Raw genomic sequence first — 72,089 nt, 5'->3', positions numbered from 1 at the left:
TGTTCCTCTTGGCTATCAGCAAGAGGAGTTGCAGAAAGGCAGTGTGTGTTGCAGGAAATAAAGAAACTTATTGACTGTGAAACAGGTGCAGATATCCCTAAATCCAGTTTGCATTAAGTGTGATCATTGATTTTGAGCTCTATAACTGGAGATATGAATGTTCTAATAGCAATGGCTTAAAACAGAAAAACAAAAATAAACAACAACAAAATACAAACAAAAACCCCCACCCCAAACAAACAAACAAAAACCAAAACAAACAACAAACCCCAGAATCCCCAAATCCCCAAATCCCTCAGATATTGATGCAGTTAACTTATTATTATTATTATTATTATTTTAAAATATGAACATCATGTAGGGAATATCATTATCCTTCAGGTAGTTTTTGTAGCAATTCTCCTAGGGTGGAGCAAACCAGTGTTATGCATTATGTATGCATTCTATGATTCTATGTATGTTTTTCTGTAGCAGGTAATGTAAACAGATTTTTTTTTTTTTTTTAATCACCAAAGTCACCTGGAAATATTTAGGCTCCAGGCTTCCTTCTAAACACCACTTTATTGGTTTTTGCTGTAGTGTGAAACTGTAGAGGAAAATTCTCATGTTATCTGTCTCCAACAGATTTACAATATTGCAAGATTAATTATATTAGCTGCATTTCACGACTCAGTGCATTCATATTACCATTTCTGAAGCACAATCATTTATCAACAGCAAACTTTGGGGCATTTACTTTCCATGCCCTGATATTGTGAACTTCAAAGTACGTGAACTTGCCTACAAGCTGCGCAAGTGTATATTCCCCTTCCCAAAGAAAATTTGATAGTTTCAACCTCCTTCATGAATTGGACAATGTTTTCCTAATTATGATGTGAATATCACACTTAGATACTGATGCTTTTTTTTTTTTCCTTTTTTTTCCCTACTCAGCTTTTGATAGTGCAAATTATTCATTTTAAGTAATTGTCATTTGTCATGGAGTAACAAGAGAACTGATCAATAGACACTGGTCAGAAATCTCCAGCTCAATGTGGAGGCCATCCTAGGTCATTTCATCTGTTCCTCACCCATTATGAGGTTGGTCTTCCATGATTTGTTCTGTACATCTTAGCTCTAATCAGTTCCCAAATAACTGTATCTGGAATGAACAGCACCTAAACTTTAGCCAGCCTGAAATATATTAGTTGCAATTCAGTTTATTGTGTTTTCCTTTTTCAAACTCAGAACTCTTTTTTTTTTTTTTTTTTCAGATCTTTTTTTCTGTGCTCGGTTGAGACATACTAGTATTAGCTTTCGAGGTGCTAGTTGCATCTACATAGATACAAGTAAAGGTTTTCCTTCACAGACCATGCTGAACTTTGAAATGCCACAGTTACAGATGCCTATATTTAAAGCTATGTTAGATATGTCCTTCTTACAATGATTCTCACTGTGGCTGCAGCATTACCATGCCCTGAATTTCACCTGCTTTTGTAGGTAAGGACCTACCTACTCCCACCTGAAGTACTTTAAACAATTCCAGTATTTCCTTTACATCAGGGGGATCAAGGGCTGGATGTGTGCAAAAGAGCAGTAATATCTAACCACTGAGAATGCTAGCTGGTAGGAGACTGACTCGATTGCACTTTAAGCTTTTGTGTGACTGGGGTTGCATGTGTGGATGCACAAGTTTGGCACAGTTTGTTGTGTCAGGGGCAGTGTTGTGCAAATAGCAACCTGGCTCTTGAGCACCTGAGTGAGAATAAGAAGCCTCAAAACAGAGATCTTTGCCACATGAAGTGCCAGAAACACCATTTTCCTTCTCCATTTCCTCGGATTTCTCTGAGGTCTGCAGGAGTTAAATCTGCTCTGTGTCTCTTTTCAGAATGTCACAATTTCTTTTAAATTGTCAGCTTCTTTTCTGGAGAAAGAAATATTCAAACAGCAGACAAACATATACTGCCTGCCCTCAGACACTGCCTGCCCTCAGACACAAACACATGGATTACCCATCTGCCCTACAAGCAGCCACATACTTGGCAATTTTAAAAAATGACACCTAGTGCTGGATAAAGCAACAATACTGCTGAAATAATAGTTGGCATAAAAGGTATTGCCTTCCCCTCTATTTTCTGCTACATTATGGACTGCAAATTCCCATAATTTTGAACAATCCAACCACATAACCCCTCTTCCCCCCCCCCCCAAATAAAAATCTAAAGCTGAAGTGGGCTGAATGCTTCAAAAAACTCATAAATTAGTCCATGTTCATTTTGACAAAGAGGGCAGATTGGGACTGCAGAGACTCATTTCTGTTTCTGTATCTGGTTCTCAGGCAACCTCAGGCAGGTTATTTTTGCCTTGTAGAGCCTCAAATTTTAATGCAAAGAATTACAACTCTATAGCACTTAACTCCTGAAGATAATGATACTAATTTCATTGTAAAATGAAATCTAGGGAGGGACAAGTACTCTGTGTATGTTGAAGAAGGAAAAAAACTCAGTTCTTATTTCCTTTAACAGACCTAACATCACAGCTTCGATTTTCCTTCAGTTTACGTGGGTGTTGGTTGCAATTTTTAATATCGTTGTTCATATGTCATTTTCCTACATGAGGATTAATAGCCATGTACTTTGGCTGTGAATGTCTTGGTGTCCCTGGGACAAAAAATGGAACAGCTTCATAGATGTGATTAGAGCTACATCACTCAAGACCAGGCTTTCCTCAGAAAACAAATGTTTCCCTGCAGCAGCTCTTTGGGATGTGGTGCTTGAGAAAGGTCCTGATGCACACCTTGATGCAATCTTTCTCATATGCAAAACCAGTTCAGATTCTGAGAAAAACAAAATACTGATAAATATTAGCAGCATGGAGTGAGAGGTACCAGATTCCAGGCCTTTACTTCACCGTCATCACTATTGTTGTTTGAGAAACAGTTTGGATGACACACTTGGAGAGTACTTCATCACACAATCAAAACAAAGGGCAAGTGAGGCTAACAAATTTATGTGTTCAGTAGATCACTCTTTGAATATTGCAACTTCCAATGAAGAAGGCAATGGAAAGTCCACTGAAATGTTTTATTTATTAGTTTTCTCTTGCTATTAATCTTTTTTTTTTTTTTCTTTTCCTATGATTTGTGAGTGGCAACATATGGAAGCATTATAAAACACAGTAAGAAATAAAAAACCAGCTCTATTTAATCTTGCAGGGGGGAATATTAAGTTCTCACCACCCCTAACTTTCTATTATTTCATCACCCACATATTGAACACCTCAACAGCTTGGTGCTGTACAAGACTAAAATAGGGACCCAACTCACAGTAGATGATGCTTAGAAAAGCAGATCCAGATGTTTTCCACAAATCTACTTCCAGCCACTCTGCTATCTGATTCTTGCCACTTCTGACACTAATCAAAAATTGGGTGGCAGTTACAGTTTGATGCATTTTGCTTCTGGGGTCACCTGATAGAAGAATATACGTGCCGTTGTAATTAAAGGGACCTTCATGGATGTCAGGAAAGTTTGGAGGTCACAACAGCCTGTACTATGTGCTGCGTATAGTATGCTGAGTATACAGTACTATATTACCGTAGAGTAACAAACCCCATGAAGCAGTCACAAAAGCCTTCAAAGGCACCTGACTCTCTCTTGCCTCTCATAGGTTTTTCCAGCTCTCCTGCTTTCATACTGTATTTCCTCCTGGGCAGAAATTAAAACTGGAGTTAGTCTCCATCCTTGTGAGGAGCCCTAAGCAAGATTTTTTTTTTTTATTTTTTTTTTTGGCACAGTCTAAAGATGGGAGACACCACCTAAAGATTGTTGAGCAAATCCCTTCTCCAAGGTCAGTTGGAAGCGCATGCTGCCTCCTTCAGGCTTCCTTTTAAAGAGCTGGGTTGGGAGTATGAGGAACAGAGAGGAATGAATTTCCTTCTACCTTCCTTTCTATAGGTGTAGTGCGTAAAAGAAAGATCTTCAGGGCTGCAGCCTTTACAGCAATGGATAGGAAGCTGTAGCTGGGAAGTGGTGCACTGCTCCAACTCCCATTGTTCATGTTCCTTCCTCAGGGTGAAAGAATTATTCAGATAGGTTCAATTTTCTCAGTGGCACAATGAATATCTGATGCCCCAGATGGTCTTTTTCTATTTGGATAGATGGAAAAATAAAGCATGCCCCAAATATCAAGCTTGCGTTTTCCTGACATGCATAACTTGGTGTCCCCAGATGCCATCTTAATCTCCTTTAGCAAGAGGCTTAGGTCACTTGGATCATTAAACTAAGCTACTTGAAACAAAAACCAAGGCAGTGGTGGCAAATAGGCGGAGGAGTGCTGGGCTAAACTGGCATTCAGCAAGCCCTTCAGTATTCACAATAGTCTCTCCAGGGTGAGGAACCCCCTTGGGCTGCTCCTGAAGGACAGGAGCTGATCAAGCTTACCAGTGAGATGTTAATGCCAATGGCATGGCTCACAGTGGGAAGGAAGAGCAAGCAAAGCTCTTTTAAGGCCTGCATTGCAAAACCTGCCTGGGAAGGGACTCCCAGCACAATCATTCATGAATTGTCTGCACTGACACAAAGAGGGAAAACATTTGGATTTAAGAAGCAACCTTTAAAAAGAACAAACCCAAGCAAACAAGTGCAAATAGACCAGCAGTTTCCTAAGATGCTTTGGGGATGTCCTAAGCTGTTATGAACATGGTCTGGGATGTTCTTTGTTTTCTCCAGTACAATGATATCTGGGAGCTGCACCTCACTCATACACTGGCATATCAGAGGAGAAAAATATCAGCTTGCACCAAGTGAAGCCAAGGAAAAGATGTCAGCTCAGTACTATAGTTTGTAAATTTTGGTGCAAATTTCAGTCTTTCTAATGAAAAACATTTGAAGTGAGGGGATAAATAAGGATCCTTCACCTCCCATCAGAGGAGGTCGAATTTCTAGCTCCAGAAAGCTAGGGAAAGGGTCAGAAGAGAACTGAGTACAGAAGGTGACATGATATATTTCTGCATTAGTCCAGGGAGAACGTGATGGTGCTAGAAAGATAGCCTGGATATTAACTTCCAGTCTAGCCAGAGCCTGCTGGCTTGGAAAAGGAAGCACTGGATGTTCCAGAGCAATTCAGAGGAGAATAAATACGGGTTCTTCTACATGTTGGTTGCCAGTGCAGTTCAGTGTGGAAGACACTGCTGTGGCTCTCCCTGCTGCCCCAGAGAGTCACATCCCTTTTCCCAGTCATTGGCTTAACCTCTAAAGCACAAGGGCTGTTATTGTAAGGTTTCACAAAACCAGAACACCTCCGTAAAGTGTATGTGAATTTGAACACATGATCACACCCTGCGGCCAACAAGCTGTGCTGAATAAAGTCAGGTTTTAGGAAAAGCCAGATTATTTTCCACTGTGTTTATTTTCCTGCAGGAGCCATTACTGTGAGTGATTAATAAACTGTTGTGTGGGAGCTGGTTTCTCTGGTGTCCTTGCTGTTCTCTTTGGATAACATCGAGGAAAATGCAGTGAGAAATTAGCCAGTTAATGTGCTGTGTGTCAGTACTGCAGACGGATGGTTGATTGTGCTCTTCCCTGCCCTGATTCACATTATTGGAGCCATTTCACTTATCAAGAGGGCAGAACTGCTCCCAGGAAATGACAGTGGAGCCATTCCTGATTCATTATTTGTGGATGGAGGCCTCTGTTTACAGCAGGATCTGCCTGGATCCCCTGGGAGGTCAGCATGTGTCATGGTATTGTCTTCTTGCATGGAGGACATAACATCAGCTTGACAGACAGCTCAGCATCCTCACAGGATTGGTTCTGGCAGCCCCAGGAGCAGTGAGAGCTCCAAACATTAGGAAGGGAAAACTAGGGAGTGTAGAAACTCCCTGGTGAAGGCAATTTTTACTCAGAGCATTGATGGTTTAACGAGCCACTCAGTTTACAATAGACATGATAGTTTTTCTTAATCTCAGAAGGGACATAGATAATTCAGTTTGAAGCTCAGGAACATGCAGGAGACATGTGAGACACAGGGTTAAAACTCCCTTTTATTTAAACTGGTGCCCAGCACCAGGGCAAGCCTTTGGAGGGGGAGGGAGGTGAGACCAGCAAAGCTCATTAAGGACTGGCGCCTTCTGGCCCCCTGGCCTTCCCCTGAAAGCCAGGCACTTTGGCTCACACAATCCCTTCCTTTCACGCTCTGGGCCTGTCCCCATTACAGCATTCCCCAAACAGTGTTGGAAACAGCCACAAAGGGCAGCATTGTGTCTGGGAAGTGAATGGTGTGCAGACGGTTCCAGCTGAAAGAGAAAGACAAGCGAGAGCACTTCCCACGGACAATGGGAGGGCTTGTGGCTCAGGAAGCTTCCCAGTCCATTAGGATCTGCTGAGGACAATGGCCGTGTGTGGCGGAGAGGAGGAGAACGTGGCCTTGCCGGTGGCCCCTGTCCATCACTGGCAGAGCAGCATTGCTGCCGTGGGACAGAGCCTGAAGGGGCTGAGTCACCAAGGGCAGCATCCCACCGGTGAGGGGACACCATGGGGGGGTTGTCAGAGCTGTGTTGACCCCAGGTGTGCAGTACCTTCCTGGCCTCTGGCAGCAGCCCAGCCCGAAGCCTGTTCTTTCACTGGAAGGCAAATGAGGAAATATTTAAGGGAAACCCTGTGGTAAATGACATGGGTTGCCTCTGCAGGTTGAATCCCTGCTGCTCCTGTCCTCAGATTTCTGCCGGTCAGGTTGGGCACAGTCCTGGAAGCAAGAGAACTGGTGTTATCTTCCTGGGTCTGTGGTCTTCAAGTGCCTGTGACTCAGTTTCCCTTCCTGCAAAAAAGGGAAAATACTCCCGGCTGTCCCATGGAATACTGAAGTACAAGGAAAGTAAGGCACTGAAAGTGATGAAATCTGATGTGAGATGGCACCTGGACCAGTGATGGCACCCACACAGCCCTGTGAAGAGAGCAGGATAAAAAGCCCTTCTCTTCCCTTCCCTCTGCCTGTTGAACCTGCCCTGACTGTAAGGGGAGCTCCTGGTGAAGGTGAACAGACATCTCCCCTCCTCTCACAGCTTTATAGCCAACCTCAAAATAAGACCTTAGTCAAAATATTTTAGTGAAAAAAACCCACAAAACTACCCATATTTCTTGAGGAGCAGTGAAATGCAGTTTGGAAGCATTCAAGTATTTTCCTCTGTTTATGACAGGTTCATCTAATTTGCTCATTCTGAAAAACACTGGAAAGCTTGGCTATGTTTTTAACAAGGTAGATATCTGGTCCATTTCAAGACACACTGGAACTTTTTCTTTTTGAAATAACTTTATTTTGAAATCATTCACAAATTTCTCAAAACTCTACATAAAAATCCATCATTTGGATTTTTTTTGGATCCATCAAATGGGTCATTTTCTGCGATAAAGTTAAGTGTGGTTTCACATTCCATAAATTGGTTTCTCTGATGCCTTTTTTTTTTTTTTGGTCACTTTTTGAATCACCAATTTATTTTGTGAAACCAAAACTGCCAATGCACAGGACGAAAAGCTTTTGGCTTCTCTTAGTAGAGAGCTTTCTGTTGTATCACCTTTTCTAAGCAGAAGAAATGAAACATTGGTATAATACTGGGGAGAATGCCTCCTGGAATGCTACAAAGTCCTGGTCAGAAATATGGAACAGGTGCACCCAGAACATGATACAAAGTTTGTCTTTAATTCTTGTTTGCAAGCACTTGAAAATGGAATGGACTTTAATATTATTAGGAGAATCTCCTTGCAAGAGAGAAAGTGGTTTGTGAACCCTAATGGCCTTTACCATTTACAGGAGAGAAAAAAATTACACTCTGTTAATAAAATATTGTCATGCTTACATCGCACTAGGAGGTTATCTACTGAGCCTTTGATGGTAAGGAGCTGACATCCATACTAGCCCTGCTTCAGGTTCCCTGCAGGAAGAGCCCATTGTGGATTGGAGTGCAGTAGGTGTATCTGCCATTTTGTTTTTCTTGTAAGAAGTCCAGAGAAGCACATGTGGGGCAAGTTTGCCTTCAGATATTAGTCCTGGTCAAATGCATAAATGTAGCCATGCCTGACCATAAAACATACCCATCCGCATATGCAGACTTTCTTTGATTCTAAGGCTTCTCTGGGGGAAAATAGAAACATTTTTTTTTTTCTTGGAGCCATAGGGAGCAAAACCATCTAGTCTTACCATCAACATATTTTCTTAACTTTAAATAAGGTTAAAAAAGGAAGTAATTCAACTGTGGCAGCTCTAATTGGCTACAAGTATAATCCAATAACCTCATTTCAACCATATTGTTAGTTAAGTTAATTGGACCTGCACAGCCACCAGCTAAATACATTGGTGTATGCAAATGGTGAAACTAATTTCCTTCATAAACCTTCCTTCTGCTGAAGTAGGAATTGGGAAGAAGGGATGGGGAGAAAGAAGGCTGTGCTGACGTTACTTCAAAAGATCAATTCTCTTCCAATTATTTGCTCTCTCTAGATAGACAGGACAGAAAATATCATTAATTCCTTTAAATAGATAGGGGAAGGGAAGTAATTTCATTCCCACTTGAAGAGACTGCAGAACAAAAGTGACTGAGCCTTTAGCTTCTAGTTGCCTCAAATCCAGAGCTCCCCCGCTCTGTTTTCACAGCCTCTGTGTCAAGGAGCCGATTTTCTTTGCAAGACATGAGGGGAGGGATCCTGCACCAACTTGGATTTCTGGGTGTTGCAAGGACTTGTAGAGACTGGAGGGAGAAGGGCAAGCTGGTCTTCACTCCAGCATTCATTTTAGCAGGCTCTTTTGCAATAGAAGAGCTGCAATTTGTACCATGCTGTGTGTCAGACAATTCCATTTCCAATGGCAACCTGAAAGCCCTCCAAGAACATGTCTCCTGGTGCCCGATGTAGAGGAGTGACAGTCAGCCCATGTATCCAATTGTCTGTACCTTGGGTAATCGCTTTTTTTCCATCACAAGGAGGGAGGGTCTTTAGAAGTCAAAGCCTGGACTGAAGCCCAGCTACTCCAGCAAGCAAGGACTTTGTGGCAGGAAGGCCAAAAAACAAGTGCTCCAAAAGGTGTAGAAAGCTGACACTGTGGAGGTGAGGAGCAGCCTCCACACAGTTAAGTCTTGGCTTAAAAAAGTTGGCTTAAGTCCTCAGCATTTCCCATTATTATTCAGCTGATCATTGAATTTTCTTTCTGCTGCTTTAAAGCAGTAGGAATTATAATAGTTTTTTTACATCATGACAGATCTGTGTACCGTCTTTGTTATGCCCACTCATTAGGCTTCGTCTCTTGCAGATTGGAGTTACTGCAGGACATAGAGCATCTCTGATATTCTGTGCTCTGCACTTGCATCATGCCTCCCCCAAAAAGCTGACAGCAACCACCTCTGCTTGGAGTGTGATAGCAGCAGTGGCATGTCCTCATCTCAGTTTCCATCTTTCATAGGCAGTCCCAAATGAAAGGAGGTGCACATCCTCGGGTGTCTTTCAACCGACTTTGGAGCAGGCTAGCAGTGAATTGGGACTAGCACCATGCGGGGGAAGGAAGAGATCCTGCCTGTGATTACTATTTGAACTTGATAAGAGGACAGGAAGGAAAAGGAAAAAGAAGTTCTGAGACAGGGCTGAATTGTTAATGCTTTCCACAGTTGCACTTGAAATTCAACGCCTGCTAATATTCCCAGGGAAATCACGAGCTCTCTCTCACACACATGCACACACAGGTTTAATTTCAGCAGTAAATGAAGTCGTAATGCAAACAGAAAGCTAACAGCAGGGAAGGCTATGCTTGGCCAGGTCTGCTCGTGCTACAAGTAATACATATGCACCAGTGCAAAGAACGGCCCCCTGAGAGCAGTTAAGTCTTTCTACCAGAACCACACACTGAGAAGCCAACTGTAACTTTTAAATACAGCTTGCTACAAAAGAAAGTGTGCTGTGGTCCTCTTTGATATTGGAAAGGGGAAGAGATAAGGAAGGGACAAGTGCTACAAAAATCATGAGGAGAACAGATTAAAACCTGCTTGCCTTTAGTGAACATGGACATGAGGCAAGGAAACATTTCCAGTGCCTCACCCAAGTTTTCCCCATGTTCATACCTGAGAGCTAATGATGGGGGAATTACTGCAGAGTGGTCAGGAAAGGGCTGGATGGGGAAAACCATGACCAAAGAGGTTGTGGCATTGCCTCTGCCTCTGAGAGCTGAAGCTGAACTGACTCCTACTAAATGAATTAAAGGATTTCTGGACTGTTGTTTGCCATAGGCTAGGCCAGGTCTTGAACTGGAGAAGCTAACAGTGTTCCTATGCAATACACAATGAGGCTAAGGCTGGTTTTGTCCTGTGACCAGAGAACTGGGCAAATAAGACACAGGCTGGTTTCTAACTGGCCCTTTCTTCATTCACAGCTTTTGCCTTGAACCCAATGCTTAATTAAAAATATCCTACCAGGATGGGAAACACTCAAAAATATTCCCAATAACAAATCTTTATACAGCAATACAGCTTTGAAGTGTTCTTTTTCTTCCTTTCAACATTTGTCACCCCAGCATTAGAGTAAGCTTTCTTCTTGCAGAGAGTCTTAAGCAAACACTGTAAATATTTGGAGACCCAAATGACTAGATTAGCAGTGATGCCATCATTAATAGCAGCGACAGGAAGGTGTCAGAGTTGCAACTTTTTATGTTTTTTAATTGGTCTTGCAATTGTATTGTCAAAATATTTACCCAAGGGTGTGATTAATAATAATAGGTGACAGCTTCAATTATCCTCAAACATATAAGAAAATATCAGCTCTCAGATACAATCTTTAAAAGCATGTCTTAAGCTGCTTTTACAAGCTCACTATGATGAGAATAAATACAGAGATAAAATTTGCAATTAGAACACTTGCTTATTCTAATCTTTTTTTATTTATTTTTTCTTTAAGCAGCATGGAGACAAAATGTTTATGTACACATCAATACTTATCTGAGGATCACCAAACATTCTGCATGCTGCTTTCCTAAGTTCTTAATTCAGTCCCCAACACAGACATGACATTGAGAAGAAAAGTCATCTTAGATATGTTAATGATATAAAGCCCATTGGAATTTTTAAAGAATAAAAATAAAACTGCCAACCCCCTAAATAAAATTGAGTAAAAATATGAGATATCTTACACATCTGAACCATAGGTTTTCCTTTGCAATCAAATAAGAAGTAAGCGTTGTGTCTCCATGTTTCATTTCCTTCCATGTTTTTCCTGTGTGGTCTATTTATCTTTTTTTTTTCCAATCTTTTTTTTTTTTTTTTTTCCTGTTTGTTGCTTGCAGTCAGTTCATGGACCATCTTCTGTTCTCCAAAGGAAGAACAGTTGTTCACAGCCTGAAGGAAGAGGCACATAAGTGTAATGACTATGAAACTGGGCTTCAAAAAGGATTCAGGGGACATTTTGTCTTACTATTTACAAACCATGTACCACCATGCAACACAGGACCTTTGCAAGCACCAGTGGCCACAACAAACTTTTCAGTGCATTCAGTTTTATACTGTGAGCAAGAAGCCTTAACGATAAGATAACAAGAGAAAGGAAAGCTGTATCTTGTGTCATATAAGCTCTAGTGAACAAACAATTCCTGATTTTTATCAAGGATTTCATGGTTTTTTTTTTTTTATACAGTTGATGAATCCACATCTTTACCTATCTTCCCTTCAAAAATTTTAAGGCTTTAATAACGTATTATTAAAGCAAGGTTAGTATTGTTTAACATACAACATTTCTTTCTCACAACTCTGATCTCCATCAATTCATTTAAATAAAGGAACCACAGAAGTTCTGAAGTGATAATAGTGTTCAGGAAAAACAAACAAACAAAGAAACACTCATCAGTTTTTGGGCTCTGCAAAGTTAAAGCAGTTGGTTCTGACTCCAAGAGTGCTGCCACGACAGGTGTGTTGCTGGCAAGAGGAGGAAGTGCTGTGTTTGATCCATAAATGATTGAAAGGTTCCCAGATCCAAGTGCTCCATCTGTGTAATTTTTAATTGGGATGGCTCACAGGAATAGTGACCATGCAAAAGTCATGAGCTTCCTTGAAAAAAGACAGCTGAAATCTCCTTACTTAAAGGGCTCTTGGGCCGCATTTCACTTAAGCATATATTTAACATTCAGTGAACGACTAGTCATGTTGACATACAGGAGGGTCCCAAGATACTGAGGGCTGGGCAAGTGCTTAAGTACTTTTGCCATTACCAGCGCTGGGTCATTAAGAATATCTCAACAACAGAGTAGGATCTTAATTATTTTATTGCAGTTTTAGGAAACAGTGTTTCTCTGGTCAAAAAAAACAGTAAGAAATGTCAAGAAATCCAATTGTTCTATTGGAATGCTCCCTTTGACACAATGCAAAATTATATCTGCTGGTACATTTTTTCTCTCTCTATTTTTTTCTCTCTGTTTATATAAGTAGCAGGTGCAAAACTTTTGAATGCAGAAATGGAATTACTTATTTCAATAAATATATCTGGGGACAGTTTTCTGTTTCCTGACAGAATTTCCCTTTGCTCTATTTCTTAACAGATAGTCTTTAATTGCAACATAAACAATATCTTCCTCACTTCAATCCATCTGAAAAGAATAAATGAAAGAGAGAGAGGGAAATAAAAAATCTGAAAAATAAAGAAAGAAGAAGGAAAGAGAAAGAAAGGAATAGATAAAGAAAGAATAGATGTGTGTGCGTGTATGGTGGTGGTGGGGCTGAAAGGATGCTGATCCCTCAAAAACTGCTTCTAACATATTCCTGGTGCTTATTCTGCACTTTGATTATGTGAACCTCCTGTTCCTCTTTCTAATCCCGCTAAACTGTGCATCTCATTGATTTCCCATGGCAGCAAAGTCAACACATGCTGCATAAAAGACATTCCCTTTTATATATTGTTTTAATTTTGCTGCCAGTCATTTTCATTGACCTCTGTTTTTGGACTGCAAGGCTGAAAGAGGCAGAGCTTGCAATCTGCTGGGTTGTAAATTCCTTGTTTATTTACAAACCCTCCCTTTTCTGTCTCTTTTTATTTTTTTTCCTGCTTTTTTATTTTTATTATTATTATTATTTTGCTCACAAGTGAAAGTTAGCAGGACTTTGAGTATGTGGATGACATAACCCCCTCTGTTGAAACAGCACAGTCTGCACACTGCTGAGGCACTGTGGCTGACAAAGCTCTTCATGGAGATGTCCTCCACCTGCACCAACAACATACCTGTTGTTGAGAAGAAGCTACCCAGCTGCAGCAGTGAAGACAGCGTGCTGAGTCCCAGTCATATAAATCCACTGGGTAAATGTTGTTACCTTGATCACATTATTTTGGGAGTTGGATATCTGAAAGATGAAAGACAGCATCAAGATGCAAAAGGTGAAAATGAACTTTTGGATATTACAGAAATTAGGGGGAAAGAATAAACATCTTTCTAGCTGAGAAGCATAGATGAGAATCTATCAGGCAGCTGCATTATCAATCTTATTATATTAAGCATAAGTGTAAATACTGAAAAATTCATGAAGCAGAATGAAACAGTAAAGCTTAGTTAAAACCCAGAGCTCCAGTTTGATATATGCAGTGCTGACAGCATAAATTGAAAGGAAAGAAGGAGAAAGAACAAGGGCAGTTTTACATGTTCTTTTCTTCACGGATTTTTCAATATGATTTTCGTTCATGAAGTTCAAATACTGGAATGTGGATATGTGCCTGTTGCACAGGGCACATCTCAAGGATTCTCCCTTAGAGGTTCCTCTCCCTCCACTCTTGGTGCTGGGGAGGGTTTCCTGCTGTCAGACTGTTCAGAAGTGCAGCCCTGGCTAGTGTCAGATGAAGACTAGGCTTATCAGAAACAGAGTATGAGAAGAGAGTTTAGACGTTAGGAAAGGGAGCCAGACTTTCACGCTGGCTGGGAACTATTTGGAGAACAAGGCCATGAAAGTAGTAACGTGGCAACTCTGGGAATTGAACTGCTGCACTACAATGGGCACCAATGGGCCTGTGAAGGCACTTCAGACTCGACTTTTTAGCTCTCTGCAAAATTCAGCTCTGTGTGCAAAAATGTCACACTTCATTCTGTAGTGCATATATCCTAGCTACATGTGATGACTATCATATGGATATTGCAATATAAGGCCTGTTGTAACTGACGATACCTTGGCCGTACTACCAGTGGGCCACTGAGGACTACACCACTGCAGGTCTGAATGTGCAAGTGTGTGGGCACATGCATGTGCGAGAGGATTCAATTCCTCTCCAGTTTCACTCAGCGCATTTGCTATTGTGATTCAATAACAAAGGCAGATAAAACATCCCGCTTTCTGAGGATGTGCAGGCAATGCCAATAAAAAGGAAGGGGATCTGAGCTTTGGCTCTGTAAGTACAAAGAAAGCAGGCAAATGCTCATTGGGTCTTTTAATACAGAGACTTCAAAGAAAGCCTCTCCGCACAAAAAAGACGGGGAGTGGGAGAGAAAGGGAAAAGTAAAAAGAGAGAACCAACAAAAGAAGTTAACTGTGGAAAAAGACAACTCACTGACGAAAATATATGGAAACCCCAGCGAATAAGCCAGCTAGATATTTTACGTACAGAAAAGAGAACAGATGCAAGTTATATTGGAATTTTTTTGCCCTGAAGGGGAACTGGATATTTTGTTTATAAAGACACACGTAAGAAAAAAGAGTAAGTACTTATGCATGTGCAAGGACAATTTACCTTGGGTTTGGGGGTTTGTGTTCCTTCAGAGAACCAGACCTTTTCTTTTTGTGTCTCACCTTTCTTCCTCTGGTTTGGGTTCCTCTTTGCTATCTCCCTCAAGGCCCAGATGGACAGTCAATGCAATCTGTCTCTTTTACTTAAAATGGAGAGAAGGAAACCTCTGAAGAACTTTTACTTCCCTCAGCCCCATGGGACAGGGCCTAACCTTGGCTGTACAAATGTGGGGGGAAAAATGTCCTCTTGCTTTGTTTAGGCATCCGAACATTGAATGGAAAGAGATGACGAAAGTCAATCTAGACCTCAGTGATCTACTGAGTCATCCTGTCCTCGTTCTTCGAATCCTCCATAGATATGTAGTACTGGGAGCTATTACCTGCTTGAAGCACTACAATATTTGCTTCTTTCACAACCCCTGCCAGGCACAGTCTTTATTTTCTCTGCTGGCCAAAGAGGATCTTCTACACTTTATTCAAAATGCCTTCCCTCTTCCTTAACTACAGAACTAAGAGATGAGACAGAGAAGCTAGTCCTACACACAGAGGAACACAACAGGATTTTTTTTATTTTGAGACAAATAACATTTTTACTTTATTGTCCAAGAATGTTCTAATGCAAAAGTTTGGAGTCTGTGTTTAAATTATTCAGTGGTGTGGGTGTTGTGCTATCACTTCCCATTAACTGGAATGGGTTTTGTGGTATTTGGGTTCTAATTGCTGGGTTTGAAGCTTAATGTGAGATACTGGGGCTTGAAAAATCATCTTTCTCATCTCTCCTAAACTGAAAATTTTGAGAATATTTTGCCCTTGCATAGTAAAGGGGATTTGTGAGGCAGCCAATCAATCAATCAGTCTCAGAGTACCTGTTGGGTAAGGACATTTCTTTTGATATATACAGAACTAAAGTTTAATCCAAAACCTCAGGCAAACACAGTTTAACCTTCAAGAACAAAAAGAGCAACAACACAACTCTACAAACAAAGCAAAGAACAAAACCAGTTATTAAATTCTAATGGCAGCCAAGTAAATTTTAACATCTATGAAATGTGTGTGTGTGTGTGAATATATACAAAGACATACATGGACACAAACACACAACCATGCACATTTTATTTGAATAAGCTGATATATTTCCCTTACAGGAAAACACACCTCAAAGCCAATGTTTACAACTAGCCAAAGCTGTCTAAGTTCCTGACAAAATTCCATTTAGTTTAAGACTCATTTTGATGTATTTTGGTATTTTGCCTTTGCATGTGGCATTGATTCCATCATGTTCCATTCAAGAAATGGAGCAATTCAGAGACTTCATCTGAATTTTCCAGCAAGTAGACTTGTGTTCCTTGCTCAAAGTTCATCTACATAGTGAGAAGTAGCTATAGTCTGCAGTGACAGATTAATTCCTAAATTAGGAATTAAATTTCATTATCTGAATTTAGCCTAGATTTAAAAGTCAGCAACACTGGTATCATTTTAAAAACAGCAGTACTTGGAGCTTGTGTTAGAGACCTGTACTAGCTCTGAAAATACTATTCACATTCTCTAGGTAAGGCATGAAATATCTTCACATATTATGACATCTTTATTAGTGACTCACCAAGAAATCCACTGGTTCCAAGGATGCAAGCTTGAAATAATTGTCTCCTTAATACAGTTGACTTTTACAGACCTTTCTTGGCTTTCATTAGGTTGAGGGATAATGCCTTTTTACAGGGTTTAAAATTTAATTTAATCTCTTTTGAACTGCTTTCTTGTAGTAAGAAGTAGGACCTTCTCCACTGATTATTTTTGGTTATTAGATTGACCACATGGTTCACATCTAGCCTCAAGTGACATTGTAGGCAGATGCATCTCAGTTGTTATCAGCCTGTTTTCTGTCCTTTATCTGGAATTTTATACCTCATATCAATTGTGTATGGGTTGTTCAATGGGAGAGCTACTGACTTCGCATCAGGGCATTTATTAGCTTCACCAGGGGAGCTTTCATTTTTACCCACATTCTTTGAAAATAGCTTATTGTGGAGAAAGCTCCATGGTGAAAAAACAAACAAGCAAACAAACTAACAAACAAAAAAAAAATCAACAAAAAACCTGCTAGTTGATATTTAACAATTGCAGCAGTTTTCTGCCCACATTTTTGCTCCCTGACCTAGCCCTTGCATATGCACAGGAACTCACAGATTCACAAATTTTCAGTGTTTTCAGGTATCCAAAAGAATAAATCAAAAAGAAAGTTTCAGACTCCTTGGTATTTATGATATGCAGTGGAAACGTGCTGGGCTTAGTTCAGGCACTTTTCAGGCTGCAAAGGTGAGTGAATGAAGGACTCTCTCATCCAAACTCCAGCCAGCTACAGGGAGAGAGGGACACATTGAACTGCTTCAGGGAACAAGGCTATGTTCCAGGGAACTACGATGTTTTAATGAGAGACATTCAAAAATCTTTATTGTTTTCAAACTGAGATTTAATGGGAGAATCATCATTTTGCTCATCTTTTTTTTTTTTTTAATTTTATTTTTATTTTTGATAAAAGGAATCTTCTTTTCTCCTAGCCTTTCCTTAAAATATTTCCTCACAGTTCTAAAATCCTTGGGAGGATGAATGTTCTGGAAATATTGTCATGCTCTGTCTCCAGGCTCAGGAGTTTTATAGCATGCAGAGAAATATGCAGGGTAATTGAATTTTGTCCCAAATAACAAGATCAGAGTCACTGCCCTCCCAGTCATTTCTGCATCCTGGCTTGGCACCATAGAAAACTTAAACTGAAGTCACCACCAACAAAAAAGACTACACAGTTTTGTTGTTCCTGCTTACTTCTATATAATCTTGAGCAATAAAATTGTTTTATTTTCCCTCTTGTGAGTTATTAAGTGTTTTTATAGTTCCCATCTCCTCTTCTTCTTCCCACCACAAACTAAATGTAGAAGATGACCGATATATTGTATGATATTTGAGAAAACAAGTTTTGATGCCATTGAAAACAGTAGCAAAGCAAATCTTCCAGTCCTGCCAAATTTCAAATCATCAGATCAGTTCTGGTTTTACTCAGGCTAGATCACCAATTATGGGGAGATAATGTGAGAGAAATTACATAGCTACTGGGCCTGGTTTTACATTAGTCTGCAAATTGCAAACATTCTGATTTAGTAACTGTTTATATTCACTTTGTATGGGTGTAAAATTACAGTCCTGCTGGCCTGAAGGAAGATTAATTCATATTAGCCAAGAATCTGGCCCTTAATGTACTTAGTTCATTGAGATGATCTTTTGGTAATGAACAAATTGATTCTGATAACCCAAATTGATTCTGATCAACCCAAATCATGAAAGAAACTCTTAAGGCCAATAGCTTAGTAAGATTCAAAAAGGGATTGGATATTTTCATGGATAATAAGTTTATCTGGACTCAGCCTGTCTATTAACCTCCACCATGCAAAACCTGCCCTCCTGTATGTTTTGAAAGTTTGATACAACTCTTACTTTTAGTGAAATGAACTACTGGTGTGAGATATTGGGGAATACGACTTGAGCGCCTTGCAGTTTCACTACTATGCCAAGGAGACAAGGTGTACTCTAGTGTCTTAGTACATGATAAAATTGTCAAGTGCAACCAGCTGATGTGTTAGAGACCACCAGCTCAGGTTGTGAAGACTCACCTATGTACCACTGCATACCACAGTAATGCATGAAAGTGACAATGTTTTTACTAATTAAAAAGAGAATTGGGTACTTTGCCAAGAGACACTGGGAAAGGTTCAGCAGCATTGGTCAAGAGAGCACTAAATTATAGAGCATTACTAGTCAAGTCATTCCAGAGGGAGATCAAACTTCACACTTCAGAGTTTAGGCCAATCTTTACCTACAAGTGATAGAATGAGATTTTAGGGGAAATAGTTTCCTCATAACTGTCCACTATATCTATCTTCCTCTAAAGCTTGCAACTGTAAAGGACAGCATACTGGAATTGATGACCTTTCAATTGATTAACTGACTATTACTATATAACTGACAATTACTAAATCTTGTGTGAAACTGTGTCCTAAAAGTAGATCAAAACTGAAATGTTCAGTGGTGACACTAGTCTTGTTTTCTTCAGCGGGAGTAAGGGGTATCCAACATGTTTCTAGGAATTTGTTCCTCAACCTAAGCTGCTGCCATTTCAAGAAGGGCTCAGGGGCTCCCAGACCTTTCCTGGAGCCACTCTATCTGCCACAGGACTGGGTTTAAAGTTAGTCATGTATAAATGCATTGAGCCTAAACTCTGTAGGAAAAAAAACAGAAAGGGGTGATTTGTGCATGTAGAATGAAGAAGGTGCAAAGTCTGGCACAACAGAGGTTAACATGCTGTCTGTGAGGTCCCTATGGAGTCTAATTTGGTTATTAAATTTATATACTAGGCTGCGTTCCACTCTGTTACTACCTTCTTTTTTGAGCAGACATAAATTCCTCAAAAAGTCATTTTGATTTTTGCATCTGACAAATTATTCCTGTATCTGCTATTTTTCTCTCCTTCAGTCCATATTTTTCTTACAATGATGCCTATCTTTTTTTTTTTTTCCAAGCCTTACCATGTTGACAAGCACCAACGTTTAAGTTCAGACAGAAATCACTACTGAACTGCAGCAGTCCACCCTTTCATTTTAACAATGATCTGGGAGAATGAGATTGCAGTGGGACCTTAATTTCCCTTGTTAGAGCTGTAGCATTTGGGGCTGATGAAGTTCACAGTAAACCCATCACAAATGAACCTTACCTGATATATTATCTATCGAGGCCATATAATGAGCACCTGGTGGAAACAGCAGTCTGTATGTGAAGTTGCAGCTACTAAACTGCTGAGGTGCAGTGCACTGCACTTGGTGAGTTCAGCCAGGAGGAAGAAGAATCAGGCTTTCATTGAACTCGTCTTTACAGTCATTGGGTAAACAGGCTGCCTGTGGGCCCAAAGGGCTGTGCAAGGCACACTGTGAAATGCAACACTTCACTTTACCAAGCTGCAAAGCAGCTGTGTGCCCTTCGCTGAACCTTTTGAAAAATAAGGGTCTGGCTGAAACAAGGCCACAAAGAGAATTCACTTTTACAGTCTGCCAGTGAACTACTGTGAAAACTGATGCCAACTGGGACCAGAAAAGATGTTTCCTTCTGACTCCAAAACACTGACTGGCGAGCCTGGATTGATGGACATGTAGTGTTCTGTCACCCAGTGCCACATTGGTCATGATAAAGTATTGTTTAGGGTAGATAAGGCCTTCAGTAAGAGATGAAAAATGATGCTACCTTCCAGAGGGCTTGCAAACACATAGACAAAATGTTATGAATAACTTCAGAATGAGAAAATGACTGTACTGGATGAAAACAAAGGAATTGCTTTCAGGGTAAAAAGTGGTAAGAATAATGAACCCATTGCTTAAGGGTTTGGTTACTGACACCTCCTTCTGAAGGATCTTCAAGGGAAGAGGAAAGTGAATGTCTTTGAAAGTGGATACTTAGAATAACTACTCTCTCTCTCTTAACTCACTTTCTGATGGAAAGCAGTCAGTGATCAGCACCCCACAGCAGCAGTATGCAACAAATTAAGGCACTGAGAAGAAATGCTTCCTGCTAAAATAAATAGAGAATATAGACAGCCAGTGTAACCGTTCTGAATCCAGGTAGAAAACCAGAACCCCCCTGCATGTGGGGGGTTTCTGTTTTTGTTTTCAATTTATGACTGCAATGACCTAAATCTCAACAGTACCCAGACATCACGTTAGTAAGCAGTATTGCAGTTGGGTTAGACAGGGTCTCCGAGATTTTAATTTCTTCATCTGTAAAACATCTGCATGGCAGCATGAGCAATGCAGCTGAAAGTCTCACAGGGAAATAAAAGTTCTTGTTCTTGATGAACCAGTTCATGAGGTATCCTTTCCTCCTCTTGACTAGGGATCATGTTTCTCTTAGTATTCAGTCTGATCTTACACAGATTCCTGCATTTCCTTTCCAAGACACATTCACATATCTATTCTGTTCAAGATGAGACACATGGAGCTTTAAACCGTGGATTTCAAGGACTTTTTTTTTTTTTTTTTTTTTTTTTTTAAGAACTGAATAGGTTTGGGGTTTTTCATGAGAAATGGAGAACTGAAGCTGTCTAACTCTGTCGTGGAAGTATCCAAAGACCTGTCAGTGCCAGCCCTGGAAATATTATCTGCTCGTGATTAACAGCAGGGTGGAGGGAGTTTATTTGCTCCTCTTCCAGTGTTTCTTCCTTGTAATGGGTCTTTCTTGTGTCATTTTAGGGTGTGAGGCAAATTGCCAAATTTCTGGAGTTCAAACAGAACAAGTCTGAAGCTCCCTTGGTTTTTTTTGCCAAGGGCTGCCTATCACTGATCTAATAGAAAACAGATATGTGGTAGGGTTTATACAGCTCTAATTTGTCCAGTTTGCAGACAAATCAGGTTACAGCTGGGAGGAAAATGAGCTGCAGGGAACTGTGAGTTCCCTGGGGGGAGATACCTGGAGAAGAGTTCATCTCTAGGGGACATAGGACAGAAAAGGGTCCCCTTCTCATCTCAGGGCTTGGAAATAACTTGTAGATCAGATATCATTCCCTGGATTAAGGAAGCCTGAGTGTGTTTTTTGGACCATTTCAGACACACAGAAAACAGGTCCATCACCAGCCAGTGCTACCCACAGGCAGCCCTGGTCCATAATCTTTGCACCACAAAGTTTTCTCTGTTGAAAGGCCATTTCCCCAGCAGTTACTGCATCATCAGCTCCAGTTTACCAGAATTGTTTTCCTTAGCAGAAAGGACCCCATGGCATCTTAAATTCATGGTCTGAATGGAGTTTTTATCTCTCTTGTTTTTTTCAGTTTTTAAATAGATAATGTTGTGTCTCACATTTAAATTTTGGTAAACTGAGAGGTGGAATGTGTGTAAGCATGGGTTTATACTGTATGAGGCAGAACAACCCGCTCCATTATGCCAAGCATGTGTGACCAAACTGTATCCCATCCAAAGACATTTCTTGGATGTGGGACATTCCAGAGACTGACTCACAAAAGTCCTTCACAAGACAGATTTCTCTCCAGACCATGCCTCATTCAACCCATGACTAATTAAACTCACATCCTATTTTAAATGCAACTTCTATTTCCTTATGACACAAAGGAATTTATACTCTTTATAGGCAAGTGAATAAAGGGGAGTAGAAAACTTAATTATTCCAGAATGTTTTCTGCCTCTAATATTCTGATGCAAGATCAGGGGTAATATAATTAATATAGAAAACTGATGGATATGGAAAACATGTAGATCTACAGACTCATTGTGTTGGTGGTCACTAATGAGTTTTGTAATTTTATTTGTCTCCAAAGTCTCTCCCTCTCCATGAATGACTCTGTGAGGACCATTCTTTGCTACAAAGAGATCTGGTTAGTATATTTATAGTGGCAAAGTTCTTGTCAGGGACATACAACTTGAGTCACCAAAATAATTCTTTTCCTGGTAGTAAAACCACTTCCCTAAATGACATAAGCTTTCCTGACAAAAAGGCTCTTTTGCTAAAATGAGCTGCATCTACAGAGGGAGTTCTGACATTCAAACTGTACAAAATTGAATTGTCCTGTTTTGGCTGTGAAGGAATGGGGCATCTTTCAATGTCACTGCTGGGGAATCCAGCTGTAGGAACTCACAGATTACTTCTGGTCTCCCCAATGCTCTCTCTGCAAATTTTTTAATGAGTGTAAAAAGGGAATTCTGCTCCTGAATTTGAGAATTACAGAAATGTATTATTCGGTGGATCACACTGATATGGGTCACATTTTCCATTGACACACTTGATTTCATTTTCCATGAGTTTTGGTCTCAGATTTTTTTTTTTTCCTTCCAGCCATACAGAAATTAAAACCCGTTCCACCTCATTTAAGTCTCCATCTATTTATTGATCCTACCAGTGTCACAGTTGTGGGTGAATGATGGCAAGAATGGCTGAAGTAGATCCACCTCAGGGTCCAAAGCGGAGTTCGTGCCTCAGCCTAGACTCGAACCAAAACCAAATCCAGTTGGCAAGTTATGAGTAGGGAGCTGATCTTTTTGGCTGGAGAGACAAAAGGTGTCCAGCTGGGATGCTTGTCTTCCACTGAGTATAAAGAAGCTATTTCTTAACCTTTGTGGAAGCACAAAACTCAGGTAAACCTTAAGTCATGGGCTCTGAGGCTGCCAAGGAGACAATGTTTATGAACCCAGTGAGGCTGCTGGGATACTGGAGTGGCTGGGAACAGAGACAGGCTCTTCTGAGCCACAACCCAAAATGTGCTCCTTAGCAATAGTAAACATCTATAAAAATCACAAGACACCAAATGAGGAATCTTTCTCAGAAAAATAAAAATTAAATATACTTAGCCAATGAAGAGCTTTTATTGTGAAGTCAGTCCTTCATGTTTTATAATGTTTACACTACAGTTGATTTGGAATATTATTAAAAACCTTTGTTAGTATCATAGTTGTGTAACACCAAGGATTTTTTTAAATTTAATTTAATTTTTATTTTTTATATTTTGTATTCTGTAACACAAGAACTCCAGGTTATTTATACGTACAGTATGCTGAGGTAATGGACTACATTAAATTCCAACCCGGTGGAGATTTATTATGTTAGAATGAACATTGCCTACAGTACAATAACTCACAGAGATAACAGGAAACATGCTAGTGGTAGAGGAATTTGCATTTCATAGTTTAGGATAGTAACTGATATAACAGGTGGCTTAATCAGGAGGCTTAGCTGTATGACTCTCCTGAAGGTCAGTTTTGCTTAGGATAGGCATTGCTTGGATTATGGAATAACAGATCCAAGCTGGTGATGTTTGACTCTAAAGAAGTGTAAACAGTTCAACTGTTTTCACAATAAATATTTGCTTGAATATAAAAAATGGTATTTTGTTATGTTCATGCTCATTTGTGTTTGCTTTCTAGTAAATGGCTGTGGAATAAGAACATGCATAAAATCAATGAATTTTAATCAAATATCAAATAATATGATAATATGTGTCCTTTAACTCCTTAACGTTTTTGAATGCAGGAAAATGAAACCTAAGAGGGATTTTCTTAGCTCCAGGAAACAGTGACAATTCCATGCATTTTGTTACAAAACTTACAAAGCTAGTATGTGTATGTCAAATGATGCAGTTTATTAACATCAAGAAATCAAAGTAAATATGACTCCCTTTGCAGTCACAGGCTGCATAAAGGCAACCTCTCTCTCTCTCAGTAAAGGTTTTACTTTCTTCTTGAGTCTTTAATTTAGGAAAAACAAAATAAGGAAAGATAGGTCTCTTTAAGACCCATGAAAATGTCCATGACTTCTAGACAAATATCAGATGAATTGTCTTTTTATTTCAAGAAAAAAAGACTTTCCCACCATTTCTGTACCATTGTCACCACAGTCTGGATCCATAGCATTAAATAAAAGTTGTCCTTTATTTGTCTATTCCTAATGTCAATGGAGAGGCGCTCATGTACTTCAAAAGAATTAGGATTTGAGCCTTTGAAAATCATAAGGATATGGATTTGGAAGGAACTATGCTGCTTTCTAATTATTCACTTTGATTTGTTTTTATATATATTTGCTATTCTAAAAGGTCCTGTGCAAATCAGATCATTGCAAGTGGTGGGTTCTCATCTCCTCATCCCTCTGTGACTCCCACCCATACAGAACCTTTCAGTAAAACATACCCGGAGCACCAGCTGGTTGAAGAGACTTTGTCCCCCACCTCCCTGCCCGTCTCTGCTGACGTGAACAGTAAAATATGCAGTAACAGACTTTGAGTAAGATTGAAAAAGAGGAGGAAAAAATATGCTCCCAGCAGGCAAAATATTGGTGACATTTTTAATAATAATGAAACATAAGACCACAGTAGGGCAAAACTGAAATCCATTTTGCATGTCAAAGAATTGGTTGCATTTAATTTGTTTGGCATATTTTACTAGCTTTCTATTTCTTATGGAATAAGTTCAAGGTTATGAAATGTATTGCTAGTACGAAATGTTCATAAGGATTTGAGATGAAAGAGAATAAAGCAGAGAAAGGTCTTCCAACTCATTTTTGATTGATGAAATCTTTTGTGAAAAATCCTTCTTCCCTCTCAATGTAGCTTTGAATTCATATTTAGGGAATTAAGATGTATGTTTTGTAAAAACAAACAAAGAAACACAAAAAAATTGCTATAACTTATTTATTTATTTATGTTTAGAGATTCGTGTCTCAAATTTATTCCAAACTGGTTGAATTTATTTAAATGGTTCCCAAAGGACATGGCAGGACTTAAATGTCTGAGTCTTGAGCTGAATCTGACTTTGCTTCTTGCTTGATTATTTCATTATAAACTTCTCTTTCCTTTAAACTACCTGATTTCAGTCAAATCTGTACAAGAGCAGCTTCATTGGGACTCTTGATATGAAAATCAGTAGCGGGGGAACTTCAAGAACTTCAAAAGCTTCTGAAAGGCCATGATAAGCCTCTGTATTATGGGAGGTTTATTAAGGGATTTCATTTGGGTTCTCAGGACTGTCCACAGATTGGAAGGATGGGAATAAATAAACTGCAGGGAAGGTGAAACAGGGCAGGATCCAGGCAAGGGCTTGCTTTCCCCATGGTGTCACGATTTTGGCTTTTGGCTCTGTAGTTATTTATCCACTAGAGGTCTGTGTGTGCCCCGGAGAGCCTCTGACTACAGCTGAGCACGTCCTGCCAAGCAACCTGTTCCCTTCATTTTAGGGGAAAAAAACATCAGTTCAGCAACACTGCTCCCTTTCCTGTGTGCAGCTTCACGCTGTTTTTCACGAGTGATGTCAGACAATTCCTTTTTATATTTTTAGAGAACAAGAAACAAAGTTTTTTTATTTTTTATTTCTTTTTCCACCTGTACCTCCAGGTTCACAGAATGATGATTTTCTTTTGCTTTGTTTGGCAACAAACAAGCAAACAAAACCAAAACCCTCAAATCATCCCAATTTTTCAAAGTACAAAGGAAATGCTCCATAATGGGTGTTTTCAAACTAAATGATTTCTAGGACTCAGGTCGCCTCCATCCCCATTTTTTTTCAGTTTGTGGAAAATTAAAAGAAAATAAAACAATCAACATCCCACCCCACCCAAGGAACAAATAAACAAACACCAAAATCAAATTAGTTTGGGTGTGGGGAAACATATTTTTGTCTGATTAATTTTCACTGGTGATCTGAAGTGGCATTATTTGCTCAGATCCAGTCTTGATAATATGCAGCGCCTTGCAAAGCAAAAGAGATCATATCTGAGCTCAAGCTGTGTTGAAATGCATGTTTCCCTTCACATTAGATTTATAGGACTGCCTGCTGTTAAATGCAAGCCTGTCTGGGTAAGGCAGGTCAGTGCAGCTTGAAGGTGAACCAGACCATTACACACAGATGATGCTTTGCTCCTCTGTATCACATTGCCCACCGCTCCATGGAAAGCTAAAGGTTAATCTCAGCTCATAGAAGTGAGAGCATCCGCAGGCTGCTCCAGCTTTGTATGTCTGGCCCTGTACAGCACCTTCACAGACAGAAGAAATTCAAATGACAGCTTTAAACTATTTTAGCTTTTATAACTCATGCTTAGTCAGTGTGTATTTCAGCAGAAACTTATGAAGTTTTTATTTTCAAATAAGATAGGAGTGCAAAATTTACACTGGTGTAACTTCAGAAACATTAATCAAGGAACAAATTCATCTTCTGACTCTTTCTGTATGTCTAATCTAGGAAGAAAATGACTGCAGCTAGGTTTGATGTTTTGTAAACATCTGTCTGCTCATTTAAATTGCATCCACATGTCAAGACACATAAATGCTATATTTATTCGTTTTTATTTTTAAATTAAAAAGTCTTCCTGCTGTTGGTTTTTGTTTGTTTGTTTTAAACAGAAATAAACAATTTCAGGAAAATGATAAGTGTGGAACACAAACATACCGCAAAGTGCAATAAATCTTTCTCCAAAGAAATTCACCTATCTCAGTTGTGCTGTCTTGTATGCCAGCTTCAACACTGTGTGTAACTACTGAGTAACGAAGTTACCTCATTGGTTCTGTTAAAAATCAGAACTGAATATGTCCCACTAGCTAAATGGAGAAATACTGAGATTTCTTTTATTATCCAAGGGACGTTATTTGAAAAACATGGTTACATCATAGAGGTAATGTTTATGTAAATGTCAGAAATGCAGCTACTTAAATTCTGAGCTACTAAGGCTAACAAAGTAACAAAACTACATTGTCTATTTGAGAACAGTACCTATGATTTGTAAGCTTCTTGAAAAATTAATACTCAAAGTGTGAGTGACAGTGGTAGAGATTTTCTGGTTTCACTGAAGGGCTGAGTGATTAATGAAACTAAATTAATCCAGTATATTAATCAGTATAACTCAACCCATTTTAAGCACTGACAAGTTACAGAGATGCTAATCTGAGAGCTGGTATCAGAAGAGAGAATTAATCTCTGCTCAAATCAGTGGAAAAATACAGGAAGGACATTCTAACGTTAAGTGGGTAAAGATGACACACACACCCCAGAAGCTCCAGAGACGGAATTATTTGCAGAAAAGTACTAGCAAGTGGGCTTGAATAATGAATGCATTCAAGAAACTAATGATTCCTAATGGAACGAAGATTTCATCCATGGCATTCGTGGGCAAATTGGTGACATCAATATGTGGAGATCAATTGATGTTATTCTGAATTTATTAGACACAGTGCGCTTCACATCTTTTCTTTTAGGAAAGAGGCTAAAAAAACAACAATTAAGGATTTTAGTAAAAAAGAAAAAACAAACCCAAAAGCCTGTGTAATTCTCACTTAAGGAGTTTGATTTTATTGGGATTTTATCAAAGTGAATCATAATTAAAGTGGTAAAAGTAAATCAATTTAAATGATGAAAACTGAGGAGATAACAAGGTGCAGTTTGGTTTTAGGCTGTCAATTGGAAACGACAGTGAAAGATTAATACTACATAGCCCTGTGTGTCATTAGGCAGAGTAGAGCCAGCATGCAGCTTTTACCTTTTGATGTTCACACATTATTTTTTAACTCTTTTTTTTTCTTTTTTTTTTTTTTCCCTCATTGTCTTTGGTTATCACTTCTTTTTACAGCCTGAAGACATTATGAATGCTTCCTAGCTTCTTTCCGTCCACATGTACCAAACCAGAGAGTAGGAGACAGCTGGTTTGCCTGAGGGCAAGCCAAGTCTGGGGGAGCCACTCAGTGGACAGGCACACTCTTGTGTTTGGATAAAAGAAATATCATTGTTTTACCCAGGAGTTGCACAGGAGATACTTTACACACCCCTGTCATGACATCATTTGAAAAAAAAAAAGAACCATTTTGTAATATCAGCACTTACACAAGGAACAAAATTCTTTTGTTCTGGTCTTCATTGTGATGGATAAAGATGAACTACTCATTGGTCTGGAAGATGGTGAGTGACTAGAAACCCTAATGACCCTGTTATACTCTCATAAGCAAACAGAAAGTAGAAGCAACCATTATAAAGAGACATGCAGATGCACAGCTCTTCAAAAGAAAGACAACTTCACTGAGCTAAAAGAAAATCATTAGCTGAGCTGTTTGAAGGGGAGGCAATAGAAAGAAGAATGTAAAAGAAAATTGAGAGCTTTTTTTTTTAATTTTAAGAATCGACAAATCAGGAAAAACAATTACTTTGTCTAAAACTTGATTCTAGCTTAATGTGCAAGGGAGGCTGTTAATTTTTTCAAAGCAATTTATAGTTAACATTGAAAAAGGGAAACAGATGGCAATCAATAACCCTGGGAAATTGTGATGTGCAGAAAAAAAATAACATGAGGTTACAAATAGAGAAAAATCCATGCTTGTAAGTCATACAGACTTCTTCCCTTTCAGTTACATTAGGAACTAAAAAACCCTGCAAAACATATTGCTCTCAATGGTAGAGAGAGATAATAAAGCTCTTCTTGGTGCAGAGAAAGCAGGAATTTTTCAAAGAATACTTTTGTCCTGTAGCTGGAAAGATGTAGGTGATGAATTCATCACACAAAGGTGAAATTTCCAGTCTATGAATAAAATGAGGATGTTAGGCAATTTCTCCTAGAGAATATTTTGCATCAAATAATGTCAGATAACTGAGTTTAAGAGTTAAAAAGAAAAAAAAGGATAATAGAGGAACAGATGTCTGTCCACCTGATCTTAGTGTGCAATTAACTTTAGCTTACTAGGGAACCTACAGGAGGCAAAGATAGGGCTAATGTTGGACTAATGTTAAAAAAAAAGACAAATGTGACGAACTACTAGGTGCTGGTAGATGAAAGTGCAGCTACAGTTACTAGTCTGCTTAGCTAATCTCACATGGCTTCAAGGTACATTTCTGGAAGGGCTATACTAGGTTTTCAGGCCATAAATACTGAAAAGACAGGAATATATTTGTCCTCAATTAAAGAAGTTAACTAATTTTTAGGGAGTTAATGACTGTATGATGGGGAACCATTATGTAGGGAAAGACTCAGGGAATAAAATTTATCAATCTTCTTCATGAGATGAACAGAAGCATTTACAAGTGGAAGAAAAATCCAATGAGAGACCCTTTCATCACTACAAAGGTTAAACAAAATTACAGGTGAGAAGTTTGAAGAAAAATTTAGACAAGAAGGCAAATCATATTTTATTTAGATGGTGGTATGAGTGATTACAAATACTGAAGGCTGTGATAAGTGCACTGGCAGCTCCATTTCAAAGTCAGAGGTGAATGTTTTTATAAAAATGATCAGAAAATCTCCATACAAGCTGCAGCTGATTAAAAGCAAGAGTCTGTATGTGCATGTGTGCATGTGCAGATGGAAATTAGGTTGTGTTTTTTATAAACTGTGTTCACAAAGAGAAAAAAATGGACAGTATTAAGAACCTCTTTTGCCTGGAGGAGAGATGCACCACAAGAAGCAGAAGATGGAGCTGATTTAAGACTCAAAAGAAGCTTTTCAGAAAACATGGTAATGGCGATTAACCACCAGAACAAAGTACAAGGAAAGGGATACGGACAAAGTCTCTTCTGATTTTACAGTGGGCTGAAAGCTTTTCTAGGAGACAAGCTTTAATCTAAGACAAAGAGTGCTTTACTCAAATACAAGTTATTGACTTGGGGCTGGATAAATGGGCCTGAGATATTTCAATAAGAAAACAGAAAGATTTCTTTTGATGTCACTGTTGGAAATATGTGTGATTCTGCATGACTCCTGTTGCAGAGTTTCAACCATTTACTTCTATACTGAAACTGATAACACATATCTGATTCCAAATTCATTTCCAGTAAGGGGCTAATCTAGGAAAAACTTCATAAAATAAAAACTACCTTGGGAACTGATTGCTTTTCCCAGAAGCTAACAGCTCTGTACTCTATGTCTAACTTCTAGCTTAAACCAATCTTATTTTAAAATTCTTGACACTAGCCTTTGTTAAGCTGTCCTCCTGCTGGTTAAAAATGTCTTTATTATCTAGAAATACTCCCAGTGCTTCCCTGAAAGTATTTTGTCACTTCCCTTCTTGATAAATTAGGTGCATATTAATGGGCATTTAAGTTGTAATATAGGACTTCTCATTAGGAACAGGCATTTTGTTTGAAAAGAGGCAATAAAAATAATTTCAGTGGATGCATACCAGGACTGTAGATCAGGTGAAGGATGCAGATTTATTTGTGCATTGTAAGCTTTGTATTGTGGGAATTTTTCCCATTGTTTAGCAAAGAACAAAAGCAGGATTCTGAAATGGACTAATTCCATCTGCATTGATGTGTACATCAGAACTCCCATTTAAATGAACGGAGCAGCACTGGGACAGCATACATCACTGCTTTATATTCCAACCTAAAATACTGTTCTCAATTTTCCACTTGCTTGGTGTCTTGTGTTGTCATTTATAGCAATGCAAACAGAATGCAGTGTGGGTGTAAAACACCATTAGGTCAGATATATCCACTCATTTATATTAGCTGTAGCATCTGGCAGCCTATTTATATTAGCTTTACATAGCATAAATGAGTGCACTTATACAATATAAACCGCAGATGTGCTACCATTATGCTTTTATTCCCTTTTAAAAAACTCTTATCTTTCTTCACAACACCATCCAGGTATGCTGAATTTCCCCCTTGCTGTAGAAACTATATGATGAATGGTCTTTATTTTCTGTTGGTTTATATCAAAGTGCTTTATTGTGCATCCCACACTCAACACTGCTAATATTCAGAGAGAGCTCATTGTCTTCTCTGATAACATCATATCACCTCTAATGGATCCAGAAGAGTCAAGTCCTAGTCCTGTTCTTGAAACTAGTTTCCTTGTGGCCTCAGATTTTTACTGTATTTACCACTGTAATGTTTCTAAATTCCAGATACTTAGTATATATTTAAAAGATAATGAAGCAAGATACTTGTGTGCAGTGTATTGTCAAGTAACTCACTCCCTCTCGAGGTTCACACATCAGCTAGCTATAAGCTTGATCAGTTCCTTAAGAATGATGAATAGTGTTAAAATTTGCCATATTCCTTTCTGCCAGATGCTCTGAAAAGCCTGTTAAAACTCCATAAAACAAGTAAACCAAGTTCAGTTACGCTCTGCACTTTTCCGGCACTGCTGCTAGCACAAAAATTGATTGATTGTTCTTTGTGCAAGTCTAAATCTAGCCTGTTCACCTGCAAAGCACTGCTCCCTTGTACTTTTTTTTGTTGTCCTCAGCAACATCCTGGTGAATGTTTTTCTTGGTACAGGGATTTCTCTGTAATTCTAGCACTTCCTTGCCTCTTTCTTGCTTCTGTGTGCTAATCTCATTAAAAGATTCATGCCTTGCCTCAGCAGCATGTCCCTCAGCTGCTGTCCAGAATTCTGTCGCTCCTCTGTCACTTCCCTGGCGAAAACTTAAACATGTCTCCTTCACAGCCCAGGGCTGTACACACAGAAGGAAGGGATTTCAATAGCTCCCTCGATATTTACTGGGTGCTCTTGCTGGGTGCATCAATATGGGATGCCCTGTTCTAGAGCTGTTGGGATATTGTAGTGATAGCACACCTGGATCTCTTCAAGTGTACGGGAGTGCTGGAAAACTGCTTTGCATGTACAGCATTCATGGTAATAATGATGGAGAATGCAAGTGAGTAGTGTAGAGTGAAATTACAGCCTAATCTAGCTAAAGTATATGGAGGTCTTGCTGCAGTGGTCAGCAGGAAAATGAAGCAGCTGAGGTCACTTTTTTTTTTTTTTGGCAGTAAAGCATGCATTTGGCTTTACGTTTGTCTTTACAAGAAGAAAGTTTTCTAATCATGTAGAGAATTTGGAGGACAAATTATTTTCAGGAGACAGTGTAGAATCATTAAACATACAAGTGGAGTGTTTGGAGATGATATGAACTGTGAAAGCACAGGTGAATCCTGCCATAGTTGTGTTGACATTAAGAAGATAAAATATTACATCACTGCTGAAATAAGAGTGCACTTTCAGGACATCTGGAGCAAAAGCAAAAGAGAGATTATGGCATAGCTGAGCTGTTAGCCACCAGCCAAAATGACAAAGCCAAGGTGAAGGAGAACAGGCTAACTTCTGGTGAATGAGATGAATGGGAGCTGGTGGATAAGGAAAGGAAAGCTTGCAGAGTTGGGTCCAGTATGTTGTCATTTTAGTCTCTAAGAGAGCTGAGGGGGGGCATCTGAATTTAAGATGGTGGTGGTGGAAAAAAGCAGGCAAACATCTGAGTCTTAATAAAAGAAGCTACAGGTTTGGTGACAGAAATGTATTAGGAAAAGTTTGTGAGGACCTGAGCAGTCCTGGAGAAATACAGGAGAGCAGAGTCCCTTGTGCAAGGGAGAGTAAACTTCAAAATTTAAAAGATAATAAACAGACTTTGGAAAAGAGAAAGGGTACCAGGGATTACGAAGAGCCACACAGCTTCTGCAAGCAGACAGTGAACATATGGTGAAAGCGTAAACAAGCTATTGAGGAAGATTAACCAACATGAACAAGTATTGCTTCCAAGAGACATGCCATGTTCCTTGGAGTACGAAAACCCCAGAGGCATTACGCGTGTCTGGGAAAATGTCTTGCATGTGCCTGACTGTATAAATAGTCATCCAGCAAAATACCTAGCTCTTTCCTAGAGAAATGTTTGCTGCGGAAGGGTTTCCATTGTAGGGTGCAAGGCAGTTGTACACTGCTCTGGTCCCTGTTGTGGCCCATAAGGAGCTGTTGCATGCAGCCCCAGCACAGCTGCTGTTGAATGAATTGTCTTCACCTTAATGACCACAGCCAAACCCATTTCTCTTTGCAGTCGTCTTGCTGCAGGCTGCCAGTCACAGTTGTTTTTTCATAATAGGCTGCTTGCCTCTTCCCAGGTGGTCAGCAAGCTGCGGATGGTTGCTGAATGATGAGGATCTTTATCAAGGGTGAACACTAATGTCTCCACGAGAGAAGCAAATCTACTGTGGAAGAGGTGCCCTCGGTTTAGGTGCAGGATTGATAGCTGGCCTCAGGCAGAAAGCTTGATGAGTTCTTAATGGGGCATCAGGCTAGGCTGTACGGATTCCCTCGAAGGCTGTGAACGAAAGTAAAACAGATGCCTTACACGCAAGTGAAAGGCAATGGTCAGTGATCAAAACGTCATAAAAAGAGTGTTGACAGTAAACACTGTCATTCACTGTCCTCACAAAATGATGCCTGTGCACACCTGTAACTCTCAGGATTGTCCCTGCTTTGGAATAGTCCATGGAGAGTTACTCTTTCCACTAAGAGAGTGTTATGGCCCTGTTTCATTTCCCTTCAGTAACTTGAGTGAGCCTGAAGGTTGGTGAAATGCCTCCCAAGAGGGTCAGCAGCTTTCTGAAGACAGAGGGTAAAATGCTGGAACTTCCGCATGTATTATAATAGAAAATAGAAGGCTATTATTTTAGTTGTGGTGGTATGTGGACCATATTGGCTGCCTGAATATATTTATTCATTCATCAGTTAGAAAAGTAAATTTTCAACAGTGGAGTTCAGTCAACTGTCCCTCTGCCTTCACTTCTTGCACAAAAATGCAAAAAGCATAAAATTATAAAATATTTTGGTTGTACAGAAATAACCTGATTGTATTTCTCTACTTTTCTTTCCAGTAGGTTTCCTGAGAACTCAGTATTTTCCAACAAGTTACATGCAGCAGTGACGAGGGCTCTGTTGAAACTGTTAATTAAACAGAGGCTTGAGTTGTGTCAAGTGCAATCTATACCTTAATCCTCTGCCTCAGTTTTTGCTTGAAATGGAAAATGCTCTTAAAGTCAAACATTTAAGGTCAAAAGTACTCCTGCTCACACCTGATCTTATTCTTCCAATGGCTTTTTCCTCTTGGGAATTGGATGATGAAAAAAAAATGTGAAATCTTCAAGGGTCCCACAGCATGCTTCATGATGGCACCCCTCAGGTAGCATCTTGGTGGACAGTGCCTCTGTGGACTTTGCAAGGTGGTTTGTTTCCACCACATCCATTTCACTCTCCTAAGGTCATTTTTATGGGATTGAATCATCCCAGATAGCCAGGGAGGTGCAGTTATTTTTTAACTAAACAATGGTATTTCAGTCCTTTTGTCAGGGAATTTCTGTCTGTGTCTGAATTTAAGGTAAACATATTGTGTTAAGTAATGACTACAAGTATATATATATTATTATATAGAGATGATACTAACAAATACATAATTACATATGTTATATAATACATGTATGGAGAAAATAACAAATAAGAATAAATACTGACAATATTCCCTGTTTCCCCCCTCTGACCTGCTGGTCACCACCAAGCTGCATTCTGCTCCCCAAAAACAGTGTTAGAAATGGGGTCTGGGCCTTCATCTCTCAGCAATGGATACTTGCTGACTGGTAAAAAGAGGATTTCAATTTTATCTACATACTGTGAGGTGTACAGCACAGAAAAAAATCAGAGGTTGAAATCTGAACAATGACTTTGTAAAAAGAAGAAAAGCACGCAATTATCTAGGATAAATATGTCGCAGATCTACACCAAAAAAGAGGGTTGCAAGTATACTGCAAAAGACCTATCTAATCAGAACCTCAGAGTCTCAACTCCAGTGGATGATAAAATTACTTTGAATATGAATCAAATGGATAAAGGATTGGCTCACTGGTGCCTGTGATGAGAGACTGGTGTTGCAGAAAGCCTCCGCCTACATTAAAATGGCATTATGATTTTTACTCTCCTTCTGATGTTCTCCTCAGTAATTTTTTAACTAGATACAGAAAAACAAACAGTCACAGCTGTCTCATGCCGTGGGCTTGCCCACACGCCTGTGAAGGTAGCAGGATTACTCTGCAACACAGCATTGTTCTGGGAGTGGGTTGGGGGAGGACAATTTCTGTACACATTTTAGTGGGTTTAGAGTCCTGATCAGGGAAGGATTGTATTGCTTTTCTCAGGGACTTGAACATAAAGTTAGTGCTTAATCATGCTTAGCAAATTTGATTATCCTCAGTGGTCAGTGTCCTGACAATTGATGAAGATCTACCCATCATTCATTTTGACTCACTTTCAGAGATAGATGATAAAGTTTAAAATAGTTATCACCTAATAAAAGACAATTCTCAGTATCACAAGAAGATATATATTAAATAAAATGCTAGACAATTTTCACTCTTAGATATTTTTCCATTTATAACTGACATCAAATTCGGGGCATGTTTGTATTTTACATCTCTACTTTTTTCTAAGTCCAGATGATCAGACAGGCCATGCTGGAAAGTTTGAGGTTGGACCTGAATTCTTTGGAGGAACGTTAGAACTGGTATTCTGCTTCTAGCCCTAACACTCTCAAAGATTCAGCAGATAGTATAAAATTAGGGTTTGTATCTGCATCTTTCAGGAGGCTGTCCCAGTTCTGGCCTCTCTCTGCTGTGAGCATCCTTAAAAGATACATCAAACAGCACAACATGAGTTCAAACAACTTTGCTTGTAACTGCAATGAATCTGAAATGTACTGATGAAAGATTTATTAATGTCATGCAAGGCAGAGTGTCCTCATGTTAGCAGAGACAGTTTGAATCACTGAGTGAGCAGGTCATCAAAGAGAAATCAGCATGGTAATTGGAACAGCATTCGTAACCTAATTGCAATGAAGGTTAAATCATCATCTGTGTATGGCCTTGGATATTGACAGCCATGCAAATAAAATAGTAATAAACCAAGGCACGCCTCTCTTTCTGTTGTGGTGAATTATGATGTGTGGCTCAGGCTGGGGTAGACATTGGTACCTATGTCAGATTTTCAGCTACATTGTCACAGTGGAATCCAGCCAAGATATGTTGACAAAACAATTTTCCCTGGGGAGAGAAAAGCCTTACTGTTTGTAGTTATGGAGGTGCTGGTACAGGAACAGTGAAAATTATGACTCAGAAAATGGGTTGTGATACTTCTAGTGTGCATAAGCACACAGGTGAACTTAGAGAGTTTCCTAAGCCTTGATCATGCTGTTCTTTCTGTGACTGGTAAATATTGTATTTTTGGGGCATCTTTACTGAAAATAATGAAAACTGTGCACATAATAGACCACTATTTCTGGGGCTCTTAGAAATATTATTATAGGGTTTTGACACATCATTACAGAATTTTTAAATGATTATACTGGCCCAACTATTCAATTGACATTTTCGGCTTCTCTCTAATAGACAGTCTTAATTCCAGTTAGCTGGATGAAATTCAATTCTATTGCTATTTCCAAATCTGAAATGCAAGTTAGTGGTATTACCTAGCATTTAGCAGAATTAAATACTTCAGTGTGTCTAACAATGCTTGTGGCTAAAACTGTTCTGGACTTTACCTCAGTTTTGAGGCCTTCTTTACCTAAGTCCTTCAAAAGACACTTTTTCATTCAGCATGTTTTAAGCGATTAACCCACATCCTGTGACTGTGCCACCATCCCCATGTACCACTGGCTTTCCTGCCTTTATTCACTAAGCATGAGTCACTTCCTAGCATCTGAACTTTTGCTGCCTGATACTGCCTCCACTGATTTATTGTTATGGTTTCAAGTCTGTGACTTCTCACTTTTTCCCAAGTTCTCACTTTCTCTTTGGTTCTTCTGGGTTTCTCCTCATATTTTTGGGAGAAGAACTCTTCATGCCCATTTTCCACCATTTGGCTCATTGAGGAGCTGGTAGCAAGGTCATTTTTTTGGACTTTGTTGGAAAGAACAACAAAATGTATCCCAAAATTTTGTCTATCACAGCAACCAAAACACTTGATATTAAGCCTTAGATGGACTGATTTTACTATTTTTGAAGCTGACCTCACATGCGCTTTCTTTGACTTTACTACACTCACCTTTGGTAGTCCAAACTTCAGACACTTCTGCCATCTATTAATATCAGTTGGAAATATTTCACTGATTTTCACAACACAGGCTTCAGGGTCTGCATGTAAACTTTACCTAATATTGTCTCTGTAACCAGGATGCCATCAGGCTATAAATGAAAGCTCATCATATGTTGACATTCAGCCCTCTCTGAAAGTCATATTGGCATGGTAACACAGCAAGTGTTCTAGCTTTGGAGTCAAAGAAATCTAAGAAACAAAAGAGCAAAAATTAAAAACTAGTGTAAAACAGCAGCAGGCATAATTTTTTCAGGGTGTTGTTTGGTTAACCCCTATTTAACAAAAAGGAGAATATTCCTCAGTTATTATTTTTATATGGTAAACAATATTGACAAAAATTCTCTGTGGTGAATATTTACTAAAAAGAGGTTGCAGAGACTCACTGTCCAAAGTCAATCTCCAATTCTGCTGTAAAAGTACTTTCTATTTATGGTGAAATAAATAAACAATAAATAGATTGCTTCTTCCACCAGACAGTGATAAATACATTCATCCTTCATCCCTGGTGGCATGGAGAGATGGATGGTCAGCTCAGAGATCATCTACCCAGGCCCTGATGAGACTTGTCCTCACAAGTGTTCCTCAACCTCACTCTAGAAAGGCTATCGTTGGGTTATGCCCAACAAAGCTGAGACATGCCTTGGAATACTGAATTTGCAAGGCCCTTGTTTAATTCCTTTTTCATCCTAAAGCCTTGTCCTTGCATTTTTTCAGATTTGCAGCTGGGTACCTTGGTGTCCATTCAACTGGTGATCCATATACTTGAATGTATAGGTGTGCCAGTCCATGGATAAAATGAGGAGAGGACAAGGTGGTAGGAGAGTGGTTGTGCAGAAATATGTAATGAGATGGAGTATGAATGCAACTGTATGTGATACCCGTCGACTCTAATGGTGAAAAAAGGGCCTAATAGCTGTGCCCATCAAACTAGTCAAGTTTAGTTATTCCTTCTGGACCTTATCTTTCTTGTATGGACTGCCCCATACGGAATTGGATAGTGATTATGAACAGCTGTCTCTAATACAATTTGGACTTGGACAGCAACCACATTGCAGCAAATCTCACCTAATGATGTTTGCATTTAAGGTTATTTTATACTCCATTACACTTTTCATAAGCTAGTTTATTTGCCTGTAGTAACGTCTGCATCATGGATGGTGAACTTCTCTGGGATGGCTGTATGACTATATTCTTCTTGAGTAGGTTTTTCCAAGAGCCCTGGGAATTTTCTGTTCCCTTTCAAGTTAATAGATAAAATTACGTCCAGTAGCTGATATCCTTCTCCACTGGTAAATGTGAAATACTTAGAAAATTCTGTATATCACAACCTCTCAACAATATTATATTTAGATTTACTAATACTGAATCACAGATCAGTCACAAATAGGGCTGATGGCAGTGAGAACATTTAGCCTATTCCACCACAACTTGTGGGGCTGGGCTTTACTAACAGAACAATAGAACTTTTCCCAATGGCACTCAGATGGTATCAGAGATAAGGTGATTTATAAAGCTGGTGAAGTTCCTCACTCCTCAGTCAATGTCGAAGCAAGAGAATTCATCATTCAGAAGATGCATAAATTCCTGCAGACATTGAAGACTCCAAAACATCTACATACACAAGTTAGCGATGGTAGATTAATTCTTGCTCTGACTATGAGCAAGATTCAGGCTATGATATGCTGTTTCTTCAGATTCTTCCTCCAGGGCTAGTTATGTACAACAACATTCCTCTTCCTGTCCTAAAACGTTACTGCATCTGCTCTGAACAATTAAAAGAGCCATTATGTCCGTGCCCCTAGATATAGCTGCATTTCATTAGTGGAGGATAGCACTGCATACGGCCATTGTTTTGTTGGATTTTTGATAATAAAATAAAAATTGCTCGGTATTGATTATAAAAGTGACAACCTGAAGATTTATTATGCTGCAAGAGTGTTGGGGGAAAAAAACAATTCCACCGTTCCTCTATCTGGGAACCCAGGGAAGTGATGGATAGCTCAGTACTACTACTATCATACTTATTGGAATAAATCATAGTGACAATATTTCAAAGACATCAAATGCAAAACTGTCTGTCATCAACATTTGACCCTAACCTATGTGAAAAGGAAATAAAAACAAAAAACAAAAAACAAAACCAACCAACCAACCAACCACCACCACCACCACCAAAAACCAATCAGGAAATGAAAATCTTAATCTTTATTGAGGTTATGGAAAGATAGCAGTATGGAATAAATATTCCTTGATTCCCTTGGAAACTATGAGAACTAAGGTACATTTGTAGCTAAAAGCAGCTATTGGAAGGTGAAAGAAATCTCCCTGAATCTGCCCAGGGCTAATATTAGCTACAGATAGGTAGTGTCAGATTGTTCCAGAGAACTGTGTTATGCCTTCAAAACTTTTTTTAAGCAAGGCATCTTGACTAGAGAAAGGTTAGCTTGCTGGCGTAATACAGTTAATGGACCTGATTACACAGAGTTGTCCATCATAAAGACAATTTTTACCCTACAGCACACAGGAGAAGAGAAGAACAATCTTGAATGGCCAAGTTAGTAGAAAATAAGTTAACTGCAGGGAGAAGAGATGGTGTTTCTTTCTCTAACCTATGACTTTTTTTTTTTTCCCCTGTAAGGATCTGGAGTGGCATTAATAAAAGGTGCAGTTTCTGTGCTAGTTTCTGGCTGAGAAAAATCCAAGAAAAACAGCTGGAGAAAAACTTCTACAAATATATGACCCATAAAATTTCTTCCTGGTACAATTCTGTATCTGTCAGGGCAACTACACCAGATGTGAATTTGTTTAGAGGACTCCACCAACATGCTAATCCCAAAGTAAAACACTCCAGAATTTATGGCTTATTACTGCAGCTGGTGAAATGATGAACACTGAACAGAAACTGAAACATCTCTTCTATTATTCTTGATAAAAATGTCACACTAAGCCTCTTCCAGAAGTCATATCGTTTTTCTTTTTAGGAAAGTAGAATAATGTCTACTATTCAGATTTCCTGTCTCATTCTGAGTGGTGCTTTGCTACTGAAGCCTTTGGAAAAGTAATAGAGAATGGGCTAAAATAGAAAACAGAGAAAGTGGAATCCCATAATAGCACTAACTAGAAATAACCTCTATAACCAGTTGCCACAGACACTCAAAACTTTTTAATTGCTGACAAGAAGAAATAGCTTTGCACCTGCATATCAATGAGATACTCATGCAGGGTGTTTGCAATAGGTTGCTTTATGCACTCTGGAAGAGAGGGATGAGAGAAGAATAAAAATTGTAAGTACACATAAAAACTGGTTCTGAAATATAGCTACCTGACCATCTTCTTTTACTTAGACAAAATAACCTGTGAGCAGAATTCCCATCACTGAGACTATTGTTGCTGGCTTGAGTACTGGTCACTGCAGACGCACCTCCTGTGTGTTATATATGAAACCCTCTCAGTGAAGGCAGGAGTGTTTTGTTCTCTTGTTTGTCTGAGAGATTTTTCTGAAAGATTTTGTGCCCCCCCAAAACAAACAAACAAACAAACAAAAAACCTCTTCCAAATAACCCACCACGGAAAAAAAAAGCCCTACCCCAAAATACCCTGTGTTTTTCTACATAGCTGCACTATTTAAGTTTCAGCTACATAGAAAATCAGACTGTCAGAAGACACAAGGATCTGATGGAGAACAGCAATAGAGAAGGCATTTTTAAAGGGTCCATTAAACTTAGCAGGCAACATTAATTTTTTACCTACAGAAAGTGTGAGCCAGAGTTATTTGAGAGTTGGAGGAAAAAAATGTGAACAGTTCAAAAGAAAATAAATTATGTTAGGAGATAACTGTGCAATTCTGACTGGATGATCTTAATGACTCTTGGGTACTTTAAAATCTTTAACCTTAGAGCTTATCTTGAGAAATGTGGAGTTGATCAAATTCCAAATAAATTAGAGGCAATTTTATTTCCTAAAAATAACTAGTGTAAATTTTACTTGTAAACATATTCATGTATTTTGTTAATTAATTACAAGACTTTTAATTATTTCTATATTGTTATATTGTACTGTTACACTCACAGTAAATATTTAAAATTTCTGAATGTCTTCAAAGATGACAGAAAGACTAATGTGCTAATGAAGTTTTCAGTGTTCAATGCTGTTAAGCTGAAATACTTTAAAATGCTGGTTAGAGGAGGAAGACTGGATCCAATTTGGTGTCCACATTGGGTAGGGTCCAGTCTAGGATGCATCAGTTAACAGCTGGAGTAGTGGAAAAACCCAGAGTCCCGCTAAATATTCTCTGATATTTAATCTATCATAATCAACAGCTTCTACAGGTCTCTAAATGACTCCTAATATTGGGTTTCACAGAAAAAAAGAAGAATCCCAAAATTTCAAGTCTTTTTAGCCTACTGTAATTGTCCTATTTAAAAAATGAATTAATTTTTAAACACAGACTGAGCTATTAACATAGGAACTTCTGCGCTAGACACAATATCTCTACACTTAGGTTGAAAATAGAAAGAAATTTCTGAAACATAGCTTTTTTACTTCATTGTACCTGTTTTTCTCAGTCAACTCCTGAGGTAATACTGCATTAATTCTAGATTTGATGTACTGGCTGAAGAGTGAAGGAACTTGATGGGGTGTCAATTACTTAGCCTGTCACTGGCCAATTAATGTTCCCCAAAGCAATGGCATTATGCCCTGATGAATCTAACCCTGAGCAAAGACATGCAAGAAATTTGTGTCCAACAATAACCTGCTGCATATCAATTTCTCTGTCCTGTCTTGTTTATATAAATGCCAGTATTTGCATATATACGTTTACACACTCTTGATACAAGGAATATTTCTCAAGATCTGCTTGTATAAATGTATAATGTCTGTTACCCCAAACACCTCACCTTTGTTAGCGTCTTTTGGTGATATCATTCATTGCAGTTTTAGGACTGTGGCAGAGTTCTTCGTTTCTGAAGCTGCTGCTGTTGGAAAGGAGAGGAAGCTTTCATTCCCAGCTTAATGGATTGAACTGTCTCTCAACCTTTTATATGATATATCTTTGCTAGCGATGTCTCCAAGACACTAATAAGGAGAACACTCAATAGTATTGGCATGATAAAGTGAAAACTATTAATAAAGAAAAGCAAGTCCATCATACTCATTAGATTTAAATGTAGGGGAAAGAATATTGTGTATATGTGATGTGGCAGGGGAATTATACTACTAGGCCAATCAATTTCCATGCAGAGTTTTTGTTGTCGTTGTTGTTAGTGAGTAATTAATATAAATAATGCTGACTGTATTTAAATATTGAGGATACTAGGGAAAATAGTGTAGAAGACGGCAGGCAGATGGATCATTTAATTTATTCCCCAATTACAGCTGACATGTTGGGTATAGAAATCTGTGAGTCATCTATTATTTTTATGGTCCATTTTACAGCTGTGTTTATTGTTATAATAAATAAATACATTATCTCATTAGGCTGGTATTGTAAAAAGCTTGTAAAATAACAAACATCCTCTGCTTTCAGCACTTTCCCCCATGTCAGGATATCACAATCAAAGAGGAAGGATGTGTTTGTACCTTATTAAGAGTCAGGTAGATCTCACTCATCTTGTAAAAATATGGAGATATCAAGTGAAAATAACTCTCTGAAGTCAAGGTAAATAAATCTGATTCTTAGTGGAGGTAATAGGGAGAGGCCTGCTGTATCTTTCTACTGTTTGACAGAGTAGAAAACACAGTGTTCACCCTCGCTCTCCCAGCAGTAAATATATATTGCAAATAAACGTCAGATTGGCAATAAAGTTCATTGTATTTAAGTTTCAGACTATTCCATAACATGGTAATTTGATGGGGGAAAACCAGCTGACTGTTACAGTATTTAATGTTCGGAAGCTCTGTTTCTGAGACTGGCAAGGGGAGGATCTTCTCCCACACAGCTGGACCCAGTTGGGGGGTAGGCACAGCCCTTGGCCTGGGGCAGATGACACCTGGAGTGGCACAATAGCAGGGACCTGTTTTCTTGCTCTCCCTTATGCCAGCGACTTGAAAAATCATGATTGATGTGGGGGGAAGGGAGGGCAAAGAAAGGACAATAGTTGCAGTCACTATGCCCCATCCTACCTACATAAGCATCAAGTGTGACTCTCCAAGCCAAGTGATATGTACTTGGCACCTATCTAAACTCAAACCATTTCCAAATTTGCCATCCTGTGGCAGAATAAATATCTTGTTGTGAAAGGCTTCTTTGTCTGGGGGGCAGAATACGATTTTGTATATCCTGCTGATGTTTGATGATCATTCAGGGGGTCTGGGGCTCACATGCACTTCCTGTGTGTGGCAGGAATCACAGGCTCTGAGTTGGAAAGACATGGCTCCAGCTGGCAGAGCTCAATCAAGTCAAGTTGCTGAGTGGCTGGGCTATTGCACCTATGCAGGCTGGCACCCTCTGCAGAAGAGGTCTTCAATGTTTAGCCTGGGAAGTGGCACAAGAGGCTTGCCAGCTGCTGCCCAGAACCCAGAATCAACAGTTCCCCGGGGGCATACCAGTTGTCCCCAGTCCAACACAACAACATACCTGTCTATGGCAACTTTAGTAACTGTTCATTGATCCCAACCAATGCCAACCAGTAGCATGTCAGCCCAAGCAATATTAGCATCTCAAGTGGACTGAGATTTTTTTTTTTTTTAATTTCTGGAGCAAGATTACAGGTTAAAAAGAGATCTACAGAATTAATTTCCCATGTGTATGCCAATTTACTTAGCACTTTGCATTCTCTATTACCTTCTGAGAAAAAAAAAATATTTATTAGTTTTCATTATTTTTAAAAGAAGACCATTTGGTCTCTGCTCTTCCTTCTAGAAGAAAGCACTCAGATATGCAGGCAATAATTATTTTCATTCTTTTAGGCCAGGTTGGGATGACTCAGATAATTCTACTCTCCTTTTAGTGTAGAACCATAACTACACCAAAGGCCATATGCAGCACTTTCACAGGAGAAAGTATCTTTTTTGTGTTCATGAGAAGCAGTTTTCCAGAATAAAATTTCCTTTTAGAAGCTCATGAAGATTCAGTGTTATGGGTTTAGAAAGCAACTGTGCTCAGTAGTTATACAGCAGAACAGCAAAGGCTGAGCTCTAGCTTTTGTGACTTTGAGAAGAATCCAGCCTTTATTTAGACAACTTCATTAGCATTAACCAGTAAAAAGCTTTATTACCAACTGACATACTAGGGTTATCCATCTGAAAACAGCAGTCTGGTCATCTGAAGAAAACAGATGGCAACACCGTTATATCAGAAGCATTGTTTTTTCTTGGTTTGCTTAACTGGGGACTGGTGGAAGACACTTCTCGGCAGTCCCAGCTGGATCTTTTGGTGAAATGACTTGCCCAAAGGCACCAAGGAAGCAGATTTTGTCACTCGGATCACTGCTTCTGCTCTGCTTAAACAGGAGGCTGTGGTTTCCAGGGATAACGAGAAGCAGTTGAGAAGGAAGGGGAGAGAGGTTTGTCAGCTGTTGTATTTCAGCCTGAAAACAGGCAGCCCCCTCATCACTTCTCCCATTCCCTACAGACATGACTTTTCACGATGGAGTAAGTTGATATATGTGTTATTTGTATTTTCATATTACAGTTAAGTATGCAGCACAGGCCTGAACTTTGACTGAGAGGTCAGCAGCTTGGGAAGGAAGAAAAAAAAGTTAAGAAAGGCTGTGTTAAGCAGTATTAGCTCTTGGTTGCGTAGCACACTCATCAGCTTAATCCCCTGAAGTGTCGCAAGAAAAGAGCTTTTCCAGCAAGGAAAGGAACAGCATGTACAAGCAATTTCACATTATGTTCCTTCCTGATGGATCCATGGTCTCAGCCTCTTAGGTCTGCTGCTGATATACATCAAGCTTCTCATCTGATATATTATATCTACCACTGAAATCCTGTCCAAAGGGGATTTCTTGTGGAAGAAGGAATATGTCTCTAGGAGATATAAAGAAGCTGAGTTATAATTTAAAAGATACTTTTCTAGAATTCAGTCAGAAGAATACTGGGGGAGAGAACACAGGACAAATTTCCAGCCACTGATCTTTGACATCAACAGGTTTGCAACGTGTATGAACCTTCATCACTCAAGGTGAGAGTCTCATCTAAAAAAGGGCAGGAAGAATGCTCCCTCCCCCTCCCCCCCCCCCCCCCCCCCAAAAAAATCATCATCAACAACAACAACAAAACAAACAACCAAACCAACCAACCAACCAAAAATGTCTGGCTGCAGCAGTGCTAGTTATATCCACTCTGTACTTATTCAAAGGGGGGATACAAGTAAATTATATCAACTTGTTGTGATTTGGGTAAAGAAAACAGATATGTGATCCACAAAGTAAATCAAACCTGAATTTCTATTACTGTATGAGTGAACATCTGAACAAAACTAGTTACCCTACAGTTTGCTGGAGGACTATTACCCTCTCTGTTATCTATGGCTTCCTCCTCCTTGGTTGTACTGCTACTCACAGCTTAATATATCTCTACATAGCTATTTTCTCTCACTTGTTTCTCTCACTTGTTTCTAGCTATAATTAGAGCACAGATTTAGCACTGCACTTTTTTCTATTTACTTGTACAATGTGGATGAGGACTTGGTGGTTCTCTTAATCAATACATCTATCTGCTACTGCTTCCGCAAGCTTTTAAAGAATTGCAGGCTCAGGACAATGGTGATGTCTCCAGTGATGTGCAAACAGGCAGAGGTGTAAATACAGAGCTGTTGCAGCTGTGCAGGTGCTTCTTTGCTTTGCAGCAAGAACATGGAGTAAACAGCCTGGCTTTGAGCAAACGCAAGCACAATAAAACAACTCTTTAGCCTATGCTAGAATTTTTGAGGCAGGAGGAATGTGCATTCATGCATCTTAGTGTTGACTATGCTGTACTGGGCATAAGGATGCCTGGATCAAAACGCCACATTGCTGTACTAAAAGAGGCCAGCAACTGTTTGTTGTTTGTTGTTGTTTTGTTTTGTTCAGTTTGCTTTATTTCGTTTTTATGGTGCTAAATGCTGTGGATCAAGGATCATAGTAGCAAAAGAAAATCTCTTCCCTGTGCATTCAAATGTTTGCAGCAAGTTTTGGAGAAACAGAACCAGAATGTACAGATAGAGATACAGAATTATACTGTGTATTGTGCACTGTGTGCATTTTCCCTTTCTACTTCAAAATACAGCTTTAGTAAAAGAAATCACATACTTGTCAGTGGTAAAAATAAGCTTATGGAGCATGAGAAAGTTGAGTGATATATTAGTGAGGACTTCAGGGTGTTTTAAATATGATGCCTTTAAATTTAATTTGGGTTCTCATTCGGTCTGCTCAGGCCTCAGAAGAAAGCCTACAAACAAGAAGGACTTGGGTTTTCAGGGCTGGAAACCAAACCTGGTTAATAAGTCATGTACTGTGGACTCAGAGTCCACTATTTCTTGTATCTGCTCTTTGACAAGATTTGACAAGGGAAGGATTCCTGCATACATAGCCCACCAAGGTTTTCAAGTTTTGCTAAACGTTTGCATTCGTGTCTAAGCTACAAAAGAGCAAGGGGAGCCGAACTTGTTGCAACCATGCCACTTTATTCTATTGCTGATGGCACTTAATTCCCTCAACTCCATTTCATTCAGTAATTGCAAGGTACCTGGATGTTGCTTGGTCTCAGAATGCTGGGGAGCTGGATAAGAACTGGGTTCCATTCCATCAAAATTAATGCAACAAAATTAGATGGTTAAAAAAAATAAAAAAATGAATCCCTAACTTATTCTTTCACCTGCGAGGGATTACGAAGACTTCAGTCCTTCTAGTACACTTTTGTTTAAAAAGAGCAGACCTTTGTCCCTCTGTCCTGGGAGCTGCCATTTGGTATTTTGTATCTGGTGACTAACTTCACACAAAGGCATTTCTATGTTCAACCAAATCATTCTCCTGCTCCTCTCCCAGAGTCCAGAGGCAGAGGCCATGCAGGGCAGAGAGGTTCTGAGTTCTCTTATTAACATAAGGAGGGAGTGGATCTGCTTTGCTCAGCCACATTGCTCAGTGGTCTGTTTTGTTGTCAGACTCAAATGCTGTGAACCTTTCAGGGATTAAAATTGATGAGATTCTCTGCTGCCACCAGGCTCTTCAGGGCACATGATTTTCCTGAGCTGCAGTCACTGACTGGGAATTGCAGTCAGAAGGTCAGAAAGCTGTTAAAAAAGGAAAGTCTATATTGATGTTTTCCATTATTTGAAGTCTAAAACCAATACAAAACAACCATAGTTTTGATGAGACTTTCCTGTTCCCCAGCAGCAATACGGATCTTTGAGTTAATCCAATGAATTTTTTATTGATATGTAAGAGAAGAAAAGGATCTTCAGTGCTTTTTGACATTTGTGTTGTGGGGAACTATACATTTAAGAGGCTTACATTAAGAGCCAGTCACAGTGTGAGATGTTATTCTTATGCTTACGTTGCATATGAATACAGTGCTGATCAGTCAAGATAGAAACAATGGATGTGACTCTCTTGTCTCAACGAACTTGCCTGATTAATTTCTCCTCCTGGTATTAATATGCCAGCTGCACTATCTCTGTTTGAGATGCATTTGCATCACAAAGGAATTATTTTATCTCAGCCTGTATAATTTCAAGTGATGTTGGTAGCTTACAGACACTCACCGCCCAAGTCATTGTCCAGGGGTGAAACTGCAGGGGAACAAGCTGCACTGTCTCAACCATGTCAATGCTATCGAACTTAATATTTCTATAGTTTTTCTTTTAGTTCATGCAGTCTAGATTTTTTTTTTTTTCAAACCTATTGAAAATACTGTACTAATCTTGCTATCCTGCTGAGTTTACATTCAGGCAGAGAAGGGAGGTTCCCTAGCAGATACTACAATTTAGGAAGGGAAGGGGAGATAAGACTTGTCTGCACAGCCAACTTATCCCCTGCCTGCTTCCAAAAGAAGTTCAAAAACCCCACCAGGAGGTAACAGAGAAATATGCAGAAAATCTGAAAAAAGAAACAAGAACTTTAACAAGTGAATTATGAGTAATCATTGCCATGCAATTTGAAGCCCTAAACCTTCAAATCTTTGCTTGCTTTTGTTTATACACAATGTGCATGTCTTATCCTTTTATGATCCATGGCTTTGGGAACATTTTGTACAAGTGATTGGAAACTTAGAGCTGAGAGACAGTAGAAAAAAAGACAACCTGGTCTTCCTTGAGTGAGTGTTCCTCTCTCATTTTGGCTTTTTTTTAATCCACTTTGGAAACCATGAAAATCATTTTCTTCTTAGAAGTGAATTTACCCAAAGTGGACTGCAGATTTCCGAAAAGGTATTTTCAACATGGTTTCAATTCATGCATAAAACAAAGATTGCGCATTTGGTTTCCACAGAAATAAAAGTCACAAGGGCACAAGCTCATATAACACCTTGCTTCCCCTTTTCCTAATTTACTTCAGAGAGCCAGCTACATCTGCATTCCTTCCTCTCATCCTCTTTTTTGGCCTCCAGGCCTACTGAGGCAGCAACTGGTATCTTTGTCAGCACTCACCAGATCCTGACTCAAGGCAATTTCTGTAAATAGTTTTCCAATACTACTACACTAATTTTATACACTTTGCATGCCTATTTGCAAGTAATTTAATCACGTACATAACTTTTCTAACCATGGATTATGAAGTTATCTCCCTGCTTAACTGATGCTCAGAATTTGCTGCTATTTTGATATAATTGGGATGTGTTTATTTTCACTAGTTTGTAATTTCTTTGCTTAAGAGGCCACATTCTGAAGTCTTTTTGTTTAAGAGCATCAACAGAAGGAGACAGAATATGCAGTAGAAAGAAGGTTTTTTTTTTTTTTTTTAATCCTAATGTTGGGCAACAAGCCCTAGGTCTTTGAAAAAGAGTCAGATGCTGTCTTCTATCAAACCATTGAGAATTGTGCTGAGGGACCCAACTGCCAGCTGATGTGAATGAGAACTCATTTTACACGGGCAGAGAACAGAGAGTAGGCAATAATAATTTCACAGTAGCCACACTGACATCGGTGACCCAGGTCACCACCATCATCATGACCAAAGTTTCTGGGGAGTATGTCTCTGTACAGGCAAACCCGAGCTGTGATGGAGAGGGATTTGTCTGAGCTTAGCCACTATGGCAGAAATCCAGTTCATACTTCTACGTGCAATTTCTCACTCATGTCTGTTCAAAAAACTTTATTGTTTTGGATTGCTTTCACTATTTTGATATGACTACCATTAAACAGATGTGTTCATTGGTTTGTTGCTATTTTATAAATGTTATTTCTGTAATTTATATTCATTAATATGGGGTGAAATGTCACTATTTTCCACCAATATTTGGAGTCTTACATGCTGAAAATAGAATAATATTACTCTCCTGGGATGAAGGGATTTTCCCCCTTAATGTGTCAAACAAAACCAGAAAGCCATTTTTTTATTATCTGCACAATAAACCATCATTTTTTATTGCTAAATAGTTTTCTGTTTTCAGAAGCCTATTTTCTGTGTGCAAAAAGACAGGGTTTTCTTTCTCTGATACCTAAACAACACATAACTCAGCACTTTAAGATCAGAGCTGCATAGTTCTTATTGTCAGAAATGTAATTAAAATGAGAGCTGTAGTACAATGGTCATGAGGACATTGGGGGATATCTGCTGAGTATTACAACAAGCATTATGATTAACTTCATACATTTGGCCCAATTTAATAGTTACATACTGTAAGCTACAGAGATTTCAGTGAGAATTTTGAGAGATGTTTTCTTCTCGTCTGCTTTAAAGCCTGTAGTGAGAAGCAGCTTTGTATTATTTGCATTTTCATCTAGACTGGAAGAGTGCCTGTTGGATGGCATAGAAACTGCAGTGATTAAAAAGACCTAGTGACTAAACCAAAATCCAAGCTCTGACGGGCGTAAGTCTCCCTTCAAAGACAGCCAACGACCCAGAACTAAAGTATTGTCTGAATAACTTATGCCCTGAGCATTTGAGAACCTAATCTTAGCCTACATTTTGTTGAAGGAGACTAAACACTACAGAAAGAAAAGGATTTCCAAATTTGAAGCTGAAAAAAAAAAAAAAAGGCAACAAAGAGTTTCTGCAAGTAAAATTTTGCATTGTGAAATCACAAGAACTTCTCACACTCCTGACAGCATGAAACAGAAAACCCCCAGGCTTTCCAGCCATCTTTTCTGGGTAGTCTGAAGTGTGCCTTCATTCTTAGCTCAATCTACCCTAGAAAATAACCTAACTCCACTTGTCTCTTATTTATAAGCTCTTTGGTTATATTAACTCCCTTTAGCTGGCCCCAATGAGTAACACATTTCTTCTTCCTGGCTGGCTTATGGTGTTTTCTGTAGTAAAAGGAATAGCTGCTGAGACGTGTGAGCTTGGTAACTCTATCCTTGCCAAGCTGCTCCATGCCAAGTATACCAGAACCAGCATATGTGATCTAGGTTTTACTTTTTTTTTTTTTTTATTATTATTTTATTATTATTATTTTAATTTATTTTAATTTGTGGTTGTTCTTATTGTTACCCAGCTTCTGGTGCAGAAATCTCATGTGTGTTGCTAGAGCAGTTCCTTACTATGTATTTCTGCACAAGGAGCTCATTGCAGAACTGGGACTAAGTGATGATGATGGGGTTGTGCGAGGAGACCTGTGGTGTTATGAGGGCACCCATGGGTTTTGGTTGTACTTGCTGTGAGGAGACAATATGCTGTAAACCCAATTTATATGTGAGTACAGTAGCAGGGATGTGATGGGCAAAGGCAGCAGTAAATGTTTTATACTAGTCAGATGAGGCAGAATGACAATATGGAATAGCTAAACGGAGTTTAAGTAGACTTAAAGTGGAATTAATCTTCAGATCTGATAACACCCCCCATAGACAATGCAGATCTCATCCTGTTACCTGGGAGAATTCTTGGATTCCTTAGAACCCCCTTGCGACCACTGGTCTGTTTTTCCCTATGAGGCCCACCCCAGCAGTCACCTTTGCTATGCTAATGGCAGCAGGGCCCCGTGACGCACATGATTAGAAAGAGTGTTTTGTTGCGTGTGGGTCTGCCAGCGACTTTCTCAGCCTGGGCTCAAAACATTGCACGCCAACTCGGGGCTGCTGCTAGCTGAATATGTAAAAGTTGAGCTTCAAGCCACTGTAGGCTCTGTAATTGCTGATTGCATTAACTCAGATGCTACCACGGAGTGTGCTGTGTGTTACTCTGATTTTATTAAAATAAAAGATGAAATGCCAAATTAAAGAAAAATGAAAGGGATTATCATGACTCCAGGTGAAACATAAACAGCAGGATTCAGAGAGCTCCTGAAGAACATAACTCCTCTTTCAATAAAATATCTCCATTTATAAAACATTTAAACAGAAAGGGGAAAGAGGGGAAAATATCTATATGCCATATCAGGAAAATTGCCTTTAAACGGTATGTTTCTCAAGAGTTTCTATGAGGCATTAGTAGCTCTCCAAGAAACAGAGGCCTTGTTTTTATGCTAATGACAACTGAGATAAAGATAGAGGGAGGGAAAATGCAAAATGCTCTGCCATACAGTCTGAGTTGGTCTGGAATGAGTATCTATTATTTATTGAAAGTTTTCTGCTGGCTGGTAGCAACACTTTAAAGGAAATGTTTGTTTTTCTTTGTTATTTGGTGATGATCATTGCCAAATGCAGGAGTGCTGTGAAAGGTGAAAGATTGGTTTTATTTCCTTTTTCTCTTTTCCTTTTTGTTGCTTCCCTCCCCCTCCAGAACCATAAATAATGATAACAATAAACACAGGAAAAACCCTTAGGTAACTTACAAATGAAATGCAGGAGATGTATTTTTATAAATGAGAGTGTGAATGTCACACTGGTAAAATTAGAAAGAAATGTGTGAGTCCTGAGCTCCCCTGAGCTGGAGGGGAAGGCTTAGGAGATTTCATTTGTTGAGCATTGCCCAGAGAAAGAACTGCAATGAGAATCTGTTTTCATTAAAAACACAAGCCAAAGAATCTTTCTCAAAGCCTGATTACAAGGCTCTGACTTTGACCCCCATTCTAGTTTTAACGTTGTCAGAAAAAGAATAAATGAAATGTGCTTCAACACTAAAATCTCTGGCATGGTTATGGCAGGGTGCAATCTGCATGCAAATGTCTGTCAAGATTGTTTGGTGGGAGCCAATGTTACCCTCTACATCACCAGAATAAGAAGGCAAGAGAAATGGAGAGAAAGGGAATAAAAGCATTCCTAAAAGTGCATAACAATCTGGGAACCTGCTCAGTGCTTAAACTTATGCACCAAATGTAACCAAAATGGAAGAAAGTTGTGGACTTCTTCCCTGTTAAACTGATGCCATGGTTTATTTGAGTCTGTATCTAGGATGCTTATCACAGGACTGTCATTTTTTTAATGTAAAGGAGGATCAGAGTTCTCACTCAGCTAGGTTTTGTAGTCTGTTGTAATAACCTGTGTTCTTTGTGATGTGCCAGCTCCAACCATGGAAAAATAGACAGCTGTCTTGTGTAGCAGACTGCAATGGGTAGAAAAAGAGACAGTCTCATCCACAGGAGTATAAAATAACAGAGTACTGGTCATGTGTGTTTGTGCTTGAGGGAAAAAATACGTTGCATTTTATTTGGTCCTAAACTTAAAACCTAGAGGATCATGATGATCAGTGTCCTCAAAGGAGCGTAATGTTTGGAGGCTGAAGTGTACAAGCAAAGGTTGTTTTTGCCTGTGTTTTTTAGCTACTATATTGACCAAAACCGTGCTTTAGTATCTTTGAATACAAGCTAATGAAGCATTTCAATGGGATCTGTGAGGTTTATCATAAGATCATTGCCAGGAGCTGTTACAGTTGAAAATTTAATAGCCTGCTTCTGTATATTAATGCAAATGTTGAAAGCCTGTGGAGCAGGTGAGCTCATCATTTATCTATAGAAAAGTTCACTTCTAGTCAGTGTGCTCATAAATTTTCACTTCCTGAACAGCTTTTACAAGTATTTCTGAAATATTCAAAACATTTTCTACCTATTTTCTGTTTCTTTTTTTTTTTTTCTTCTTTTTTTCTTCCTCCCCCCCTTTTTTTTCTCTTTTCCCTTCTGTATTATTTAGATTCCAGATTCACACTAGTGGACGTGTCTCAGGTGTCTGCTTGTATTTTGTTTCATGTGCCTGGTGTAAAACATTCAAGGAATTCATTACAAGAAAATGCTGGATAATTTTCTTCAGTACTTGTAGCTCGATATTCCTGTGTCTGGTAATGTTTTCTCTTGATATGAATGGAGGATTTAGAATATGAGATTCCTTGACTTGGATTGGTAAACAGGATTCTGGATGCTTTTCTGAACAGTCTGAAATTTTAAGAATCATCTCTTTACTGGAATAAGGTCTCTCAGTCCCTGCTGAAAATATTAGACAAACCACTAGATTTGAGAAACACAGGAATATCCAGCAGCATCACTCAGATCCATGACCCAGTCCTAATAAGAAGCTCAGCTCCTTCCCATTTTCATAAGGAGAGCTGTAAATGGACAGTGTTTGTATGAAAAGATGAGAAAGACACAGAGAAAGGAAGGCTTATTTTTTTTTAAGCATCCTGTAAATAGGAAGGAAATTTGCATAGGTCTTTGGAAAGGAATGGGTTATGTGAATAACCAGAGTCAACAACTCTTGTTGCACACTTTGCAGCTCCCAGACCTAACTCTGGAGATGTAAATTCATTGTGTCTGTCGTCAGCAGCTTTTGTTTGAACCCAGCTGAAATATTGTAAAGTTTTCAAAACAAGTTTTGTATTTTATCTTGATAAAAGACATTTCTCCCAGACTCACAAGTTCAGAAATAGGCTCTCTTTTCCTGCTCAAAGCCATATGCTGCTGACAGCCCTACCTGATTATGTGATTCTTTTTCTAGATCCTTTTTTTTTTTCAAAATAAAAAGCTATTTCCGCTACAGAAGTGAAAAATAGGTTATTTTCCCCATTAACAAAGAGAATACTTTGTCTGTAAAGCTAAAATAAATGGAAACCAATGTCTGATCTACACTCAGCATGCGTTTCTACTCTAGATATGTTTAAGCTGGCTTTGCATTGAATTCTGATGAAGTTGACAGAAGAATAACTTAAACACTTGTAAATTACCTGTGCTTTTCAACATAGAATCATAGAATGGCTTGGGTTAGAAGGGACCTCAGAAATCATCTAGCTCCACCACCCCTGCCATAGGCAAGGACGCAGCATCCACAACCTCTCTGGGCGACCTGTTCCAGTGCCTCACCACCCTCTGAGTGAATCTCCTCCTCACATCTAATCTAAATCCCTCTTTTGGTTTAAAACCATTCCCCCTCGTCCAATTACTATCTGCGTGTGTAAAAAGTCACTCTCCATCTTTATTATAAGTCTCCTCTAAGTACTGAATGGCCTCAATGAAGTCTCCCTGAAGCCTTCTCTCTCCACTTTGAATATCCCCAGTTCCCTCAGCCTGTCTTCATAGGTGAGGTGCTCCAGCCCTCTGATCAACTTTGTGGCCCTCCTCTGGACGTGCTCTAACAGACCCACATCCCTTTTGTGCTGAGGGCCCCAGACCTGGATGCAGTACTCCAGGTAGGGCCTCACAAGGGCCGAGCAGAGGGGGACAAACTCCTCCCTCCACCAGCTGGCCACTCCTCCGTTGATGCAGCCCAGGATGCAGTTGGCCTTCTGGGCTGCAAGCACACGCTGCTGGCTCACGTCAAGCTTTTTGTCCACCAGAACCCCCAAATCTCTCTTCACAGGGCTGCTCTCAATGAGTTCTCCCAGTCTGTAGTCCTGTCAGCGATTGCCCTGGCCCAGGTGAGCATGTTAGCAGTAATACCTCTTAAACTGAACTTCCTCGGAGTGATGATTCCCTGTAACTGATCTGACCACAGTATCTGTCCTGGCCTTTCAGCAAAAAGAGAAAAACCTGGTGGGACTCAAAGCTCTGAAATAGATAGTTCTGGTAGTATATACGTTTACAGAGAGGCTTGTGTCTCCTCTGTGTTTCTGCTGCCTACATATGTGATCTGTGTCTGCCTGCTCAAGAAGGCAGTAATTCCGTTTCTGTCCTTGTTCTTTCTATTGCCCTGTTCTCTTAGGGATTAAAGAGGAAATAAAACAATGATGAACCTTCTGCCAGCTTTTGTGCATTGGGTGGAATCAGAAGCTATCTGCAGTTCTTACAGTAAAGCCTGGCCTTTGTTTTCCAGATCACCGGAACCTCAGCTGTGTCAAGTTTCAAGATCAATTGCTATTAGATTTCATCCAAACAAAACAGGGATGTCCAACCAGTCAGGCCATCCTGAGAGCTAAAGATATGGGTTCTTTTTGCTCTGGGAGAAAACAGAAACACTTCATTTTGTGAAATGGAAGCATTCCTCTGAGTGTTTTGTTTTGATCTGATGGAAATGTCATTTGCCTTTATTATATTGCATTTGAAAAGAAGCAATTCATCTTATTGATGCAAAATATTTTGACTGCCTCAGAATGAAATGCTTCCATGACTTCTCGCTGAAAGTTTCAATAAAAAGAATGTGCTCCAACCAGCCCACCTCTCTGAGCAAGTATTTTGTCCAGGAAAACTTCTGTTAGGATGATTCTGCTCAGCATAAATTTCCAAGCCAGATTTCTTCTTTCTTGCTCAGAAAACAACTATATACACTCCCAGTCAGAGACCTTTTCCTCTTGATGCTTAAAATTGCCTTTGGATGCAATGTAACTCCTGTCTTGTAGTTCCAGGGTGTGAGGAAGAAATAACAGTTAAATAAATGACTTTGTCAGTATGTCAGATCATCTGTAATTTGGGACTAGGAATAGTCTCACTGGAAAATAAGTGCGACTAAGGTTAATAATAAGGTTATCGTCTGTACTTCTGGACATGTTCCTACTAATAATTTCAGGGTGCATAAAGGACCCAAGAACTGAGCTACACCCATGGCAGGCAGAAGGCAACACCTTAGTGGCGTTCACCTGTCCCTGCCCCTCAATTTGCTCTACAAAAAGCACCAGGATCTGTGCCATGTTCTGCTCCATCCAAAGCTGCACACTCACTGAATGTCCTCCTCTTGCTGCTTCGATCTTTCTTTTTACATCCAACAGCTACCTGGAATGCAATGTCTTAATAGTGAGCATATTTTCCCTCTACTGTTGTATCTTGTGGTGGTAATATATGACTGCTGATAATTACCTGCCAGAGACATAATGATGTTGTTTTCAAATAAATGAATTGATCTCTGTATTTTTTGCCCTGTGTTATCCCTGTAAATGTTTTGAGGTACTCTTAGTTTACCATAGCTTGGGTATAAGATTCAAATGACGGCTATTTAGATAGAGTAGTTTTCTTTCACAGGAACATGCTCCAAGCAGTGCTGTGTTTGGTGTAGCAGGATTACTTTCAGAGATGAAGATCTGGAAACAGAAAGAGAAGCTGAAATTGAGAACTACAAAAATCTATGCAACTTAAATTTAGGAAGACCACCATCTAGGTAAGTGAAAGAGATTATCTAGTTTTTTAGTCAATTGTGAGTGAAGTGGAAAAAATGTGATGACTGTCATGAATGAGTGATAAATTGGATTAAAAAAATATAAAATCATCTTCTCTCTCTGCTCAGTTTCTTGTCAGGTGATATCCAGGGTAAAGAAAATTCCCATTCTCTAAATCAATAATACATTTTTTTTTCACCTTGACAAGAGCTCTTTAATAATGTTAAATGAGAAAAATCTTCAGCATTCTCCAAAAAACTCATTTTCTGCAAACAGTACAAAAATTGCTCATGATGTCTTGTTCATTTTGAATTAAGTCCATGTATGGAAAAGAAGAGAAGAAAGAGATTCACTCAAGAATATCCATTACTATCTATTTTGTTGAGATGATTTATGTCAGAAGTATGATACTTTCCCTTCCTTAGGTCCTTTCAGAATATTTATTTTACAAAACTGTTGCATAAAAGATCTGATTTCTAACCTTTGTGAGTGAGAAATAATTTCAGTGTGAAAAGAAGTGGGGGAGGGGAGACATGGTCTAAACCTCTCCAGGTGGAAAATAATTCTAAATTGAATTTTACAAGTCACTGTGGTTTTATTAACACTGATAAAATAAAATAAAGAGAGGGAGAGAAAGGAGGGGAGTGGAGAAGAAATTCAAAATCAATCTTATTTTAGTGAAGACTGCACAGTGACTTGCATAAAAGGAAATTAATCTTGTTTTGGAACAACAGGAAGTACATAATAGAAAATAAGAGTAAGATTGATCCTGAAGTTGGACAGCTTTGTTGCCAAGCTGTTTATACACAATGGAGGGAAAAAATATTCAGCTCATCTCAGATAAATTATTAATCTATTTTTTACAGTATTGTTAATGTTTGTGGCATAAAAGAAAAAGATCAAAGCAAGAGTATGCTCAGCAGAACAGACATGGTACAAAATCATCTACTGTTGGAATGTCTTTTTTTTTTTTTAATTCAGAGTCTATTTTTGTTGCAAAAATGTGATTTAATCTTGATTTCCAATGCAAGGTTTCTCCATGAAGTATGTTAAAATATGTCCTTGGCATAATCAAAAAAATCATCAATTTGTTTTCAGTTGCTTAGAAAGAGGCTGGGGTGTAGTTCTTTAAAATCAACAGGAATTACAGACTGCAACACAAAAACAATTGGTCTGGCACCAGGTGAGTGCATATCTCTCCCTGTAGTCAGATGTGCACAACCTGTAGATCCCTTGTGCCTCTCAAAAGAGGCTGGTGGTGCTGGTCTTCACTCTGCATCACCCCAAAGGCTAGGCAAAGGAGAGGTGAGGAAAGATACCAAACAAATCCTAGCCAATCTCCTTGGAAAAATGGTACAGGCCAGGTATGAAAGGGGTGTCTGTCAGCTGCCAGACAGCTTTTGGAATTCAACCACATGGGTGGTTATCTTATGCTTTTGGAAAAAGCACATTTTTTCCCTGAGAGGTTGTGTTAGCACACATCTCACCTCTGCCCATGCTACTAGTAGGGAAACTGTATCTTGCTGACTTTCCCTGGCTTAACTGGTTTGAAAAAGGTCCTCACGTTAATATGCTGTTGGGAAGACAGACAAGCCCACACATACAGCACAAGTCAACACAAGTATGTGAAGCTAACCTTAACAGCAAATACAGAGGAGGGATGTGATAACTTGCTTCTGCTTGTCTAAGAGAGGAAATGTAAAACTTAGGTAGTGGATGGACACGTGTAACTATTAATGTTTGAAGAGCATGTTTTAGATTCATTTATACATGAATGGTATTAAATATTTTTCAACTATTTGATTTCTTTGTGATCCCCTCCCCCCCCCCAAAAAAAGACTTCTAGAAAAAGGTCCTATTTTGCCTAAAGTCTTAACTGCATTTCTGTCCTTCTCCTCCTCTTAGACAATTAAAGAAATGCAGAACAAAATTTATTACCTTCTGTAAAAGAAATGCTATACTACTATTTCCTTTACTTCAGGCATTAATAGTATTTTTTATGTTTGAGGTGACCAAATCCTGTTTCACTTGCAAAGCTCAGTTGCTCCTTTGGCACGAAGAGTTATTCCATTAAGTTGTTTTGCTGCCTGGGAGCTCTGTTGACAGCTACTCTTCGTATCAGGTACTGATGCCGATGAAGAGTTAATCTTTCTCCTTCTCTCCTGTTCAATATTTTCCTTGCTTGATGGACAGATTGGCTCTGGAGATTTGTAATGAACGGTGGCACCTTTCAGCTGCAGGTGACTAGTATCGAACCTGGAGTGAGTTAGGAATAACTCAAGAGACTACAGGTTGTCTTTGCCCTCCGATGTCTCTTGGGTGACGTCTGGGAGATTACTCTATTCTTAATACCCACATCTTGAAACCTGACCTCACAGCTAATACTAATCTCCACTGACATGTTCAGCCATGAGGCTGGGAATCAGATGTGGAGACTGAATTACTCTTTGCCTTGGGTAGGAAGTGACTCCAAAGCCTGCCTTGTGTGCAGTGACACAGAGTGAGCTGACACGGCTGAACTTCATAGCCTGCCCTGTGCCTGCCTGGTGGACAGGGAGCAGCTGTCACCGGTGTGGTGTGCTCAGCCAATTTCATCAGTGTAAATTTACTAAGAGAGTTTTGACTTGCGTTCTTGCAGTTTGCTTCATTCGGAAAGTGAAGTTATTCAGGAACTTGCAAAGGTGTTATCACCCTGTGCTCGGACTTCTAAAAGGCAGACATTTGTGCATACATGTGTGCTCTGTGGTTTCATTGTATGAATAAATGTGAGACGGTGTTGTATTTTTGTGTTTGTAGGAATGGGACTGTGTGTGTGTGTGAAGACTTGAGAGTGTACCTGCTGAGGTGGGTGGATTTACTGTTGCCATGGTCTGATCTTTTAAGTGATACTAAATCAGGAGGACCACTTGAGGCAATGTCTCAACACACATGCTGGTGCAAAAGAGTGGTGTCCAATCCCACCAACACACTTTCGCCTGCTTCATCTCCATGAACCAGCTTTTGGTATTTTCTCACTTCAGGCCTGCACCTCCAATCTATAACAGAGTACATTCTATCACGAGGTGGACCGTGATGTAAATGACATAGCTTTTCCAAATTGTCTGGCACCAGTGCCTTTCCAATACTGAAGGGAGCTTCCTTTGGACAGTATCTGCTTCTTCTGTTCTTTTGTTTCCTGTTTCTGTGATTGATTCTGACTTCTAGGAATGCAGAACCGGTGACGGTGTATTTAGCAACCAACTGAGCTTAGTGGTTTACCTTTGAACACTCATAAATTTGAAAGGCTGTTGAGAGAACAAGCTTGTAAGGTGTGAGGCATAAGCAAGTCAGCTCTGCCTCTGCAGTTTGTTGGAATTCAAGAAAGAAGGAAACTTGGGTAGTTTCAGCAAAGCAATGGATCAGATTTACCTAAGTCTATTATTATGGGCCATCAAAGGTCCTTGTCTCATACACAGGCCATATACTTTATTCCTCTTCTGAAGTGGTCTATACAATTTCTGTGCCTTTAAAATATCCCCACCACCTGTGGCTCAATGAGATCTCAAGCTTTCAGATTTACATAACTTCTTTTGCTTAACTTTCATAAAGAAAACATGTTGCTGTTTGAAGTGATGTGAGAAATCATTTTGTTGAAGTGACAGTGGCATAGCATTCTGTCTTTTATCTTGCAGTTCTCTGAAAGGTCACAGTGTAGTGATTTATGAAAATCATCATTTTGTCTTCTTTTTTTCTGATTAATTTTCCTACTGTACATTTTTTCCTCAGTCTTGAATCATGCAACTTTTATCTTTAGATTCATTTTCCCCCTCTCTCTCTCTTTTTGCGTCAAGTCTGTTGTGGGGATTTAATTATAACTGATTCATAATTTTTATTTTTATTTTTTAAACTGGAAGTGTTAATTATTATATCAGTAAGTAATTCAATCAGTATAAAGTGTAAGACTCAACATATCAGCTGCTGATTTGGCTTATACTCAAGGTACATTTTTCATCTTGTTATTTTGAAAGTGATTATATTTTTTGTTTCTCCTGGTCGAATGATTTTCTTTTTAACTCTTTCTTCATAACGGATGAATCTCTTCTGTTTACCTATCTCTTCCTTCTGACTCAAATGGTTTAAAGCTCTTTCTTTTCCCATCAAATATTCTTTTTGCTTCTCCATTGGCAGCATCAAACAGAGTTCTCTTTTTCTTGCCTGCTAGACTATACCAATATATGATTATCATTTCAGAAGACACTAAAAATTCTTTGCAATAAAGCCCTTCACTAAGATTTCCAAGGCAGCTATGGCTGGTTTCTTTTACTGAAAAATTTGAACAACTGAAAAGCAAATATCCTATGCTTACCTTTTGAAAATCACTTTTTCACATTTTCAGTTTAGTACATGAAAACCTTGTCTGTACAATCACCAGCTACTTTGAAAACTCAGGAACATTTTCTTAGCGGTCTTGAGATGCTCAAAATATCCTTCCAGCCCATCTAAATATCTGCATCCATTCTTATTATTGCTGCTAAACACTTTGTGTGCCTTTGGACAGACCATCAATAGACTGTGGCTAATCGCGCATCCAGAATGATATATTTTGTGCAGTCTTTCGGCAACTGCAATATTGCTTGTACACCCCTATCATTTAAGAGAAGATACATTGGAGCAGAAGTGATGCATGAGCAAAAGTTACTTAAAAAGACAAAATAGGAGCTTGCTCATTAGCAAATGCCATGTGGTTAGGTTATGGTTCAGTGAAAAAAACTTTTAAATCATTCTCTGCTTCTATTTTATCCAATTTCTAATCTCAACACCCCTGCTAGATTGCAGCTTTATCATGTTGGAAGGACATAGTTTGGTGTCATAAACTATGTCTAAATGTGCATTAAATAGTTGCATATTCCCAAGTGTCTGAGCCAAATGAGAGTTATTATTGATTCTGTTTTACATTGTAAATAGATTTGAATCATCAGTGTTTTCAAATGTAAAGTTGGGGGAAACCTATCACAATTTTTAAGTGGAAATGCAGTTGTTAAGCCTTGCTCGTGTGCTGAGATGGTCACAGCTCGTGGGGCAAAGGGAGGAGGATGTGGGAATAAAGGGAGTGTGAGCAAGCCCGGGTAATGACCCCTGGCTGGTGTGAGGAACTGAACCAGAGCGTGTTCAGTGCTGACAGCCCGAGCTTGAGGTGATAAACCAAATGGTGGGGGATGCAGAGAAGTAGGTGAGGTGCTGGGAGTGCAGAGGGTTGGGTTCAGGTGCCTGCTGGGCCTTGTCTCCTCCTGCTCAACAGATCATTTAATCTCTCCAGGTGGGTTTATCTCATCTAACTTTAGTGATCAAAAGTAACTGCTTAGCTACCCACGGATTTTTGTTAGGCATGTACCGAAAGGAAATGAACGCCAGAAGAAAGCGAGACCAGGTAGGAGAAAGTTGTTCTTTCAGGTTACGCTGCTGGAGATAAAAACAGTAGCTGAGCTGATTCTCTCTGGTGTCAGTGGGGCGCTTTGCATTCATTTTAATAGATTATGGGGTAAGACAGAAGGTCTTCAGCTCCATGTACTCTCCTGAGCTTGGGAAAGCTAGATATTTATTTATGTATGCAGGGTAAATCTTTCCAGGCAGAGCTTTCTTTATCCACCTAAAAATTGTTTTTAAGGCCCAATTCTGGACTGGCTTTTCTCTCCTCTGCATTGCCTTGGCAGCTGAAGGAGCACAAAGAAGTATCTGGAGATTTTGTTTTCTTGGGAATAACTGCTTTTGGCAGTCTGCAAAATATTTCCTAAGCCCTCTTTTTAGGAAAGAAGTATGCTTTGCTTCCTGTCCAGCCTAGTGGAAAGGACTAGGATAGCCACTGTCTTGTGCTAAATGTGTGAAGTTGGACCTGAGAAACAGCCTGAAGCAGCTGTCTGGACAATGAGGTCCCTGGCTTGGCCGGTGGCAGGGATAGCAAGCTGCCAATGTGGGATGTTTCTAAGTGAGATACTTCCTTTCCATGAAGTGCAGTAAAGATCACTGCAACATTCAGCAAGACTTTAGAAACAGCTCAAGATGAACACAGTTAACTGAGTCCCAGTATTGAGAAAGTAAGCTCAGTCATCTCAGGCTCCAGTTATGGCATTTTGTCATCTTGACATACCTTCAAACCTGAAGCCAATGCAATTTTGAACTGCTCTTTTCTTTTTTTTTTTTTTTTTTTGTAACTAATACAAAGCCATGAGCGTGCAGAGTACTGGGTCCTCTTGTTCTGAATTCGAGAAGCCAAAGAGATGGTTCTGTGCTGTGACCTCTGGGAGTTAAGCATGTATTATGGGTTTGCAGGGTCATTTAGAGTGAATGTGGACTGGATGTGAAGTGAGACAGCTGGGAGAGACCTGTGAAAGAGAGGGCGGACCACTACAAAAGCAAACAATAGAGAAGTGCTAAATTGGCAATGTGCTTCTCAGAATGGATGTGGCCTTTTGTTTCTGTTACCTGCAACATTTCAACGCAAGCTAAATTGGAAAAATTTACTTCTCACATTTGACTTTCACCAAGATTTTCTAAATATTAGTGTGGGAGACAGAAAAGCTATTTTTTTCACCAACATTTTGTAATTGTAGTTATTAGCTCCACTACTTCCAAGGAAATAAACTATTTTTCATCTCTGTGCTCTTCTCCACATTATCATACCATGGCTGAGCATTAAAAAAACACCTCATATTCAGTAAAAACAAACAAGACCTTTGCCAGTTCAACATTAAAAAATAAATAAATACTGTTGCAGTATACTAGAATAACAAACAAGAAATTTATCAGAAGGAGAAGAGTGGTTGGCAAAAAATACTTTATTTATGACCTATGTGGTGAATATTTTCTTACTAATTATCCAGCTGACATACTGGTTAGACATTCTGCAAAAGTAATAACATTGGTTTCCACTGACAAACACTTTGGAAGAGGAATGGCAAAGACACTGAGAAGCCTTCTAACTGCAGGTTAAAAGGATGTGACCCCTGCCACCCTTGTCTGTAATTCCATCAATGCTCCGAAAGGTAGGCAGAATGAAGCTGCTTTTCCGCTTGCCTGGAGATCATGTCTCACATCAAAGATAATTGCAAATTGATATAATTAAAGTCCCAAACTAGTAAGCTTCTAAATCTGATGCATAAAAATGGTCCTGAAAACTTAGTCTCCTGGTTGCGTGTGTGGTGTTGTGGTTTATTCTAGGTGGTTTTTGGAAGGTGGCTAGGGTGTTGGGGTAATATACTTGCCCCACCTGTCAGCTATTCAGCACTGATTATACAGCATCTGATGTAGTTACCTTAGAGCAGATGGCTGACTTTTGGACAGCTTAAGTAAAGTGACGCTTATGTTGAATGAAACACTTCAGGATTTCTCATCCTTTCCAGGACACTGCCAAAACACCACAGCTAGTGTGAAGACTGCAGTGAGCTTCCTGTGACACTTTTGTTTCACCTCTATGTTGAGAGTAGTAATACTGACCCTGTTATGGCAACTGAAGGCAAAATACTTTGTTTGTGCAAACAAAAAATAAACAAAATCACATCATTCATTCTTAACATAGGCTTGTTTTCCCCTTAAACCCAGCTTGACTCTATTTCCATACACACACCAGTGACTAACCTTTGGAGAAGACTTTGACAGACTTCGCTTTGGCAATTCGTTGTCATTCTGCCATCCAGTTTTCAATATTTTACTTACTGCTGTTGTTGTCTTTGCTATCTTTATTGTTGTTCAGTTGACATATGTCTATTTTAGCATCCTGGTAGTTACCTGATTTAGGTTGTTACTTGATTTGTTTTGCTTTTTCATATAATGTTTTTATTTCAGCAGTAAGTTAATTCTGGTCCAAATAATAATGGCAGGAACTAAAACATTTATTAAAGTAAAATAATAAAATAAATGGTTTTTTTTTTTTCCTGGACCTGAAGAAATATAGTAATCTATTCTTCATTATTAAGAAATATTGGCCTCATTCTAATCTGATACCAATCATAAAAAGGGCAGCTGGGGCCAGTTCTTAATTTAGGCCAACACCTGCAGCCTGCTGGAAGAAGCAAAATGGCTGTGATCTTGTTATTCACCTGCAGAGTGAAAGAAAAATCTGGATATCACCTGAGGAAGAGACTGGCTGATGGAGAGAGGATGATTCCCTGCAGGTTTTATACTCTCTGTGGTGTCAACAGGTGCATGCAACTCCAACTCTAAGCTTCTTCTCTTCACGGCATCTTTCTCCTTCTTCTCATGACACGTGTAGCTCATCCATAGGGTGGTAAATTGCATTTGCATATCCTTCTGAGAATTGTTTAGCCAGCTCTGGGTGTATAAGAGAGTTGGACAAAATCTTATTGACTTTACTGAGGATACTTGATAACTTGAGCTTTGGTAAGTGCTTCAGCTGTGATGCTCTATAGATCTAAGCTTAAACTGATACCAACATAAGACATTAATAACAAGATTCTGTCTATGAAATCATCGATCAGCTCTGGGGCTGTCAAAGCTCACTGTATAGGAAAATTGCAGTCTGACAAATAAAAAAAGCTAGAGAAAGCAGAGGTGAAGCAACTCGAGATTTTGAAATCCTCAGATTGATGGGCTCAGTAGATACCCGGTGAAGATACAGCTGCTTCTCTCTCTCTCTCTCTCTCTCTCTTTCTTTTTTTTTTAGGACAAGAAAAGGCTTTGTCAAAAATCCATCATTTGGATGGAGATTCATGGGATGGCTGGATTGGAAATAAAACCCTAGTACTGATAAAAGAAAGCTCATATGGACCAAACTAGCAAGCCCTAGTTGGCAACATGGTTGTTACCTATCCTGCTGATTACAATTGGTACTGTATTAAATGAAACCCATACAAATAATGTTTGCAGGATGATAGAACTGGATCATTTGACCCTGGCCATCTCACAGTTCTGTCAGTGTATTTTGGAAATGGTTTGTTACATTTTGTCTGGTCGAAGACACATCCGAAGACACACTAGGGCAGAGGCATTGGTAAGAGGGTTCAAGTGACTAAAAACATAACCATTACTGTAGCTGGTGTTTTCCATTTTTTCCACGGTATTACAGGGCAGTAATTCCTTGCAGCTGACTGAACAGTCCTGCTAGATACCGAAGACAAGCAATTTGTCCATTAAAAACAGAGCAGAGATGACATCTGTTCTGTCTGCATTTAAATCTTTGCCTTCACAACTAGCTTGGCTTGTCAAGATAGTGGCCTTAAGTTTAACTTCAGAATCAGCAGAAAACAACCATTTTCCATTTGCAGGGAGGCACAATGAGTGATTGGAATAGGTATAAAAATCACTTTCTGCTTTATGATGTGTGGATTAATGAAAGTATTAAACCATTCTAAATGATAGATAAGGAAATTATTTTCACTGTAGCTTGAAAGAAATAAAACCGTGCTGTCTTAAATTTAAGAGGTTTAAAACTTTGCAAGCTCATCAAAAGTGCATGGGCAACAAAGAGGGGCAAGTTTATAACCACTTATGGATCACCTTAATTTTTTAACATTCATCACTTTTCTGCTTCATTACTGTTAGTGCTTCCCATAAGCTTTAAGAAACCAACTAATTTCTCCAGAAAAGAAGAGTAAATACAGGTCAGGCTAATATGCTTTTATGGGCAGTGCAGGGATTTTCCCATTTTATTGCCATTTTGCACTGTTAATTTTATACCATTGACATTGTTGTCTTCATTGTTCATTTCTCACAGGATGAAAAAAAAAATAATTACTATGTTCAGAGTTTCAAGCTGAAACTGAAATAAATGGGATGAAATTCAAATATAGTTCTGTTGGACAGTGCAAGTGCTAACATGTTTCTGGCTTTCTGTATGGAGCAGAGTGTGGTGCTTTATTGGTTTCATGTGCAGCTGGGATTGTGTTTGACCATGGCTTGGGTGTGAATGTGTTTGCACCAGATGTGTACCTAAGTGTGTTTCTGTAGATAAGTGTGGTCTCTTGCGTAGTTGTATATATTCACATGTAAATATTATCTTGTGAATGTGTGTTCATGACTGTGTAATTGTATTAGTGTTTGCATAGAGTTTGTATACATTTATGTGTTTTGTCATAAATGTGAATTCAAATGATGGGAGAATGTTTCTCAGTGTGGAGTGGCTGCAGAACTATTCATGCATAATTCTTTGTGCGAAAAAAAAATAATTTGCTTGAGCATGGTAATCACCAACAGAAGTTTACACAATATTGAGAAAAATCAGGTCATAAGCTCTTTCATCTTGAAGGACACCTCGAAACTGGAAGACATGGGTCTATTTATTGGTACCTGGAGTTTAAGTCCTGCTGCCTTGAAGACTGTCATCAGGTTAAGAACAGCCTATTATCCATTTATGTGCTGGATAATGAATGGTAGAATGTGCTCATTTATGGCATTTATGTAGAAAACGGAGAGCAGCTGGTTTAAAAGGAGGCTGATATGTCATATGCAGGGGAAGAGGTCCAGTCTCCACTGAAAAAGCAGAAGAATAAAACTGCAAGGTAAGGGGAGAAGAGCAAGAAGCAAAGGTTCAAAGGAAAATTGACAAAAGCAAAAATGATAACAAAAAAAAAATCATCTTTGTTTCCCCAGTAAATAGTTTATTCCCTCACTGTTCTCTTCCTGCCCTGCACAAAATCGTTGTGTGGTTTTCTGATGTTCTAAGAAATCACTCTATCTATCCTTTTCAAGAATCAGAAGATTCTCGTACTCTTATAATCCAAAGTACTAATTATGTAAAATGGTGGAGTAATCTTCTAGAAGGTGCATCCTCCTGGTGTTGCTTGCTCTTGGAATATTGATTCTTAGAAACTCAAATTGAAGTAGAAAAAGTAACTTTAGCTTTCAAGTCCCTCATCCTTCATAAAGTATACCAGGAATTTCACCTAGGAAATCTTGTGTCACGCCAGAATAATTTACAATGGAATTATGCAGTAGAACTGCAGTCGTGTCTATAAGAGCGAGGTCTAGAATGACAAAATGATTATAAGTGGTGGCAAATTTGCCATATCTCCAGGTATCCTGGATACAGAGGAATATCTTTTAAATAAATAAATAAATAAATACACATTTATAAGCTGAGATCAAGGAGAAAACTCCCCAGCTCAGTTCTCTCCCTCCTGTAATATAATGATTTACTGCTGTTAGGATGGTAAAATTTGCTACTTGGCAGCAGCATTGCGTGGCTGAACTTTGACATTCAAGTCCATCAGAACCATGCCTGCCACATGAAATTTAGCACACTCAAATGAGATGATTTTCAGGTAATAAACTTCGCATTTCTAATCAATAGTTTAGTTATCTTAATGAAGTTTCTTAATTCTTCTTGCTCATAATTTTCTATATATGTCTTACTCCTACCTAGCCCTAAGTAAATCCATTAGAATATTACATGGTAGGGATGTAGCTAGGGGACTGGTGTGAGTGGACTGGGTGCCAGCTACTGCAGTCAGGCACCTGGAGGCACTTAGGCCCCCCAGACTTTGGTGCCAGCTACTGGAACAAACGGGGTCTTCTAAACAACAGCAAAAGGTTTTCTAAAATGTATGATGTACTTCAGTTTTGTCAAACCTTCCATTTTGACCTAATGTGATTTCAGTTTTGATAACTTTCTCCCATCTCCATGTTTGTGTCAATCAAATATTTTTAGAAATCTCTGTTCAGTCAACTTTGAGGCAGGAGACATCCATTTTCTTTTCTTTTCCACTCATCTTAATTTGTAACTAACACTGTGAGGGCAGCAACCAATGATGTGAGGTACATACTTTTACTGCCAGGTTGAGCCCTCTTGAAAGAATAAATTTGTTCCCTGCTCACATCACATCAGAAAGTGGTGGGGAACTTTTTGAGTGCCACAAAGATCCCTAGAATCTGTACTTGAGGCAACATTGCCCTATTGCATGTCACCAAGTGTTCAGAATCAGCACAACCTAGCTATATTTTCTGAGGATGCTCTTGTGGGCACATCAGTCAGTAAAATTTTTTTTTTCCCATTGGCTCACAATTTCTGGCTGTGGTCATTTGTTACTGGTCTTGAGCAAAATTTCTTTGACTAGAATAGGGTGTGAGGTATATGTCTGCAGTCTTGCTGGAGAATGATGCACATTAAAAATGAGCATTTTATGTAAGATGTTTTGAGCCCAGGCTGAAATTATTTATGAGGCTATGCTAGTTTCTTTCAAGCCCATTTTTTCTCTGACAGGGACGTTCTTACTACCCCAACTGTGGGTCATACTGACTGTTTTTCCGGCACCTTTTGGCTGTATGTGATATTGATAAATGAGATCAGATAAGAGCCAGCTTGTTTTCTGAACCTGGGAGGTGCCCCACAGGCACTGGTAGTTCTTGATCAGTTTAGGAGAACAGAGCAAGGCATGAGAAGATATACACGTTGTACAGACTACATTCACAGTACTTCAGTCAGCCTGATTTTAAACAACTGTTTTCAAAGGATTTTGGATTCCAGTGTCTTCCCTTGAGAAGGTCAAAGGAAACCAGCAGGAAGCTATCAACTTTTATCTAAGTTAACCATGCTCTGAACACCTACAGTGGTGCTTCCTAGAGCACACGTTCCACTAAGCCCTGTAGTTTGGAACTGGACTGAGTTCTGAGTGACACTGGATCCAATCAGATCTCTGTGGTCCACACTTTGACCATTTCTTATCCTTACTGTGTGGAGCTGCTGTTTGTTACTTCCATTCTTTCTCCTCTGTTGTCCATTCAGTAGTAGAGCTCAGTTTTGAAAAGGGGGAAATCCCATTTGGGATTCACCAGTGATTGACACAGATCAGTGGCCTTTAACTGGGGAGATGCTGAGCAGTGTCAAGGAGGTGGAAGAAGTGATTCTTAATTTATTGAGGTTAACTCGTGGAATTAGCTTAATTTGCAATCTATGGCCCTTGACCATCATGAATTTGCCGGTGAAGAAAAATTCTTGTTGCCAGCATAATAATTGTAGCTTTGCGCTGTTATGAAAGGATTTTTCTTTTCACTTTGCTCCAGCATGTTAGTACACTGACTTCTTCCTGCACCAAGTGAAATTCAACCCTTTTTGGCGCACTCTTTATTAACCTGGCTTTGCTCAAATCCTTGAAGGATGTTTAGCTTGGATTTAATATCATCATGCTAGGACTTGATCTTACACACTTAGGATAAACACCTTTTCAATGGTACGCTATAAGCATTAATCAACTGCTAGTGTAGACAACTTCTCTACAGCTAAAATGAAAATAGGGGATGTACAGGTGTTGACAAGGGCTGTTGTTATGAGCAAGAAATTTAATTCCCTATCTAGATTCTTTGACACTTTGACAGGTCACTTAGCCACAAATGCAGATGAATATAATTACACATAAGAAATGATTGCTGAAGTTCTCTTATTGATATGAATGCTGGAGTACTGCTAAATGGGTTCTTTTCTTTTCTTTTCTTTTCTTTTCTTTTCTTTTCTTTTCTTTTCTTTTCTTTTCTTTTCTTTTCTTTTCTTTTCTTTTCTTTTCTTTTCTTTTCTTTTCTTTTCTTTTCTTTTCTTTTCTTTTCTTTTCTTTTCTTTTCTTTTCTTTTCTTTTCTTTTCTTTTCTTTTCTTTTCTTTTCTTTTCTTTTCTTTTCTTTTCTTTTCTTTTCTTTTCTTTTCTTTTCTTTTCTTTTCTTTTCTTTTCTTTTCTTTTCTTTTCTTTTCTTTTAATCTTTGTTTTTAAACATAAACATAAAAATAAAATAAAAATATCCCCTATGGGTTTATGTGCCTTGAGTCAGCTTGTCAAACATTATAAAAGGGAAGCCATAGAATATCTAATGTGGAGGAGGATAAGTTGACTGCAGGCAGAAGTAGAGAAGAAAAAAATTTTGCTGTTGAAAATAAATCAGAAAATGTTTTCTCTCTCCTCCCTTTATATCCTGAATATCATTCTGGTGCTGAGTGGAGGCCACCCAGCTACAAGCACAGGCCTAGCTCCTAAGAAGAGATTAAGGGCAGATGGGATCTGGAGGTAAATATGACCCTGTTCTTATACACAGCTCCTCCTACGCTAGACCCAAAAGCATGATGAGTCAGTACAGTCACAGCGAGACATCCGTATGTGACTGACTCTAAGAACAGCAGAGCATCCTTTTTGTTTTGGGGGACCTTGCTTTAGTATCATGGCAAAAGTAATTAGAGGTCATGCAAGGCTTACTGGAATAGGGTGCTGCTGGTTATTTTTATAAATGCTGCTGAAGTTGTAGGAAGAAGAATGTGTTAGAACCATGAGACTGGTGACATAGATCTGCTGTGGGTGAGTGCCAGCTCAGAAGAGCCGTAAAGAGGCTGGGAAGAGCATAGCAGATAATACACTGTGTCTGTGTAAAACAGGTAGGTACAAAAATGAATTACTACAGTATTCCTCATTGGTGTCTTTCAAAGGTTTGTCCCACAGGTAAACTCAGCCTCCCTTCATTAGTCTTAAAGGGTGGTCAGTGGAATAGCACCATGTGCCTGTTCACTGTCCTCCAAAATTACTGCTGAGTTTGATTAACAGACATGACACTAAAGAGGAAGGATTACTCAAACAGTCCAACTTTTGCTGGATTTCTGTAACTGTGTTCAACATTACCAGAGATAATATACTAGAGTAAAAACTCCAACAACTAATGGCAACAGAATAAAAATCATGTTGATCCAGACTGAAGTGGTCTTCACCTCAGCTGAGGTGAAGATAGCTGTTACTTCTGTGTTGCTAAAGAAGTTACAAATATCTATTTTTTATCAATGGGAAAAAACGCATAATTTTTTTTCATAAGATCCATAATGATGTGATTGCAGGTAATTAAAAAGAAAGTATCTTTGCTTTTTCTAACTCTGGGCTCCATCAGAGTAAGATCAAATCCTGCAGTGTGCTTGGCAGCTCTTATTAATGGTGCTAAGCACTTACTACTAAATCAGAAGTCCCATTGGGCTTCTTCAGCAGCTGAGGTTGTTCAGTGCTTCTCTTTCCTTGTAATTGCTTTTATAAAGAAGAATCAGCATATTGAAATGTGCTCAAGCCCTCTTGTCAGCCTCTGAAGCAAAATGGAATGGCAATAAATCCTGATTGAAATGCTGTCTGGATGCTCAGACCTGAACTCTTTAATGTTGATGAAAAGATTGATTGGCATGGCAGGTTGTGATGCTCACTCTGCAAGTGTGAACACTGCAGGGTGACCTAATGACACTCGAACCTGGCCCCGCTCTGGGATGCAGGAAGGTCTGATGCTCTCAGCTGAGGCTTTGTTTACTTGTTTCCAAGTTTAGAATTAAAATGGTGTGGCAGCTGGAGAGCTGTCGTGGAGATAGCAACAGGCCTGCAGCAAAGTGTGGGGCAGAGAACACAGAACTCAACCCCCAACCAAACCTTAATCCCCCCTCCCCCTTTTAATCAGGATCATTTATGAAATAGAATCTCATGTGACAAATCTTGAGTGCTTTTTTTTTGATGGTTTGG

General features: G+C 39.2%; 1 protein-coding gene across 1 annotated transcript; it reads left to right on the top strand.

Moving 5' to 3' along the window:
* Positions 1 to 45,321: 45,321 nt before the first annotated feature.
* Positions 45,322 to 67,372, top strand: LOC308197195 (uncharacterized protein). The gene is made up of 4 exons (XM_080597289.1): positions 45,322 to 50,542; positions 56,509 to 56,644; positions 64,721 to 64,816; positions 65,299 to 67,372. The coding sequence occupies exons 1-4, from the start codon at positions 50,461 to 50,463 to the stop codon at positions 65,366 to 65,368; spliced, it is 384 nt and encodes a 127-aa protein (XP_080453415.1). The 5' UTR covers positions 45,322 to 50,460; the 3' UTR covers positions 65,369 to 67,372.
* Positions 67,373 to 72,089: the final 4,717 nt, after the last annotated feature.

This window comes from Anser brachyrhynchus, assembly GCF_964034855.1.
Source record: "Anser brachyrhynchus genome assembly, chromosome: 6".
Classification (NCBI taxonomy): Eukaryota; Metazoa; Chordata; class Aves; order Anseriformes; family Anatidae; genus Anser; species Anser brachyrhynchus.
The sequence above is the reverse complement of the archived record's forward strand: the minus strand, read 5'-3'. Positions and strand labels throughout refer to the sequence as shown.

What these genes read in the sequence shown, in the direction of transcription:
- LOC308197195 (XM_080597289.1), top strand. Translation starts at nt 50,461, where the DNA reads ATGAGTAACACATTTCTTCTTCCTGGCTGGCTTATGGTGTTTTCTGTA. An exon ending in TGCTGAGACGTGTGAGCTTG is followed by an intron (nt 50,543 to 56,508) that starts GTAACTCTATCC and finishes TTTCTTTCACAG; the next exon opens with GAACATGCTCCAAGCAGTGC. An exon ending in ACTCTCTGTGGTGTCAACAG is followed by an intron (nt 64,817 to 65,298) that starts GTGCATGCAACT and finishes TTTTTTTTTTAG; the next exon opens with GACAAGAAAAGGCTTTGTCA.